Below are 66,783 nucleotides of genomic sequence, written 5' to 3' on the forward strand. Positions count from 1 at the left end.
AAATAGAGAGAGAGAGAGAGCGAGAACTGAAGAAGAAGGAAAAGGAAAAAAAAAAAAAAGAACGAGAACGGAAAAGGAAAAAAAAAAAAAAAAAAGAACGAGAACGAGAACGGAGAGAAAGAGCGAGAGAATGAAAGAGAGAGAAATAAAATTGTATTAGGTTAAAAACCTAACACATATGGGCATTTTAGTCTTATCATGGATGGTAAGGGGGTCTCACTAATTTAGATTGGGATATGGGTTATGGGAAAAGTCTTTAAAGTCAATTGAGTTTAGTTCAAAATATTTTCTAAATAAGGGGTGTATTGCATATTTCCCCTTAAAAAAATAAAAAATCACCTTAATATACTCCATAAAATCACCCAACAAATTAAAAAAAAAGAAAAATTGCTTCTTCACATACAAAATCAAAACCCACGTGCAAGATGAAGTTTTTTTTTAATTATTTTTTTTTCATATTTTTTTAATATTTTCTTAAATTCTTTTAAACGAAAAACTGATTTTTTTTCCCGACAAGTTTACTACGCCGAATATGACTATAGTTGAATAAGATTATAGGCATATTTTCTTAATTTTTTTTAACGAAAAATTGATTTTTTTTTCCCGACAAGTGTACTACGCCGAATATCACTACAGTTGAATAAGACTATAGTCTAATATGACTATATGTGACTATATCAACTGTAGTCATATTCTTTCTTTATATTGCATTTTTTAAAATTTGTAACTTCAAAATTCCAATTATATAGTGAAGTAAAGTGATGTTTATCAAATTATATAAAACAACTAAAATTCCCTATTGTTTAGGGAAACAATCAATCAACATCCACACAAAAAGATCACAAAAAATCACAATTTGAATCTTGTTATTACAAGTCAACTTGAAACGAGAATATAGAACATATTCGAATATGACTACAATGATATTCAACAGTAGTCATATTCGAAAAATACATAAATATGACTATAGTCATGTTGTTGCTACTGTACATATTTGAACTGTATTTTCAGATTTGGAAAAAAAGAAAAAAAAAGGAGAAATTGAAAAATACATAAATAAAAAAATTGATAAAAAATCATTATATACATATATATCGACTCCACTAACTCAAGTATGATGATAGGCTCCCTCTCTCTCTCTCTAATATTTAAACACACACAGTCACAATGAAAAAACCTTAAATGCCAAAAGTAATCATGAGTTGCTGAGAAACTTCCAAGAACACGAAAACAGAAAGTAGCAAAAAAAATCGAATAGTCACATTCGAACCAGACTGTAGTCACGTTGATGTTGCTGCTTCAGATCTGGAGAGAAAAAAAAAAGAAAAAAATTAAAAATAACGAAAGAAAGGTGGTGTGATATGTATGAGGCGACAACATGAGTTTTTTGGGAGGTTTGACACCGTAGCAAGTCTTGACGGCATTCGAACCAGACTGTAGCCAAAAAAAAATTGAATAGTCACATTCGAACCAGACTGTAGTCACGTTGATGTTGCTGCTTCAGATCTGGAGAGAAAAAAAAAAAGAAAAAAATCGAAAATAACGCAAGGAAGGTGGTGTGATGTGTAGGAGGCGACAACATGAGTTTTTTGGGAGGTTTGACACCGTAGCAAGTCTTGACGACATTCGAACCAGACTGTAGCAAAAAAAAAATCGAATAGTCACATTCGAACCAGACTGTAGTCACGTTGATGTTGCTGCTTCAGATCTGGAGAGAAAAAAAAAAAGAAAAAAATCGAAAATAACGAAAGGAAGGTGGTGTGATGTGTAGGAGGCGACAACATGAGTTTTTTGGGAGGTTTGACACCGTAGCAAGTCTTGACGGCACAACCCTAAACGGCGGCTGTGATCTCGGTGGTTGGGTGAGTGGATAATGGCGGTGATGTGAAAAGGAGGGAGGAGGGCGGCGACGCTGGTGTAAATCTCAAATGCAAGCGGCAGCGGCAGATCTGCAAAGAAGAATACGGAAAAAAAAAAAAAAAAAAAAAAAAAAAAAAGAGAGGAAATAGAGATTACGAGAGAACAGAGAGAGTTTCACGTGAGAGAGAACGGCAAAGAATAAGGGGAAAAAACTGTTGTTAAGGGTAATTATGTCTTATCCTATCTTAATAAGGGGGTCTCACTAATTAAGATTGGGATATGGGTGTGGGAAAAAGTCTAAAAAGTCAAGTGGGTTTTTTACATAATATTTTCCATTTTAGGGGGGGATTGCATATTTCCCCTTCTTCAAAATTAGAAACAAAAAAGGTCAAACTAAGAATGACGTCACCCTCGTGAGTCAATTGCTTCGTCCTCCCACTCAAATTTCATTTTTTTTCCCTTCTCATTTTACTTTTTTAACTACCTCAAAATATTAAATAATTGCATATTGGTGGAAATTGAATTGACCCTTGTGACTACTTAATTAAGACGAAACCATACGAGCAGAGGCGGACCCATAGAGATTTCTTGGGGGCTGAAATATAAGGGTAATTTAAGAAATGATTTTTTTTTTGTTTTTAGGATTAAAGTGTACAAAATAAAAGTTTGGGGGGCGAAAGTGCATTAACTAATACATAAATACCAAAAAAAAAAAAAAAGCTTAAAAAAAAATCTTGGGGGGGGGGGGGGGGGGGGGGGGCGGGGGCCACCCCAGCCACAAGCATGGGTACGCCCCTTCATACGAGATCTATGAGATGTTACACCTTGTAAAAAGTACCTGATGATTTAACACCTTAATTCTATGTAAATAATTATCGACTAATCACATATACACATAGGTGTGTGTTATTATGTGTAGATTAACGGTGTAGAATCAACGAATATGTTTCACCGGATGTACATCTACAAAATCTTCTTGTTTAGTTTAGTGTTTACTAATGATTGGTTGCATATTTTGTAATTTGTATATAGTAGGTAAAATTAAAGAGCCCATCGTTAATGTAATTAAATACGTAGCATTAGTTAATCGTGTATGTACATTTCCCAAATCAAAATATGAGTAAACACAAACTTTTAATTATATATATCACGAAATAAATACACATTTTTCACCTACTCAACAAAGCTAATTGTAGACTGATAAACAGTTATTGAGATGTTACATCCGATAAAATACATCGGGTGATTAATTACTAACCGTTAGATGTAATGAAATAACTTCTCACTAAGTACACACATGGATAAGTGTATGATTGTGTGCAGATCAACGGTTAATAATTATCCAGTGTATTTTATCGGATGTAGCATCAAATAAACCCCGATAAACATATGTTCATCTCGATCCGATAATGGAAATGTGGTCCTCGAGATAAAGTGCAGCCATCGGGGCGCACACACACACATATATATATATATATATATATATATATATATATATATATATATATATATATATATATATATATATATATATATATATTGTATATAGTGTGATTTTAGATGATGGCTTATGAGAAGTGAATATGGTGGTGTTAGTCACTGATATTGACTCCACCACTATAACATGTCAAAGGGGAATTTCCTTTCTTCTTCAAAAGGGGAATTAACTAACCATATGAATGTATTGGATAACTTTTATTCTTCTGCAATAGCTCGCATATTGCACGAGAGATGTAAATTACACTAATTTAATTATTGTAGTAAGTTCGACCTAAAAAAAATACTGGCAATATGATCTGAAATTGGGTCAAATGACAACACGCACGCATTTACACTCCTTGTGGTGCGATCTTGATTTAATTCATGGTTGCTCTCATGTATGTATTTACGAATTATATTTGCAATATAGTGATTGAAAAGAATTAAAGGCTAAACAAATTTGAACTTGTGATACTTTTATTGAGTATTGATTTCCTTGTGTTTCTTCAGTTACTGCCTTAGAAACCGACGCAGACTGGTTTGATCGGTGAATCGAACCGTCGATTACTAGGCGGTTAATCATTGACTATGAATCAACTTGCACACGAACTATAAAAATATTTATAGAACACGTGCAAGTTACGATTAACATATCCCAGTTAGAACCGTCGATTGAACCATTGGTTTAAGTTGAACAAACTACTAATTAAATTAATTATTAAAACCAAAGCGACAAATAATAATCGTAAAATAAAATATGATCAACAATTAATTTGAAACGGATCGATATTTCCTCCGTTTTATATCTGTCGTTTAAAGTTTCGGCACAAGTATTAACAAAAATAATATACAATGCATAATTGGAAATGTAAAGAGACAGGTAATATAAATAATAAATAGTAGAAATTAATTAATTAATAAATTAATATAAGTAGGAATTTGGTTTCAAGATGACCTTTCATTTTCTTAGTCAAACAACTGTGGAGAAAAAGTCAACCACAAACTCTTCACATTAAATAATTAATATCTTACTCTTTGATTATTTAACAGCTGTATATATAAATACTGATGATCAGATTCAACAAGAAAAAGACGAAAGAATTTAGCTATGGCGGATGACGATCAGTTTCACCTGGGAATCGGGAACTGGTGGGACACGTCATCAAGAAACAGATTCGACGGCGGCGGCGGTGCAATCCCAGCTTCCAATATTCCGACCACCTTAAACGCCCTAGCCACCTTCGGCTGGCCGTTGGAAACTGCAGCAACGGCTTCCGCCGCCGTTAACCGGGAGCTGCATATGATGGGGTTAGGCCGCCTTTCTTCTCAGTCAGTAGATTGGGGTCAATCTTTATTGTAAGTACTTCCAGATTTACACACACACACACATATATATATATAGACTTAAATTATTTATTTTATTTTTTGGTTTAATATTGAACAGTAGAGGTGAAGAATCCATGGCGGCGGAATCTTGTCAAGAACAGTGGAGACAAAAGGTATATTCCGGCGGTGTTTCGCCGGAGGAATATTCATCCGTACATGATTTCAAGCAAATGAACAATCGAGGTTTTTCGTTGGATCAATCACAGTTCAGTAGTTCTCAGGCGAGTTCGAACGACAGCACAATAACATCTCAGAATAATATAAACTCCGGTTTCCAGGCGGCGGCGGAATCCGCCGCCGCCGCCTACGGCCTGTTACTGCCGGCAGAAAATCAGTATTCCGCCTTCCAGAACCGGTCAATAAATTGTTCGTATTCCTCGAGCGGTTACGGCGGCGGCGGCGCCACCTCTTTGAGTAATAAATATCCGCAGTTCTTGAGAACATCTAGTACTCCCCAACTGCCGCCGCCGCCGCCTCCGCCGGAGTCCAACAGCAGCCATTTGCATTTCACTAACAACACCCCTTTCTGGAATGCTTCATCTGCACCCACCACCGCCGCCGCCATGAGTACTGATACTCATCATGCTCGATCAAGCTTTTTTCCTCCGACGCCGTTGCAAACTCAGATTTCTGCAGCTCCATCTTTTGATGAAAAGCCCAAGGTAATATATATATATATATATATATATATATATATATATATATATAGAGTACATGTGACTGTAACTCTCCTAGGGTTTCATCTTTTTTCTTCCTAAAATAATTATGCTGAAGATCTATTTGTTTTTCTTCTCAAAATAAATAAAAAATCAAATAAAAATTAGAACGGCGCGACGACGAAGAAAAACAGCACCGAAACATCAAATAAACGGCCTCGGAACGAAACGCCTTCGTCTTCCCCAGCTTTTAAGGTATATGCATGTCAATTTATTTATTTTTTATGAAATTTCTTTTAAATTAATTTTATTGTTTGAATTTTTTTTAAGATTCATGATATATATATATATATATATATATATATATATATATATATATATATAATCATTTAGCTTTTGTTCTTGATTATTAATTAGGTCAGGAAAGAGAAAATGGGTGACAGAATAACAGCACTTCAACAATTAGTCTCACCTTTTGGAAAGGTATTTAAATTTTTCATATATATATATATATATATATATATATATATATATATATATATATATATATAATACAGTCGTGACTAACAAAATTCTATTAATTTAGCGAAACATTAAATCATAGAACTAATAATTTAATAGATTTTAAAGAATCGGGATCAGAAAAAAAACTATTATTTAAGCAAAAATATTATTAATTTATCGAGTTTCTAGTGTATATATATCTCTCTTATGTAATTATAATTTGCAGACTGATACAGCTTCTGTACTATCTGAGGCAACTGAATGCATAAAATATCTGCATGGACAACTCAGTGTAAGTCATGATCTAATTATATTTTCTGAATTAATTGCTGCATAAAAAATAATTATTACAACCTTAAAATAATTATTTTAGTTGTTTTATTTTTTTTATTTCTATGAAATTTCATTAATTCTTGATCAGGTCCTAAGTAGCCCATACATGGAAAGTGAAGCTCCCATAAAGCATCAGCAGGTATATATTACTGCATGTAATTATTAAATATTATATATAAATTAATAATTATACTCTTCGATTAATTAATTAATTTTGCGTAATTTATACTGCAGAGTTTCGATAAATCGAACGATCGAGTAGGGCAGCGACAAGATCTTAGAAGTCGAGGATTATGTTTAGTGCCGATTTCGAACACTTACCCGGTGACTGATCACGAAACAAGCTGTGCAGGTGATTTTTGGACACCTACATTTGGAGCAACTTTCAGATAAGCAAATTAATTACAGCCTTTTAAGCCCGGCCCGAATAAAAAATTAACAAAATTAATTATTACATGATAAGATAGAAATAATTGTAGGCCCTAATGCTTTTTTTTTTTTAATGAAAAAAGAAAAGAAAAATAATGATGGAGTTTTGGCCAAATGATTATATTATGACTAAATTGTATGATATTGTATATATTATATTCTTAGTCTTGTAATAATTGAATAATCATGATTAAAGGTTGGGTTAGGAATTACTAATAATCAGTGAAATTAAGTACAAACATAATTAAAGAATGGATTAAGGATATTATTTTTGTTTTATTATAGGTGCTTTTATGGTGGAAAGTAACATTGTGCATTATTACATGTAGTGAATCCAATATTCCTAATAATGCATCCATTAATTATGTACGATGCACGGTAAATATATATTTCTAATTAGCGATTGTTTGAAAATATATTACTAACCGCATTAAGATAGTCGAATATAAAAAAAAATTGAATTTTGTAATTTCTAAATATAAGTTTTTAGTATCCAATATTAGACAATTTATGCGTTCAGTGACATACTTATATATAAAAACTACGTATAATTATTTAGAGTTTTTTCTCCTTTATGTAAACGAAAATATTAGCTTCACGTTCAGTTTAATTACTCCCTATGTTCCATAATAATTGTCACTTATTTTATAAATTTTTGTTATATATTTTTGTTTATTTTGTTTTACACGTATTAATTCAACCATGTTACATATTAAATCTCTTATCGCATTATTAAATAATAAAAATTATTTTGGTCTCCATATTTATTTTTTCTAAAATCAAGTCAAATTTATTAATATTTTTAATCTTTGTGCAAAGATGAAATTAAAAGTGAAACTTATATCGACAATTAGTAAATGCAAGTAATAAATTTTCACTCTCGTGCAAGACCTTGCAAACCACACGAGATGTATAAACCATATTTAGGTATAAATAAGCCATATATAAAAAACTTGACCTAGAAAACATTGACCTAGAAAACATTGACAAAAGGAATTCGATCGAATCATTTGACACATGTACTCTATTACTTCACCAACTAGATGCACTGAACGGCATGCGTACTTGATTATTATTTGTATATATTATATATATATATATATATATATATATATATATATATATATATATATATATATATATATATATATATATATATATATATATATATATATATATATATTTCTAAAATTTCCAAAAGAAATGAAAGGAATAATTGAGTTATGAGAAGAGTAATCAATTGCAAATCTCACTTTAGAATTGTTTATATGTTTGGAATATGATAGTGGAAGTAAGAAAGGTGGGCAATTGGAACCCCTCTTTTTAGGGTTTATTATTTTGTTAGTTTACATTTATTCTTTTATTGAAAATATAAAAGAAAGGGAAAATTGTATATTTATTTAGGAAGAAGAGCTATCAGCCGTAGCTTTAGTGACTTTCATCGAATGGTCACATTCAAATGCCTCTATTGGAAGATGGCCGGCCACGTCAGCCCTCATCTCTTTCTTTACCTAATTTATAATTACAGAATGCCACCCAATTTATAATCATTAAAATTCTTTAATATTGAGGTACAATTAAGGGGTGAAAATTGAAATGGAATTTCCGATTTATGTCGATTTTGATATGATTTTTTCTGATTCCGGAACAATATTTTTCATTTCCAATTCCAAAAATCCGATTCCGATTTTTTTGAATTTTGTTTTATCGGAATTGGACTATATACGAGATTCTGATTTTTAAATCGTATTTCAAATTCCGAAAATTTCGATTTTTTACCAGAAATTTACACTTATAATATCAATATTATTATACATTTTACGTTTTAGGTGAATAAAAATTTAGAGTTTTCGATGTCATCTTATTCCAATTCGAAAATTTCCGATTATGGAACGACTTTTTTCACTTCCAATTTTCGAAATTTCGATTTCTAATTTTTTTTTTCCGGAACATAATTGGAATGGATTTTTCATTTTTGAAATTTATCAAAATTTTCTCCGAAATTACCTATTCCAATATGATCCATCCATTCGATTTCCACCCCCTAGGTATCATACCAGGCCTCAGTACTATCGGCGAAGATATTTTCTCGGGATTATCCTAAAAAGAATAGGAAGGGTGCATTACATCTTTCATAATTTATCATCTCTAATGTGTTTGACATACATACATACATACACCAATAATCATCCATAACATTGAAGTACAAGAAGGTGATGCAGTATTGAAAAACTTCGAATATATTCCATCGAATTTCTGTATATGATTCGAAATTTATAATCACCCAGAGAGCTCTGTTATAGCCTCCAGCAATTTTTTGCCCACAAAAAGAAATGGAGTTCTGAAATGTGATTTTTAAATCTGCACCGGGATTGGAAACCGGACCGGTCGAAATTAACACTTTCGGCCCAAAAAAATGTCAATTTTGTTTGAAGAGAAACTAATTCCAATTCCATCCCTATAAATTGGATATCATAATGAATTTCTTTTTTTCCAAAATCGAAAATTTTCGGATCGATATCAACTGATTTTTTTAGTCATCTATACGATCTGATATTATAAGTGCAATTTTTTAAAAATAATCGGCTTTTTTCGAAAATTAAAAATTGGAATGGAAATTGAAATCGAATATGTATTCCAACTGCGTTCAGAAAAAAAAAAAAAAAAAAGAATCATAAAAATCGGAACTTTTGGAATTCGGAATGAAAAATGTAATTCCATAATGAAAAAAATTCCGATCGAAATCGGCGAAAATCAAAATTTCCGCTCCAATTTCCACCACAAAGCATTACCATCTTCGATATTTCATCATCTAAAACGCGTTGACAAAACACACAAACCCCTGGAAATCGGAATCATCAAAAACACAAGTACAAGAAGTTAATGCAGCATCGAAAAAACATCGAACAAATTCCGTTTATTCATCCGTCGAATTTCCCGTATACAATTCAAAATTCATAATCACCAGACAGCAACTACAATAACCAACTGGTAAATAACAAGTTAAAACAATCCATCAACAAAATCAGATCAATTAGACAAAAACCATATATATATATAAAATTAAGAAAAGTTAGAGTCTTGAAGAAGAGCTTCTTCCAACAAAAACAGAGATTGACCCATCAAATCAGGGCTCAATCTGAACATCAGCACACAAAACTCCATCTGATTTAGGGCTCCATCTCCGTCAAAATCCCCTTCTTTCAGCATCCCCAATAGATCATCATCCGACAATTCTTCAAGCCCTAAAAACGCCGAATTCTTCTTCAGGCTCTCGAATGTGATCACCCCTTTGTCGGAATCCGACAGCAATCGGAACCCATTGCAGAGCTCTCCGATCAGCCCGTCGCCGCCGAGCTTCTCCGCCATTAAGGGCAGGAAATCCTGGAAATTCGACTCATCTTTCGACGCCATTAAAATTGAAGTTTTTTCTAAATTGATGAATGTTTTGAAGAAATTGGATTTTTTTTTTTAATTTGGGGATGAATTGGGGGAGGAAGGGTAGTGTGATATAGAGAGGGTGGAAGAATTGACGGTGAGAAGGGGGTTCCAAGAAAGAGGGAGGAACCATGGGAACGACGTCGTTTTTTGACAGCTAAGTGACAGGTTGTTGTATGCGAAGAGAAGGAGTCGGCGGTTTTAAATTTTTATGCATGATGTATTTAAATATTTGTTTTTGGAATTTTCTTGGAATTGGGAGAAAGAAGACGAGTCTGGGGGTGTAATGGTCTTTTTATTTGGTGAAAAATCCGATCTTGGAATTGGGAGAAAGAAGACGGTTTTGGGGGTATAATGGTCTTTTTATTTGGTGAAAATTCGATCTTGGAATTGGGAGAAAGAAGACGATTATGGGGGTATAATTGTCTTTGTATTTGGTGCAAATCCGATCTTGGAATTGGGAGAAAGAAGACGGTTTGGGGGGTATAATAGTGTTTATTTAGTGAAAATCCGGTCTTGGAATTGGGAGAAAGAAGACCGTTCTGGGGGTATAATTGTCTTTTTATTTGGTGAAAATACGATGGAGTCGAAATTGTTCAAAACAAGTTTTTATCGGGAACGAAAAACTAATCCCAATTTTGTTCCAAAATATTTTAGAAAAATAAAAAGAATGGAATTTTGAAGATTGGGATAAGAAAACTTGTTCAATAATCGAATGATTTTTTTTATGGATCGGAATCAGAATGGAAAATTTACAAGTTTTATCCCTCAAGTTTGTAACGATTTCATATTTGATCTTTATGTTCACAGAAAACATATTTGTTCCTTCATATTTCAATAATTTGACATTTTTAGCCATTTCCGTCAATTTATCGTTAGTCCATCAAATTTCAGTAGTGATGTGCACACGTTTGATTCCGTTAAGTTTTAATGAAAAATTGACGGAAATGACTAAATGTGTTGAAACATGAGAGACTAAATGTGTAATCGGTGCAAACTTGAGGGATGAAAACCTATATTTTTCCGGAATCAGAATTGATAGTTCACTTTCGAAAAAAACGGTGATCCAATTCATCTGATTTCCACTCACAAATAAAATAGTTTTGAAGTGATAACAAAATTACATGATAATTTTGTTTTATAATTGTGCAGAATTTTTCGTGGGACAAAATACATAATAATTTTATTTTATTATTTATCATATAGTATTTAAATACTATTTAAATACATAATTGAGTTATTAGATATTTATTAGTTTTCGCTCCCAACTATAATTTCCTAGTTCAATCGGTTTTTAGGAATAAGTAATATAGTAATCACTAGTCAATCATGGTAGTAAGGAAAATGAGAGAAGCAAAATCCCAATTTTCAACGTTGACCAAGTTCGTGCTGAATATAATAGACCATAAATTTCCAAGAACGACCGCCGTAAGCTGGAAGAAGTCTTCCTTCTCTATATTAATGTGTGTAAATCAACTATAAGAAATCACCTGATATAGTCTTCATCGGGTATAGCATAATAATAACCGAAATATGTCACCAACTTTGCAATTTCTTTCTAAATAACAGAAAAACATCCAATAAGAAATAGCCACGTGCACAAAGTCTTTTCACATGAATTTCAAAGGCAACAACTTTGGCTAATCAGTGATGCATATGTGATGTGATGCATGGCGTGGCTGATTTATTTACTGTGGAAATTCGACGAATCAGATCGAAATTAAAAATTTAAAATATATTTTTGTCCCAATCGTAAAACTAATTCCGAAACCATTTCAAAAGAAAATCGAAATTATGAAAATTGGTAATTAAAAAACTTGTTCTAAATTTTAGAATTTCTTGATTGAAATCAAAGGAATTCGAAAATTCTAATTTTTTTTTTAATCTATTCGCCTATAGTATAGAGTACTTATTAACATTGACATTGTAGATGTTATTTTCGGTAAATAATAAAAAAAATTCTAAAAAAAATTTAAAACCGAAAATTGAAAATCGAAGCATACGAGAGACGTAAACCGTATTAACCATGTGAAAATTATATTTAAATAACCACATCCTTCTTGGACCTTTATAAATTAGATTATTAGATTAATTAGTCAAAGTTAGAGAAAGTATGCAGACAACTGTTGAAATGAAGTTTCTTACCTTACTTCTGACATTGTCGCCGTTTCTTGTTTCGTCGCAGGTTCCATCATCTGCAACAGACACCCTGAACACCTCTCAAACAATCAGAGATGACGGCGGAACCCTAATTTCCTCCGGCGGGATTTTCGAGCTGGGTTTTTTCAGCCCTGGTAATTCCACCAATCGCTACCTAGGTCTGTGGTACAAGAATCTACCGGTTCGGACCGTCGTTTGGGTGGCAAACAGGGAAACTCCACTCGCCGGCAGAACCGGCGTTTTAAGGGTTATCGCTCCTCCAGGTAATTTAGCTCTGTTCGACGGCGAAACTAACGGCACAGTTATATGGTCGTCGAACTCGAATTCCTCCAGGCAAGCTCGAAACCCCGTAGCGCAGCTGCTCGATAACGGAAACATCGTCGTCAGGGATGCAAATGACGAAACTACCCTCCTCTGGCAGAGTTTCGATCATCCTACGGACACGTACTTACAGGGTATGCGATTAGGTCGGAATTTAGCGACCGGTTCGGAGACCTACTTCTTGTCCTGGAGAAGCAGCGACGACCCTTCCCCAGGTCTATATATATATATATATATATATATATATATATATATATATATATATATATATATATATATATATATATATATATATATATATATATATATATATATATATATATATATATATGTGTATATTTTAGTTTTTTTTATTGATTGATTGAAATCTTGGATTCGTCACTGACTGCAGGTGAGTACAGTTTCCACCTGGACCCAACAGGTTATCCGCAGATACTCCTCAAACGAGGCGCATCTGCGGTGGTGTTTAGAGTGGGGCCCTGGATCTGGGGGGTTGGGTTCAGTGGGGCCGGAAACCCCAGAGCGGACCCCACTTACAGGTTGACTTTCGTGATGGACGAGAATGAGGTCACCTACCGCGAGGACCCCGTCGACAAATCGGTCGTTTCGCGGTTCACGATAAGCCCCAATGGGGTCGCCCAGAGGTGGACCTGGGTAGACCGGAGGCAAGAGTGGGTGGTGTACATGAACATGCCGGGCGATATATGCGATACTTACGGGCTGTGCGGGCCCTACGGTATTTGCCAGATCGGGAACTCACCGTCGTGCGGGTGTTTGGACAGATTCGTCCCTAGGGATTGGGAGAGTTGGGTCGGAGCTGATTGGTCGAGCGGATGTGTGAGGAGGAATAATTTGAGTTGCGAGGGAGACGTGTTCTTGAAATACTCGAGTGTAAAATTGCCCGACGCTACGTATTCGTGGTCTAATATGAGCATGACGCTCGATGAATGCAGGGGCGAGTGCTTGAGGAATTGTAATTGTACGGCGTACACGCAGTTGGATGTGAGTAGAGGCAGCGGGTGTTTGGTTTGGTACGAGGATTTGGTCGACATTCGAAGTTTTTCTCCCGATGGACAGGATATTTACATTAGAATGGCTTCTTCTGAATCGAGTACTAATTTTTAAATTATTTGTCATTTTAGAATTCCGATCATATGACATATTGATCACATTTTTTTTTCTTCCAATTTTGCCCTTATATAAATTACTCTTGATTTATTCAAAGATAATTAACTGAGAAACAATTATTGACAAAGGTATTTTAGTAATTTTCATATATATTCCATAAATATTTTTTCTTGATTTGTGCGCAACAATCCAAAATGATTTATTGGTGTGATTTCAATTAATAATTTTGCAGGTTCTAAAAAAGGGAACAAAGTAGTTCTCATAGTTAGCTTGACATCGGTGATCGGAGTAATACTTATTACGTGCCTATTCATCTTTCTACGCGTTCGAAAGACGAAGAATGCTCGAAAGATTGGAAAAGAAGGTAAAACAAACGAGCACGTCTAATTTAATTGATATATGAAGAAAAAACGAGGAATTAATTTAAATTTCAAAGTTTTTCATATGTTGTAGGAAATATTAATGGAAGCCGTGACACGGACTCGGAGCTACCGTTGTTTGATTTATCTGTAATTTCGAAAGCTACTAATAACTTCTCGTTGAACAACAAGCTTGGAGAGGGTGGTTTTGGTCCTGTTTTTAAGGTAATAAAGTGTTTTAATATTTTTTACGGAGTTATTTAATTTGAATTTAACTCTCGGTGAATGGGCCGTTTGGCCGGAAACGAAAATAAAATGAAAACATAGGCATTGCTTCGAATTTAGAAAATAATTGCAAATTTCGTGTGATGAACAATATTCGAATTTATATATAAGGGCATTTTGGAAGAGGGTCAAGAAATTGCTGTGAAGCGATTATCGAAGGACTCAATGCAAGGGCGTGACGAGTTCGAAAACGAAGTCATTTTTATTGCAAAGCTTCAGCATCGGAATCTGGTACGGTTACTCGGATGCTGCATCGAAGGAGACGAAAATATGCTGATTTACGAATACATGTCCAACAAAAGCCTCGACGTTATTTTATTTGGTAGATTTTTTTTTTTTTTTGGTTAAGCTCAAACCCTACGTTAGGTTATTCAAAAATGACTTAAAACAAAATTAAATGTTTCGACAGATCCGAACAAAAGCACGTCACTTAGTTGGGAAACGCGCTTCAGTATAATCAACGGGATCGCTAGGGGACTATTGTATCTTCATCAAGATTCGCGGTTGAGGATTATCCATCGAGACCTGAAAGCGAGCAATGTATTACTAGATTCCGAAATGAATCCGAAGATTTCCGATTTTGGAATGGCGAGGAGTTTCGGAGGGAACGAGACTCAAGCTAAGACACGTCGTGTTGTTGGAACATAGTAAGCATCGAATTCTTGTTAAAAATATAAGTACAGTTAAACCTCTATAAATTAATACAGTCGGGACTAACAAAATTCTATTAATTAGCGAAATATTAAATTATAAAACTAGTAATTTAGTACGTTTTTACTTAGTGAGGACTGAAAAAGTTTATTATTTAAGTGAAGTTATTAATTTATCGAGTATTAATTTATCAAGGTTCTACTGTAAAAGCAAACTCCTATGTAACTCTTTCCATTTTTAACATCGATTTGCAGTGGTTACATGGCCCCCGAGTATGCAGTGGACGGACTATTCTCCGTAAAATCGGACGTGTTTAGCTTCGGTGTTCTAGTACTAGAAATCGTGAGTGGCAAGAGAAACCGAGGATTCTCCCACAATGATAACAATCTCAACCTTCTAGGACACGTAAGCTTTTATTTATTTATTTATTATTCAATATCAAGAACACGAAAAGCGACGCATAGGGGTAAAAACGTCTTTCTTAGTGCTCACGATTTTTATTTTTTTTTGACAGGCGTGGACGCTTTATAAAGAAGGAAGATCAATAGATCTATTGGACACTACGGTAGGGGACTCGTTTCACTCGGCGGAAGTGACGAGATCGATTCACGTTGGTTTGTTGTGCGTGCAACAAAGCGTCGAAGATAGGCCGAATATGTCGTCCGTGGTTTTGATGTTGGGAAACGAAGGCGTGTTTGCTCAAGCGAAGCAGCCCGGTTTCTTCACGGAGAGAGATGTTCTTACTGCTCGGAGCTCGACTAGCACGAATGCACCAAATTCGACAAATGATGTCACCATCACAATGCTGGCGGGTAGATAAATAAAATCGTTTATTTCGTGTGTAATTAATACAAGATAGGTGTAATATTATTTTCTAAGTTGTAGCGTTATTCCGACATTAATTTTTTTTTTTAAATCGAGTCTTTTAGCATCTAATTTAAAAATGTCCTCGATCACGACCCCGAAATCACACCACCATACTTCTGTCCCATCTCTACGTTGCTTTTCGAATTGGCCCGGTTATTAACACCCGACCTATCAACGTTGGCACAAAACCTAAACCGTTTATTCTTAAAAAAGAATCAAGGTCTTATCGAGACTAGATTTAAACGGAAAATATTTTCTCAACACTCAAATGTAATAACCCAAAATGCTACACTTGTTATATGAAGTGAATAATACAAAATACGAGCCCTAGATCGGTTTGCGATTTCGTAAAATTAGGTCGGTGTTTTCAAGAAAAAAAGATGCCAGTACACTAATTCGACTACTACGACGAAGAGAAAAAAATGATGGTGACCATAGATCTGCGAGGATTTGCAATCGATTTTTTGAACAAAGTGGATACGCGCGCAATTCATGGTATTTTTTTTCCCTATAAATTAGAGAACTAAGAACGAGAAAGTGGATGTGCGAGAAGGGTATAATTGGTATTAAACAATTCGAACTTTGGTCAAAAATTAAAATTGAGCACATGTCTCTACCTATTAACTTAATATTTTGAAGGATTATCAAAGAGTCCCTAATAAAAACGGGGTTATTTTACATACCCCTAGCCACCAAATAAACTAGGGATAAACCCAAGCCCAAATCATCCTTTGACATACCCCCCTCTGAAGATGCGAAAGTATTATACTACCCTTATATGCAATTTTAGGCCAAACTGTATTCAGCATTTATGGTCCTGCATTTATCATTTTCGCTGATTTATTTATTATTATTTTCTTTTTTTTTTTAATTATAAACATGTTTGTTAAATTTATATTTATATATATATATATATATATATATATAATTATTTTTTTAATTTTTTTTTAAATTAAAAAAAAAAATTAATTTTTTTTTCTTTTTTAATTTCCAAAACAGTATGTTTACAGTACTGAAAATAACTACATGTAACTATAGTACCTATAGTAATTCATAATTATGTTCGTTTTTTTCCCATATTTTTAGTCGATCAATTGTATACACACACGAATACTGGCTTAATTATACAAAATAAATTCATAAAACCCCAACAAAAATTTACAAATTTCAATATTTTTATTACAAATCACATCAGAACCAATAAAATACAAATCGAAAATACACAAATATATGCATATGTAACTACATGTTACTATAGTAATGTATACAGTCTGTTGAACAAATCAGATGTAACTTCAAAAAAATAAAAAATTTGACACCTTCAAGGAAAGGATCAATGGCCTTCATTAAGCTGCAATTGCAAAATCAAAACAAAAAAAAATTACTTTAGTGCAAATCAACAAAATTTAAAGAAAAACATAACACTAAAAAATCAACAAACACTAAGAGATCGAGAGATAGAGAGAGAGGTTATTGCTGGAAAATGCTACAGATTTTAAATCAAACAGACAGTGACTCCTCACCCCCCTCGCCTTCTACCAAAACCCTAGACGCCGTTAATAACCACCCACGGTTCCCCGCGCCACAAATGCAAAAAAAATATAGAAATAAATCTGAAAACATAAAAATAAAAGAAATTACCATCAAAATATAGATCCCGATGAGAGGAATCCAACGGTGGGTGGCCCGTCAAATTTCGACGGGTGGAACACAAAATAAAGCTCCGGCAAGACCACCGTCGTCGAATGAAAAAAAATTGCAGAAATAGATCAGCCCTCGAAACTGAATGAAATCACCACCAAAAGAAAGAACTCGACGAGAGGAATCCAACGGTAGTTAAACCATCGAATTCCGACCACCGGAGAGAGAGTTATGGCTCCGGGAAGCAATTTCGTCAGTGGGAGGTTTGTGGAGACGGGATATTGAATCTGAGAGAAGAAGTGAGAGACGATTGTAGTGGCTAGGGTTTAAAACTGATTTTAAAAGGGTATTATAGAGACTTCAGGGTGTCCTAGAGGGATATGTCAAAATATTTCTGAAATGAAGGGGGTTTTTCCTAGAGTATAATCCACTTGGTAGTTAGTTCAATATAATTTGAAAATAAAGGGTCTACAAAATAATCCCATGAAAAAAATATTGGGGCCGACAAACCTCAATTATTAATTAATTTTAGGAATAATTAAATAAATATGTACTTATGAATGATGATGATAAAGAAAAAAGCTACATTATATTCCAAGTCTTTAAATTCATTGAATTGGTGGAGAAGACGAGCAGCCTCCAGCAGTCTTTTTTAGAAATATTTCACCAAGTCTCAAATTTTCTATTGTCAAAATTGAAACATCTAGAAACCAATGTCCACGTGTACACCAAAGTCTTCTCACACGTGTTTATATGTCAAACGCAATAGTTGACTTTGGTCGCCTTAATTGGCCAATCAATTTGACGATGCTTCATTTCTTTACCACTTTACCACTTTGTTTGCTTATCTATATCGGATATTATAGTGAATTGTATCAACTTTGTTTGCTTATCTATATCGGATATTATAGTGAATTGTATGTGACAGGAGTTCGTAAGATGGTTATTATATTATATTCAATTTTATATTAAATTTGTTAAATTCTGATATTAAATGTGAAATGTCTAAAATGTTTTTTTTCTATTTTCAATCACTATTTATAAAATTAATCGAAAGGGCGAGCGGTAGTAATATTACCAAATAGCATCATTTAATTACAGATTCCATAGCAAGTTTGACTAAATATGAATCTTATCAACTAAACATCTTACTAGGATCTACTGTTTTGTAAAAATAAAAGTGTAATTCTTGTAAAATAATTGAAGCTTTTTAAAAATATTTCCAGAAATTAAAATATGAATCTCATATATTCCATAAAAAATCGAAAAACGCAAAAAATCAAAACATTCGGAATTTAATGTAAGATATACATTGTCCCGAACGTTAATTTTCAGATCGAAATCGAGGGAGTTCGAAAATTCGGTTACGAAACATTGTTTGTTGATTAGAAAATTCAATGGGTATTTACGTAAATAACCACCACCCTTCTTAACCCGCCATTATCATATACAATTAAGATTAATTAGTCAAAGTAGTGAGAGAAAGTAAAGTATGCAGACAACTGTTGAAATGAAGTTTCTTACCTTACTTCTGACATTGTCGCCGTTTCTTGTTTCGTCGCAGGTTTCATCATCTGCAACAGACACCCTGAACACCTCTCAAACAATCAGAGATGGCGGCGTAACCCTAATTTCATCCGGCGGGATTTTCGAGTTGGGTTTCTTCAGCCCTGGAAATTCCACCAATCGCTACCTAGGTCTGTGGTACAAGAATCTACCGGTTCGGACCGTCGTTTGGGTGGCAAACCGGGAAACTCCACTCGCCGGCAGAAACGGCGTTTTAAGGGTTATCACTTCTCCTCCAGGTAATTTAGCTCTGTTCGACGGCGAAACTAACGGCACCGTTATATGGTCGTCCAATTCCTCACGGCCCGTTCAGAACCCCGTTGCCCAGCTGCTCGACGATGGGAACATCGTCGTCAGAGACGGAGGCGCCGGCGCCGGCGCCGCCGTCTGGCAGAGTTTCGACCAGCCGGGGGACACGTACTTACCGGGAATGAGAGTCGGTCGGAATTTTGCGACGGGTTTAGAAACCTACATCTTTTCATGGAAAAGCGCCGACGACCCTTCTCCAGGTTAGCGGTGGCATATATATATATATATATATATATATATATATATATATATATATATATATATATATGGGAAATTACAGTTTTAATCCCTCTAGTTTACATCAATTTCACATTTGGTCCCTCGTGTTCCAATAAATTAACATTTTTTGTTATTTTCGTCAATTTACCGTTAGTGGTTAGTTAAGGCAGTCATGGAACACGCTTGATTCCGTTAATTTTAACGGAAAATTGACGAAAAAAACTAAAAGTGTTGAATTTTTGAAATATAAGGACCAAATGTGTTTTTTCTAAACATGTGGGACCAAATGTGAAATCAGTGCAACCTTGAAGGACGAAAACTATATCTATACATTTATATTTAAATTTTATTTTTTTCCTACGCTAAATTCAGAACACCCTTGAATAAAATCATGGATTCGCCACTGATTGCAGGTGAGTACAGTTACCACCTCGATCCAACCGGCTACCCGCAGGTATTCATCAGAAGGGGCGCATCCGCGGCATTGTATAGAGCGGGGCCCTGGATATGGGGGGCCGGGTTCAGTGGGGCCGGCAACCCCAGAGCGGACCCCACCTACAAGTTGACTTTCGTGATGGACGACAACGAGGTGACCTACCGCGAGGACGCCATCGACCGATCGGTCATCTCGCGATTCACGGTGAGCCCCACCGGGTTCGCCCAGAGATGGACCTGGGTCGACCGGAGGCAAGAGTGGGTGGTGTACTTGAACTTGCCGGGCGATATATGCGATACTTACGGACTCTGCGGGCCCTACGGTATTTGCAGTACTGGGAATTCACCGTCGTGCGGGTGCTTGGACAGATTTACCCCTAGGAATTACGACAATTGGGTTGGAGCTGATTGGTCGGACGGTTGCGTGAGGAGGAGTAATTTGAGTTGCCGGGGAGACGTTTTCTTGAAATACGAGCGTATAAAATTGCCCGACGCTACATCTTCGTGGTCTAATTTGAGCATGACGCTCGAAGAATGCAGGGGCGAGTGCTTGAGGAATTGTAATTGTACGGCGTACACACAGTTGGATGTGACTAAACGGATTGGGTGCTTGGTTTGGTACGAGGATTTGGTCGACATTCGAAGCTTGTCTCCCGACGGACAGGATATATACATTCGAATGGCTTCTTCCGAATCGAGTACACAAAGAATTTTATTATTAATTACTTTCTTGATAAATTAATACTTACATATATACTCGAAGATTAATTAGCATTAATTAATGTTTTTGCAGGATCTAAAGGTAGGAACAAAGTGATTCTTACAGTTAGCTTGGCATCATCAGTGGTGGGAGTAATAGTTACAGGCTTGAGCATCTTTCTATGTATCCGAAGGAGGAAGAATGTTCGAAAAATTGAAAAAGAAGGTAAGAATGTGCATCTATAATTTCGGGTAAATTACAACCACCCCTGATGTATGGTCAAATTACGAAAAACTCCCTCTTATTTGGATAATTACATATATTCCCTCAACTATGAATCTTCTTACACCTCGAGCCTTATGGTGTCAAATTCAACATAATCATCTAGATTCCGTGGAATGTGTTCTAGTTTTGTACTCGTTTTGTGCAAAATACTGTTTCTGATGCACAACAATTTGATATATACAAGCCAAAAAACACATTTTATGATCATCTTGCTTCAAAATGTGGAGCTCGAATGAGATAAAACGGGTACAAAAGTGATAATATTTCGTATAATCAAGAAGATTCCACTAAATTTGAAACCGCAAGGGTGGACATATAAGAGGATTTATAGTTGATGGGTGGTTGTAATAACCCAAACAAAATGGGGGTTTTCGTAGTTTGACCATACTTTAGGGGTTGTTGTAATTTACCCTATAATTTAATTGATACATAAAGAATAGGATTTAGTTTTCTTCAATATTTTGTTTTTTCATTTGTAGGAACATATAACGGAAGCCGAGACACAAACTCGGAGCTACCGTTGTTCGATTTATCCGTAATTTCGAAAGCTACTAATGACTTCTCACTCGGTAATAAGCTCGGAGAGGGTGGATTTGGTCCTGTTTTTAAGGTAATTTATTTAAATTTAACATGAGGTCAAGAACATAGTTCAAATTTAGAAAGTAATTGTAACTTTCATATGAACAATATTATATATATAGGGCATTTTGGAAGAGGGCCAAGAAATTGCTGTGAAGCGATTATCTAAAGACTCGATGCAAGGGCTCGACGAGTTCAAAAATGAAGTCATTTTTATTGCCAAGCTTCAGCATCGGAATCTGGTCAGGTTACTCGGATGCTGCATCGAAGGAGACGAAAATATGCTGATTTACGAATATATGCCCAACAAAAGCCTCGATATTATGTTATTTGGTAGTTTTTCTTTTCTTTTCTTTTTTTAACCTAAAACTTGAATTGTAACTTCTACCTACACTAGATTATTTCGAAACTGATTAAACAATTTTCGACAGATCCGAAAAAAAGCACGTTGCTTAGTTGGCAAACGCGCTTCAATATAATTAACGGGATTGCTAGGGGACTATTGTATCTCCATCAAGATTCTCGATTGAGGATTATCCATCGAGACCTAAAAGCGAGCAATATATTACTAGATTCCGAAATGAATCCGAAGATTTCTGATTTTGGAATGGCGAGAAGTTTTGGCGGGAACGAGACTGAAGCTAAGACACGCCGTGTTGTCGGAACATAGTAAGCATCGAACTAGTTTTGACAAAAAGTCTGATTTTGAATCATTTAATATTTAGTAATTATTTTCCGTTTTTAACGTAAAAAATCAAAATTACTACTCCGATTTGCAGCGGCTACATGGCTCCGGAATATGCAATAGACGGCCTATTCTCAATAAAATCAGACGTGTTTAGCTTTGGTGTCCTAGTGCTCGAAATCGTGAGTGGCAAGAGAAATCGAGGATTTTCGCACAACGATAGCAATCTCAACCTTCTTGGACACGTAAGCTTTAATCTACTGCGCCCTCCATTCCTAAATAATAGTCGTTTTTCACATGTGCACAAATCTTAAGAAATTCAATAAATATGTCTTGATTTTAGGAAAATTAGATATTGTTTGACCAAAATACCCTTATTTATTATATAATGCAGAGAGAGTGTTGAAGAGTTAATAAGGGCATAGTTGAAAAATATATAATTAATGTAGTGTTAGAGTTCTAAAGCGAGAAATAATATGGAACAAAAAAAAATCTTAAAAGTGATAGATATAGTGGAACAAGGGGAGTATTATTTTATTAATCTTTTTTTAAAAACTTCAAATCTTGTTACGAATTGGGATAATACGGGAGAGGTGTGATTTGAACTCCTAGTCTTATGTTCTAGTAATAGAATCTAAGTATCAGCTCTCCTAATTATGTTTGGCAATTATTCGATATTAAGAACATAGGGGTAAAAACGTCTTTCATAGTGTCTACCAATTTTTGACAGGCGTGGACGCTCTATAAAGAAGGGAGATCGATAGATTTAGTGGACTCTTCTATAGGAGACTCGTTTTACTTGGCGGAAGTGACGAGATCGATTCACGTCGCTTTGTTGTGCGTGCAACAAAACGTCGAAGACAGGCCGAACATGTCGTCCGTGGTTTTGATGTTGGGAAACGAAGGCGTGTTGGCTCAAGCGAAGCAGCCCGGTTTCTTCATGGAGAGAGATGTTCTTGCGGGTCAAAGCTCGACTAGCACAAACGCGGCAAGTTCGACGAATGACGTCACCATCACAATGCCGGAGGGCAGATAAAAAAAAATTATTCAAAAGAAAAAAATGAGAAAGTGTTATTAATAATAGTAATTTGTGATGTAGGTACAATATTATTTGTTGGTTAACATTTATTGAGTCAAGTCAATACCCAATCTCACTAGGTTATTTACGAAAATGACATAACAAATAAGAGAGCCGACTTATTAGAAAAAAAAAGATTCCATTCTTACGTGGAATGTGGAAAAATGAAAAAAAAAAAAAAAACAATCTAGAACAAATTGAATGATGTTGTATTAGATTTACTATGTGTATGGTTTAATAACTCTTTATTGCGTAGCGGTTTGCCACCTGAACTTTCACCCGTTTTGCGGTTTATCGTCTTAATAAAAAAAGTAGTTGCACAAACTCGATTTTTTTGCCACATTGCCTTATAAACGGAAAATTGGATGCTACATCTGGTTATTTATATTTGATGGATTGAAACTATAGATTTACACATAATTACATACACACCCATATGTATGTGTGCTTAGTGTGTAGTTATTTAATCAAATATACGGTTTAAATCCACCCGTTATAAATAATCATGTGTTGTTCTAACTCCCTCTTATAAACTTGATTAGCCCAAAAAAAAATCTCAACCATTAATTAAATCTTGAACTCAATTTGTTCTCCTTCAATTCATCTATGGCTGAAATCGAGTTCAGATGTCGTCGTGCAACATCTTTTTATTAAGGCAGCAAAGCGCAAAACGAGCCGAAGATCACATGGCAAAGTGTTGTTTACCCTTTAGTACTATAAAATATGTTCAATGTTTTGTTATTTAAGGTATATTGCAATTCATAAGCTAATTGAAACTCTTTACACTAACTACAACACTTATCACTTTTTATCTCAAAAAAAATACAATAACAAAATTCAGTAGCCTTACAGAAAAAAATACCAATGACTCGCATTCGACGGATATAGCACCGGTTTTGTCCCGAACAGATGTCGACGATGACTTAAGAGAGAGACAAAATCGGGTCAATAGTTATTGTCTCGTTCTCGAAATCCTTTTCAAACTGCCTCAACTATACGAAAAAAGACACAAATTTAGAAATCTGCTACACTGCTACTAACCCCACACACACACACATAGTCAAGAAACTACAACTACGTAAACCCATCTAAGGACCACCATAACGAAAAAAACGACGAAAAAAATTCGTAAGAACTTGCTAATAAATATCGCACTTTCCCTATACGTTTTTAGCTTCTCGTCTCTCCGTATACTACTCCAAGTATCGAACCAGAACCATGAATAGTAGTAATAGTAGTAATAGTAGTAGTAGTAGTACAGCATTCGCGTACCTAATTATTATTATTACAGTTTTCTTATTTTCCGGTCACGGAATATCCGAAGCAGCTACGGATACGATAAACACTTCTCAGACATTCATCGACAACGGCGACACGATAGTTTCGTCCGGAGGAAGCTTCGAGCTGGGATTTTTCAGCCCGGAAAATTCCGATAACCGATACGTGGGCATATGGTATAAGAGAGTCGTAACCGTACGAACTGTAGTGTGGATAGCCAACACCGAAACTCCGCTCACAAACACATCTTCCGGTTCGATGAGCCTCATCGAACCCGGGATTCTGGTTCTACTAAACAACAATACCAACGCCACCGTTTGGTCAACCAACGCATCGAGGACCGTGCAGAATCCAATCGCGCAGTTACTCGACTCGGGCAACCTCGTGGTTAAAGACGCGGACGAGGAGAATCCCGAGATATTTCTCTGGCAGAGCTTCGATCATCCGACCGACACTCTACTACCTGGCATGAAGCTCGGCAAGAACTTCGTCACTAATGTACAAGTCCACATTTCGTCGCGAAAGAGCGATACCGATTTAGCGACGGGAGAGTATACGTACAACTGTGACCCCACCGGCTATCCACAGAACATCCTTAAAAAGGGCGAAACGGTCACTTACAGAACAGGGCCGTGGAATGGGATCGGGTTTAGCGGGACTCCGAATTTGCGTAAGAATTCTATTTACACGTACGGAATGGTCATAAACAAGAATGAGGTATACTATCACTACGAGCTACTCAACAACTCGGTTATATCGAGGTTGACATTGAACGAAAACGGGGTTTGTGAGAGGTGGACATGGGTAGATGGAACTCAAGGCTGGCGAGTTTATCTTACCGCACCGACGGATAATTGCGATCTTTACGAAAACTGTGGGCCCTACGGTAGTTGCAATGTCGAGCATTCCCCTGTTTGCGGGTGTTTGGAGAAATTCAAACCAAAGGATCCTCAAGGCTGGAAAAGGGGGGATTGGTCGAACGGGTGCGTTAGAAGCGCGCCGTTGAATTGCGCGAAGGGAGACGGGTTTTTGAAGTATTCGGGCGTGAAACTGCCGGATACTCGGAATTTTACGTGGTATAACGAGAGCATGAATCTTGACGAATGCAAGTTGTTGTGCTCGAAGAATTGCTCGTGTATGGCTTATACGAGTCTCGATATAAGCAGGGGCCGAATCGGAAACGGATGCCTACTTTGGTTTGGCGACCTTGTCGACATCAGAGAGCTCTCTCCGGGACAAGATATCCACGTAAGGATGGCTTCGTCTGAATTAGGTACTACGATTGTTCCGTTTTTTTTTTTTTTTTTTTCGTTTTTCGATCGAACACGGAAAAGTAAGAATGCAGTTAAATAAATTTCGCAGAATCGGGAGAAAGCAAACGAGAAATACTTGCAGTGGTATCGAGCCTCGTAATTGCGGTGGTTCTGCTAAGCCTCAGCCTGGTGATTTATTGTCGGAAACGGAAGAAACTCGATCGTCAGCTGCAAAAAACGGGTACGAGTTATATTTGTGTGAGCTAACTACTATAATTTATTATTATAATATATCTTCTTTATCAGGCAACGCGAGGCTCGACTACGTGGACGATCGTCCCGACGTAAGTCGTAACTTGGACCTCGAAATACCGCAGTATAACTTACCGACACTAATTGAAGTTACCGATAATTTTTCAATCGGCAATAAGCTCGGAGAGGGTGGATTCGGACCTGTTTATAAGGTAAAATATATTTAAAAAATTTAACATATTTACATTGAAAAACACATGTTACATACACGTAAAATTCGATACTAGGGGCTTCTAGAAGATGGACAGGAAGTTGCCGTAAAACGACTATCGAAAACTTCCGTTCAAGGAGTAAACGAGTTGAAGAATGAAGTCAACTGCATCGCAAAGCTTCAGCATCGTAACCTAGTGAAGCTTCTAGGATGCTGCATCGAAGGCGAAGAAAAGATTCTCGTTTACGAATACTTGACCAACAAAAGTCTCGACTTGATACTTTTCCGTAAGTATTCCTCACCTACTCGATTATCGCACTTTAATAAGGTGTATGAATTCCATATCTATATAGTTCAAAAAAATTCGTTGTCGGTTATTTGAAGATCCGACGAAAAGCAAACTACTGGATTGGCCTATGAGATTCAACATTATAAACGGCATTGCTCGGGGATTAATGTATCTACATCAAGATTCCCGACTACGAGTTGTACACAGAGACCTCAAAGCAAGCAATATCTTACTTGATTCCGATATGAACCCTAAAATATCGGACTTTGGACTTGCTAGAACTTTTGGAGGAAACGAGACGGGAGCCAACACAAGCCGTGTAGTTGGAACTTAGTACGTACAATTCTTCACGCGTACATTTTTAGTATTATTACATACTTTTCTTAATTCATTACGCGTCACCCTTTTTTTTTTTTTTTTTTAGCGGCTATATGTCTCCGGAATACGCGATCGACGGTGTGTTCTCGGTGAAATCGGATGTTTTTAGCTTCGGCGTTCTGGTTCTCGAGATCGTCAGCGGTAAGAGAAATAGAGGATTTTCTCATCGAGATCACCGGCTCAACCTTCTCGGGCACGTAAGTTAAATTGTCGGTATTACTCGACAAACTTGAAAAAAAAAAAAAACAATCGGTTATTTTCAAATCAAAGTAGTCGGTTACTAATGTCGGTTATTACACGACAGGCGTGGATGCTACACAGGGAAGAAAGGACAGTGGAATTGGCTGGTTCGTCTTACCTCGTAAATTCAGGATATTTACGAGAAGTGATTAGATCAATCGAAGTCGGTCTTTTGTGCGTGCAAGAATCCCCCGAAGATAGGCCGAACATGTCTACGGTAGTATCGATGCTGAGCAATGAAGGCGTCCTGCCTGAAGCCAAACATCCCGGTTTTTTCACGGGAAGAGAGATGTCGATAGTCGAAACTTCAACGAGCTCAAACACGGCAACCACAGCAACCTCCGTAAATGAAATCACAATCACGCTGTTAGACGGTCGATAGAAAAAAAAATGTTATGACAACCGTAATTTCCGTTTCGCGTCTCTTCTATTCCGACACTTAAATCTTCTGCACCTTGAACAGTTTTAATCGAACCAATTCAACTACGTAGTTATATAAAATTTTGAGTCGAAGTCAATACCGAATTTCACTCCACAAACAAAGCCTTAGCCAAAGCACGGCGTAACTTCGTAAAAAGATCCAGACACTGTGACTTAGATATTACAGGTCAATACCATCGCCTCGTTCTTGAAATCCTTTTCAAACTGTCTCCATCGTAATAAAAAACGACAGAACCGTATTACACGCCACAAAGAAATTTCAATAAACACGTTAGCAGATTGGCAAAGACGGGTTTTCTTTCATCACAATTATATACCGATAGTCAACAAAACTACAAACATGCACCTCATTTTGGGGACCACAGTAAGAAAGAGACAACAATATATTATAAGTACTTGCTAATAAAAATCACAACTGGCTATATGTTTAGCTTCTTCTTTTTCTGTATCACAACCATGTATACCATACTTCGTGAATACGGTATTGGTTTTCTGATTATTACAGCGTCTTTATTGTCCAGTCATGAAATGTACGAAGCAGCAACAGATACAATAAACACTTCTCGGGTATTTCGAGATAACGGCGAGACGCTGATTTCGGCCGGTGGAAGCTTCGAGTTGGGATTTTTCCACCCCGCGAATTCCGATAATCGATACGTGGGCATATGGTACAAGAAAGTAACTGTACACACTGTAGTGTGGGTAGCCAACAGAGAAATTCCACTCACGAATACATCAGGTACGATGAAAGTCGTAGAACCAGGGATTCTAGTTCTTGTAAATGATACTAACGGTACTATTTGGTCTACTAATACGTCGAGAACCGTGCAGAATCCCATTGTGCAGTTACTCGACTCGGGGAATCTCGTAATATAATCAAAGACGCGAACGATGATCCCGAGAGTTTTCTTTGGCAGAGTTTCGATCATCCGACCGACACTCTTTTACCAGGTATGAAGCTCGGCAAGAACTTCGTCACTGGTTTGGAAGTATACATGTCGTCACAAAAGAGCATTAGCGATCCCGCAAAAGGCGAGTATACATTTCACTGCGATCCGACTGGCTATCCGCAAAACATCCTTAAAAAGGGCGAAAGCGTCATTTACAGAACCGGACCGTGGGATGGCATCGGCTTTAGCGGGAATCCGAATTTGCGTAAGGATCCGATTTTCACGTACGGATTGGTCATAAGCAAGAACGAGGTGTACTACCACTACGAGCTGATCAACAACTCGGTGATATCGAGGTTTACGTTGAACGAAAACGGGCTTTGTCAGAGGTCGACGTGGGTCGACGGGAAACAAGAGTGGGCCGTTTACCTTACCGTGCCGACGGATAACTGTGATCATTACGAAAACTGCGGGCCCTACGATGGTTGTAACGTCGAGCATTCTCCGGTTTGCGGGTGTTTGAAGAAATTCAAACCGAAAGATCCTCAAGGATGGAGAAAGGGGATTGGTCGAACGGATGCGTCAGAAGCACGTCGTTGAATTGTGCCAAGGGGGACGGGTTTTTGATGTATTCGGGCGTGAAATTGCCGGACACTCGGAATTTTTCGTGGTATAACGAGAGTATGAATCTTGAAGAATGCAAGTTGTTGTGCTCGAAGAATTGCTCGTGCATGGCTTATACGAGTCTCGATATAAGCAGGGGCGGAATCGGAAGTGGATGCCTACTTTGGTTTGGTGACCTTGTCGATATACGAGACCGGTCCCCGGGACAAGATATCCACATTCGGGTGGCTTCGTCTGAGTTAGGTAAGAATTCTTTCGAGAAAAAAAAAAAACGGATCTTTCGAGAAATTGTGGAATACTAAGAAACAATTCTGCAGCTTCAAGACAAAGTAAACGAGCAATACTCGCAGCGATATTGGCCCTCGTAATCGGGATAGTTCTGCTAAGCCTGAGCCTGGTGCTTTGTTGTCGGAAACGGAAGAAGCTCGATAATCAGCTGCAAGAAACAGGTAAAGAGAGATACGATTTAGTTTATTTTCTCTACTTTTAATGTATTATACTATATTTTTTTAATCAGGCAGGACAAGACTCGATTATGTGGACGATCATCCTGATATAAGTCGTAACAACGACTTGGAGATACCACAGTATGACTTGCCCACACTAATTGATGTTACGGAAAATTTCTCAATCGAGAACAAGCTCGGAGAGGGTGGATTTGGACCTGTTTATAAGGTAAAGAACAAATTAAATTTATAAATTTAACGTTTCGAAGAAATTTAAATACACATTTACATTCGATATTAGGGCCTGCTAGAAGACGGACAGGAAGTTGCGGTAAAACGACTATCGAGAACTTCACTTCAAGGAGCAAACGAGTTCAAGAACGAAGTCAACTGCATCGCGAAACTTCAGCACCGAAATCTGGTGAAGCTTCTAGGTTGCTGCATCGACGGAGAAGAAAAGCTGCTGGTTTACGAATACATGACCAACAAAAGTCTCGACTTGATCCTGTTCAGTACGGATTCCTCGTAAATATACAGTTCGAAACTTTTCGTTGTCACTCTTGATTTAAAATTTAGAAAAAACTAACATCAAATATGTTTGTCACTTATTTGGAAGATCCGGCGAAAAGCATGTTGCTGGATTGGCCGAGACGCTTCAATATTATTAACGGCATTGCTCGGGGACTTATGTATCTACATCAAGATTCCCGACTAAGAGTTATACACAGAGACCTCAAAGCAAGCAATATCTTACTAGATTCCGATATGAACCCTAAAATATCGGACTTTGGACTTGCTAGAACTTTTGGAGGAAACGAGACGGGAGCCAACACAAGCCGAGTAGTAGGAACTTAGTACGTACAATTCTTCACGGTTACATTTTTAGTATTGTTACATACTTTTCTTAATTCATTACACATCACCACCTTCTTTTTTTTTTGTTTTTTTTTTTTGGTAGCGGTTATATGTCTCCGGAATACGCGATAGACGGTGTGTTCTCGGTGAAATCGGATGTTTTTAGCTTCGGTGTTCTGGTTCTTGAGATCGTCAGCGGTAAAAGAAACAGAGGATTTTCTCATCGAGACCACAGGCTCAACCTTCTTGGACATGTAAGTTACGATGTTGGTATTACTCGACAAACTTCAAAAAAAAAAATCGTTTATTTTCAAATCAAAGTAGTAAGTTACTAATGTCAGTTATTACTCGACAGGCATGGACGCTAAATAGAGAAGAAAGGTCACTCGAATTGGTTGAGTCTTACCTCATAAATTCGGGCTATTTACGAGAAGTGCTCCGATCAGTCGAAGTCGGTCTTTTATGCGTGCAAGAACTCCCCGAAGATAGGCCGAACATGTCTACGGTAGTATCGATGCTTAGCAATGAAGGTGTCCTGCCCGAAGCGAAACATCCCGGTTTTTTCACGGGAAGAGAGACGTCCAAAATCGAAACTTCGGCAAGCTCAAACACAGCGAGCTCGGTAAACAAAATGACCGTTACACTGTTAGATGGTCGATAGAAAAATGTCAGAAAACACCTGATTTCAATCCGCGTCTCGTCTGATCCGACACGTTTTCATTTTGAGCTATCGTTTTTATATGGATCCGTTTCGACATTCTGAAGAATCAAAACGCAGTTATTGATCGTGATCCAGGCCAAGTGACGTAAATGTTTGCAAGACAAAATTTGTTGCTCCGTATTCGTAATTTAGACATGCTAGTTATTTTTTTTTTAAGAACTACGGTTAAATAAAGTGATTCCTGATCATTTAGTACATTTGAAAATCACAATGCACGAAAAAACGAGAAATACGTAAGGCGTCTTCCACAAATGCTCCAAAAGATGATAACGAAGAATCCCCAGCCGTGAGAGCATCAACAACCTGTGAACAGTCGCCTTCGAGAATTATCGAACTCCATCCGCAAAAACGAGCCATTCGAGAATTTTAAACGAACCATTAATTTTAGAGGTATTAATCAGAAATAAATAAAAAATTAAAAATAAAAAATAAAAAAATCTTAGTTTTAATCACTACTTTAGGGAGTGTTATGTAATTAATTTTTAATCTATGGAGGCCTCACCACTTATAAGAAGCAACAGATACTATTTTAACAATCATCAAAAGTCAACACTACATGTGGTCAACATCTTTTCTAAAATCAAACCTTCTAGATCAGAATACTTCACAGCTCTTTAAATTTACTCCTTTCGATTGGGACAAACAAACTGCAATAAGAGAAAACAAATTATATATATATATATATATATATATATATATATATATATATATATATATATATATATATATATATATATATATAATATATATATATATATATAGATATTGAAAACTATTACCGGCCCGACCATTATGGGTCGGATAATGGTTGGCGACCAACTTTATCGCATATGAAATAAGAACTATAAAATAAAAAATATAACATAGAGGTCTATAAATTTGTGTTTCGAGTTTGAACTTCTTTTATACATTATTTCGAAGGTTAAGAAAATAAGAATTAGAATTAAAATTTTATTATTAAAAAAAGTCGGCTAGCCGATATTACCCGACCAAGCTGACTTTTGGAGTAAACTGAAAACCACTGACCAACCCATTTATATCTGGGTCAGTTAAAATTACCGAAAAAATTATCGACCATGCCCAAACCTACCAATACGAAGTACGACTAAATTAAGTAATATGGATCACTTATTGGTGGAAATTTAAGTGGCATCAAGACTTTGACTTAAATATTCCAGGTCAACGGATACCCTTGTCTTGTTCTACTCATTGCCTTAGAAATTTCAAAGCACGTCTTTGGACTAGCAATAGCAAATTCTCTATCACTACATTTTGTGAAAGAGACAACAAAATTAATATGTACTTGTAATAAAAATTCACAACCGGCTATCTGTTTAGCTTCTCCTCTTTGTGTTGTAGTCGACATATCGAACCGCAACGATGTATACGATACGTCGTCGATACGGTATCGGTTTACTAGTTATTACGGCTTCGTTATTGTCCGGACGTGAAATGTACGAAGCGGCAACGGATACGATTAACACTTCTCAGACATTCATCGACAACGGCGATACAATAGTTTCGGCCGGTGAAAGCTTCGAGTTGGGATTTTTCAGCCCGGAAAATTCCAACAATCGATACGTGGGCATATGGTACAAGAGAGTAGTAACCGTACGAACCGTAGTGTGGGTTGCAAACACGGAAACTCCACTCACAGACGCCTCTGGTTCGATGAGACTCATCGAAGCAGGGGTTCTGGTTCTACTAAACAACAATACCAACGCTACCGTTTGGTCAACCAATGCATCGAGAACCGTGCAGAATCCAATCGCGCAGTTGCTCGACTCGGGAAATCTCGTAGTTAAAGACGCGGACGATGACAATCCCGAGGTTTTTCTCTGGCAGAGCTTCGATCATCCGACCGACACTCTACTACCGGGAATGAAGATCGGTAGAAACTTTGTCACTAATGTAGAAGTGCATATTTCGTCACGTAAGAGCAATACCGATTTAGCAACGGGAGAGTATACATTCACTTGTGATCCGACTGGCTATCCGCAAGACATCGTTAGAAAGGGCGAAATCGTCATTTATAGAACCGGACCGTGGAATGGCATCGGCTTTAGCGGGAACCCGAATTTGCGTAAGAATTCGATTTATACGTACGGAGTGGTCATAAACGAGCACGAGGTGTACTACCACTACGAGCTACTCAACAACTCGGTTATATCGAGGTTTACGTTGAACAAAAACGGGGTTTGCGAGAGGTTGATATGGGTAGATGGAACCCAAGATTGGCACGTTTATCTTACCGCACCGACGGATAATTGCGATCTTTACAAAAACTGCGGGCCCTATGGTAGTTGCAATATTGAAAATTCTCCTGTTTGTGGATGTTTGAAGAAATTCAAACCAAAAGATCCTCAAGGTTGGGAAAGAGGGGATTGGTCGAATGGGTGTGTTAGAAGCACGTCGTTGAACTGTGCGAAGGGAGACGGGTTTTTGAAGTATTCGGGAGTTAAATTGCCGGATACTCGGCTTTCGTGGTATAACGAGAGTATGAATCTTGACGAATGCAAGTTAATGTGCTCGAAGAATTGCTCGTGTATGGCTTATACAAGTCTAGATATAAGCAAGGGCGGAATCGGAAACGGATGCCTACTTTGGTATGGTGACCTTGTCGACATCAAAGAGTTGTCTCCAGGACAAGATATCCACATAAGGATGGCTTCGTCTGAGCTAGGTAAGAATTCGTTCCCAAAAAAAAAAAAAAAAACGGGATCTTTTATTCAAAATGTAATTCAGTATTAGCATATTACCTTTGAAATCGTGATGTACTAACAAATCATTTTGCAGATTCGGAAGAAAGTAAACGAGCAATACTTGCAGTTACATTGGCCCTCGTAATCGGGATAGTTCTGCTAAGCCTGAGCCTGGTGCTTTATTGTCTGAAATGGAGGAAGCTCGATCTTCAGCTGCAAGAAACAGGTAAACGACATGAATTATAACGTGAACGCTAAAAAAAACGATGCTCGTGTATATTATGCTTGATCCCTTCTTTATCAGGTAGGGCGAGTCTCGACTATGTGTACGATCATCCCTACATAAGTCGTAACTTGGACCTGGAAATACCACAGTATGACTTACCGACACTAATTGAAGTTACTGAGAATTTTTCAATCGGCAATAAGCTCGGAGAGGGTGGATTCGGACCTGTTTATAAGGTAAAGACGCATTCGGTTTATAAATTTAAGGTACATAATACTTTAATTTATCCAACTCTAATCCTCAATCAAATACCGTGTAAATCATCTGATGAACTTCATTTCCAAACGAAAACGATAAACAACAGCATCATATAAGGTTCTGAATATGGGAATAAAAGAATGTCGAAATATGATGTCAAGTAACAGAATAAATTTTTAATATTTATCGAAAATAACTGCTACATTCGATATTAGGGCCTTCTAGAAGATGGACAGGAAGTTGCAGTAAAACGACTATCGAGAACTTCACTTCAAGGAGTACACGAGTTCAAGAACGAAGTCAACTGCATCGCGAAACTTCAGCACCGGAATCTGGTTAAGCTTCTCGGATGCTGCATCGAAGGAGAAGAAAAGTTGTTGGTTTACGAATACATGACCAACAAAAGTCTCGACTTAATACTATTTGGTAAGGATTCCTCATTACGCTAACCCACTCGATTAATCGTTCCGAAAAATTATGAAGACTAAATTAAATACGTTGTCACTTATTGGGAAGATCCGAGGAAAAGCATGTTACTGGATTGGCCTAGGCGCTTCAATATTATTAACGGTATTGCACGGGGACTTATGTATCTACATCAAGATTCTCGTCTTAGAGTTATACACAGAGACCTCAAAGCAAGCAATATCTTACTAGATTCCGATATGAATCCTAAAATATCGGACTTTGGACTTGCTAGAACTTTTGGAGGAAACGAGACAGGAGCCAACACAAGCCGAGTAGTTGGAACTTAGTACGTACAATTCTTCACACTTGCATTTTTAGTATTATTACATACTTTTCTTAATTCATTACACATCACCACCCTTTTTTTTTTGTAGCGGCTATATGTCTCCGGAATACGCGATTGACGGTGTGTTCTCAGTGAAATCGGATGTTTTTAGCTACGGTGTTCTGGTCCTCGAGATCGTTAGTGGTAAGAGAAACAGAGGATTTTCTCATAGAGATCACAGGCTCAACCTTCTCGGACATGTAAGTTACGTTGTCGGCATTACTCGACAAACTTGAAAAAACAATCTTTTATTTCGAAATCAACATAGTTGTTCTAATATATGTAAATACAACAGGCATGGATGCTACATCGAGAAGAAAGGTCACTCGAATTGGTTGATTCTTACCTCATAAATTCAGGCTATTTACGAGAAGTGCTCCGATCAATCGAAGTCGGTCTTTTATGCGTGCAAGAATGCCCCGAAGATAGGCCAAACATGTCTACAGTAGTGTTCATGCTGAGCAACGAATGTGTCCTGCCTGAAGCAAAGCGTCCCGGTTTTTTCACAGGAAGAGATACGTCCAAAATCGAAACTTCAACGAGCTCAAACACAGCAACATCTTCAAATGAGATGAGCTTTACGATGTTAGATGGTCGATAGAAAAAAAATGCAGTTTTGCAAGACAAAATATATTCTGGTAATTTAGAGCCTTATTTAACTAACTAATTACAATTTAACTCGCAGTTAGAGCTGTTCTGCTAGCCAGCTCCTGCTTCCGTATTGGCCAATTTTGATTTTTTTTTTGCTCAAAGTCGAAAAGAAAAACTATTCGGGAAAAACATAGGTATTTCGTGATTTATATTAAGAACAATCTAATAAGAGTATATTATTAGGTTTCACTACAGTGAGAACTACACGTAAATAAAGTGATTCCTGATCGTTTAATAAATTGAAAATCACAATGCACGGAAAAAACGTGCAATATGTAAGGCGTCTTCCACAAATGCTCCCTCAAGAATTATCGAACTCCATCCGCAAAAACGAGCCGTTCTAGAATTTTGAACGAACCATTAAATTTTAGGGGTATATATTATTGCATCAGCTTAATACTACAATTACTGCTACCACACAAAAAAAGGGGAAAATTAAAGAAACACAGGAACTTACATTTGTCGCGATGCCAGTATACATGAAACATAAGCTGCGAAAAACGTAGATCACGTTTACTGAACCGAAGAATTCTTCCATTCTCAGGTAAAAGTGGATCGAAAATAATCATCTCATCTATCCAATTAAACAACTCCGTCCTAAATCTGTTCACACGGCGTAACATCGTTAAAAGAGATACAAAAGGAGTAAAAAAAATTATTAAAGAAAAAAAAAAGATTGTGTTTGAGGAGTATATGATCTACCATTTAGATGAATCACAAGCTGCTGGTTCCAGCTCATACTCTTACGTATCTATCTCCACGAGTCGACTAGCGTCACAATACCAGTGTTGTGCAAAATCCTTGGCAATTGGTTTTACCAGCTCCAGAAAAGCCCAAAAGGAGAAAAAACCCTCGGGCGCGAAGTAGCCATCTTTTCTTGCAAGGCCAAAGTTTCGAGGATTTCATTAATCACCCGTTCTTGATTCACCTGCCTCTTGCTCATCATACAGATGGCCTTTTCCTTGTGATTGGTATTATATGAAAGAATGTGAGTAAACGGGACATCCGTCAAGCTGCTCGCCACCTACACATCGCAAAGGGCCGCTTACATCAAATGTACAAGAGCGGAAACTTAGAATAAATAAAAATGGGAAAAATGTCAATAAGATAGAAAGTCATGCTCCCTATAAATCTTTGCAGAGCTTGAAAAGAAAAAAATTGGATAAGTTAACCGTATTAAGAAAAACACAGGTTATATATCTTAGACAACTTGCAACGAATTAAACACACACAGAGAGAGAGAGAGAGAGAGAGAGAGAGAGAGAGAGAGAGAGAGAGAGAGAGAGAGAGAGAGAGAGAGAGAGAGAGAGACCTCAGCAACATGACAAGCCTTGACTGTCAAGAGAGACTGGAAAAGTTCAATTAGCCGGGGTCGTATATCGTCCAGAAACCGAGCAACGGCCACTCCACTACAGGGTGCAGCAATTAATTCCTTCAACCGGCTCTCATTCATAACAATTGAATTCACATTCACAACGTCGTTCCATCTATTCAAAAAATCGTTTTATGTATAATGATGCAGAATCATGTTCCAACATCAGACGATCCACCTACGATGATTTTTTTCCGGCGGATAACTTTCCCTACGCCATTCGACAAGGGCTCGCCGTAGTTGGTATGCCTTTTCGTACAGTTTCTGAATTTGCTTACCACCAATTTGCATGCTCCATCCAAAATTTCCAAACATTTTTCAGAGGTTGCTGCTTCCTCTAAAAAAAAAATTAAAATTAATTTCAAGCAAACAAATTCTGATAACATAAAACATGACTAGAAACATAAATCGAATCAAAAATACAAAAACAACAAAAATAATAAAAAAAATTGAAAATAATCATAACCAACCGGAGATAAGTTTGGTGGAAATGGAATCGAAGAATTGAAGGCTGTGAATAGCGAGACGAAGAGCGCAGAACGAAATCCGAACAGAGTATTTCTCCTCCAGCTTTAGTTTTGCTTCCTTCAACACCTTTAGCAGCTCTTCCTCCTCCATTGATTGCCTTCTTCTTCCGACGATTCTTCCGGCGATTGTCCGGTGATTATGTTAACCCCCTATTCCCAAACTGAACCCTAGATAATTTTCTCACCTCGTAGATTATGCGAGAGTATATATGTAATTTGGCAAAATAATTTTGCATGAGAAATATGCACGATTTTTTATATATTTTTTAAATAAAATTTTGCATGAGAGATGTGGGGTTTTGATCAGGGTTTTCAAACTCCAATTTAATTGGAAATGAATTTGGGAGTTATGAATTGATAATAAATCGGAAATTCTAGTTAAAATTATGACCGGAATTGAGTTGGTTTTTACCCAACAACCAATCTACTGGATTGGGTCGAAATGTTTTACCAACCCATTCATAGTAGGTCGGTTGATGGTCCATAATTATCAAAAATCGGTTGACTGATAATTTATCGGTCAACCAACAATATTAATAAATTTCGTTAAGAAAATATAAAATGAAGAGTGTAAATTTTTTAAGTGGCTATGGAATCAAACAAAAAATCAACAAGAATAGAAAGTTAGACATAAATCTTTTATCAGAAACTGAGTATTTGCATGTTATGGAATTATTTTGAACTGATAAATGATAACAACAAGTGTCACTAGGCCGAATGTGCATATTTTTACTAATTTTTTTTTAAAGTAAACCAGGTGCCGGTATATACTCATCAACTGGCCAATTTCGGAACCAGATATTCAGTTGTCATCTATCAACTGACCCACAAAAGGTTGGGTCGACAATAATTTTCAAAATTGAGCAAAATTGGTTTTATGGATGGGTTGGTTTTTTGGCCGGTATTTGACCGACCCAACCCTATTTAAAATTATTTTCAAAAATCGAAAACATCAATAAGGTGCAATGTGAATGATTATTACCTTATGAGGGTGTATAATGCAATTAAAAATTTCCAGGGGTGCAAAGAGCTATTAATATTTTTCAAGCGTGTGTCACCGTGGAGCTTACTTCGCCAACTTAATTCCCGCCAAAAAGCAATATTCTATGGAATTGAGCCTCCAAAATTCTGTATGCAAGTTTTCAATTTCAATTTAAAAATACTTGATTAGAAGAAAAAAAATCAAATTAAAATTAAAATATGGAATTGAAATAGTTCCATTCTCTGATTTTCAACCCATGCATATCTGGTTTCACACTTGGGATACATTTTCTTCATGTTTGATTTTTCTTCATAATATATGGTAGCAGATAGAAAAAATGGTGGTTAGCGAAATATATTTCCACAGAGATGAAATCTGGTTCGAAAATGGCGCATTTCTTCTTCTTCTTCTTCACTCAATTCCTCTCTTTACTGCTACTTCTTTCAATCACGCCACGGAAATTCTGTGTTGGAATGGATACACTTTTCCCAGATCAAACGATTGCAGTTGGGCAGACTTTGATTTCACAAACCCTAATTTTCGAGCTCGGATTTTTCTCCCCGGGAAAATCCAGCAATTATTTCTTAGGGATTTGGTATAAAAGCACACCGGAGATCGTAGTCTGGGTTGCGAATCGAAACAGCCCCATAACAGAATCACAAGGAGTAGTCTTAACAGTAGTTGGTAATCAAACCCTAGTTATACGCAGGGGCGAAATCGTAATTTGGTCGTCGGGGAATTCTTCATCGGTGGCGTCAATTCCGGTGTTACAGCTCTTAGACACTGGGAATTTGGTTATCATCGACAATGCAAGTGGAATTTGGATATGGCAGAGCTTCGATTACCCGACCGACACGTGGCTGCCAGGTATGAAGATGGTGAATGACGTGGAAGCTGGTTTGGACAAGTACTTGACATCGTGGAGAAATTGGGATGATCCTTCACCTGGAGATTTTGTTTTCAGGATCGAAAACGAGGGATTGTCCGACATGGTTTTGCTTTACGGGGGCACGAGGAAAAAGTTTCGAACTGGAAAATGGAATGGGATCAATTTCGATGGTCTTCTGCCGTTTCCGAATAGCTTAGGCTTACCCGTGGTGGCTTTCAAGGAATAAAGGTTGGTATCCGTACTAGCAAACACCCACTGCTCAAATCACTACAGGTTAACACTAGAGTCATCCGGTGTAATCAAACGCTATACTCTGAATTCAAGAACGGAGAAGTGGGATTCGATACGTATAAATCCACGAGATTCGTGCGATGAATACGGTACGTGTGGTCCTAATGCCATCTGCAAATTCGAGAAACCGGTAATATGCGAGTGTTTCAAGGGGTTCGCACCGAAATTGCAAAAAGATTGGGACAGTCAAGATTGGTCGGGTGGATGCACTAGAATTAGGGAACTGAATTGCGAGGGTGGAGACGGGTTTCTCGAGGTTGAACGGGCAAAATATCCTCATATGTTGGATTATTGGTTGAATAGTAGCATGAGCCTTAGTGAATGTCGAGCTCGATGCTTAAGAAACTGTAATTGCACCGCGTATGCTAATCCAATCATAACAAATGAAGGGTATGGATGTTTGATGTGGTTCGGGGATCTCGTTGATGTAAGAGAAAATCTTGCTGCGGATATTAGGCAAATCGTCTATATTCGGTTACCAGCTTCAGAGATAGGTAATTATTGATATTCTCTTTCTTGTCCTGATTATAGGTAAGTATCTGCCAGAATTCGTTTTGTAGTTTGTGTGTTCGTTTTGCAGAGGCTAGCACAAATTTGGAGGAGAAGAAGACAATCTCTGCAAAGATAATAGTAATATCAATTGCGGCTGGAGTTCTTGTCTCGGGTTTTATCAATGTAGTTATATTTTTTATGGCAAGACGAAAAAGACGAGGTAACAAAAGTTTTCGTACTTTTGCCGGACAAAAAATAATCTTGAATTCATGTTATAAACATGCATTTGGTGTCGAGCATGAGACGTTATTATTGTGTTTTTACCATTGCAACAGCAAAAAAGAATGATGGTGATGATCTAGAATTGCCTATATTCGAGTTGGCAACTATTGTGGCTGCAACGAACAACTTCTCCATAGAAAATGTAATTGGGGAAGGAGGATTTGGTCCTGTTTACAAGGTAAGGTCGTACATCGGAGAAGCTAATTATATTAAATAAAAAAATGGAATTCCGAAGCTTACTACTACCACCATGCATAAACAGGGTAATTTATCGGGAGAAGAAGAAATAGCAGTTAAAAGGTTGTCAAGATCTTCAAGTCAGGGTCTCGAAGAGTTCAAAAACGAAGTTACATCGATTGCCAAACTTCAGCATAGAAACCTTGTCAAACTTTTGGGATGTTGCATTGAAGGAGAGGAAAGAATGCTAATCTACGAATACCTACGGAATAAAAGTCTCAACTATTTTGTTTTCGGTACATGCTAAGATACTCTCGTTTAGTTGTTTTTTGTTCGTAAATCAAATCCGAAAGAGCTTAAATCTCATAAGGTATTGAATCATGTGCAGATCAAAATCGAAGGGCAATTTTAACATGGCCTAAGCGCTTTGACATTATCATGGGAATCGCAAGAGGACTGCTTTACCTCCATCAGGATTCCAGATTAAAGATCATCCATAGGGATCTTAAAACGAGCAATATTTTACTAGATGGAAATCTAAATCCAAAAATTGCAGACTTCGGCTTAGCAAGGGCTTTTTTAGAAGACCAATCGATTGTTAGAACAAAACGAGTTGTCGGTACATAGTAAGAGTTCTTTTTTATCTCAACAAAACATATCATTATTATTTTCCAAAACGACCCTTGTGACGGAACTATTTATGCAGTGGTTATATGGCTCCAGAATACGCAATCGATGGGAAATTCTCGGTGAAGTCTGATGTATTCAGCTTCGGAGTTGTATTGTTAGAGATAGTGAGTGGGAAAAAGAACAGAGGTTTTAACAACCATGACAACTGTCATACCCTTTTGGGACACGTAATGCTTTTTTCCTAGCCACAAATACTAAAAACCTTTCGATTTTAGTGAAAACTAAGTATCTTTAATGTGTATTAATCTTGACAGGCGTGGTTGTTGTGGAAAAAAGACAAGTTTATGGAGCTGATGGATGAAAGTTTAAACGAAACATTCGTCGAATCTCAAGTGAAAAGATGCGTACAAGTCGGGCTATTGTGCGTTCAGAAATTTGCAGAAGATAGGCCGGTTATGTCGTCTGTGCTTTTCATGTTGGGAACTGATGGAGCTGTTCTGCCTGAACCGAAAGAGCCTGCGTTTTTTTACGAGAGGAGTTTGAACCCTATTACAAGTGTTTCATCACCAAGTATGAAATCGGATAATAACACAATGACTATTACCGATTTGGAGGCGAGATAAAGGAGTTTCGGACATGACCCCTTGTATCCTTTTAACTCGATATATGTCGTAGGTTCGTAACTAATGTGTATGTATGTATTTGATTAACCAACAATGTGTGTGAGTGGTACCAATCTCCTTCTTGACGGTGAGATCCAAATCGGCTTAATTTCACGTTGCACTCTCGAAATGTACCATTTTCGCACTTTGCCACCCCGGAAATAATTGATGGCATTGTACACCCTCAAAACATGTTTAATCGTTCAAGTTGTGCACCCTACTTTATTTTTCGGCTAGAATTTCCATCATTGAGCTATTTTCTGATTGTTAACTGAGTCATTTTCGCTCGAAAATACATTTGCATTTTGTACCCCGAAGGAAAAAAAAAACATTTGAATAGAGACCATGTTTACGATCATAAATTAAATCGAAATTTATAATCGGAAAAATAGACTATGGTGCATTTTGAATGATTAAATATGTTTTGATGGTGCAAAGTGCCATAAAATATTTCGAGAGTGCAAAGTGCCATAAAAAATTTCCCTTGTGCGTCGTTGTTGCTCTGATGCTAACATAACAAATACCAGTGGCCTTTTACTACACCATCCTAAATTCCTTGAATTTTACCCGTTGATTCGGAAAGTTCCACGTCACTCGATTTGAATTTTTAAAAAACTATTTAATATTCACCAGACTTTTACACAATAACTAACAGAAATACAGTCAAAAGTCTTTACATACATCTTCTTCTTCACACTCAACCATGGAATTTCATATCACACTACTCAAATTCAATCTTCATTCACAAAACCGTTTGGTTCAAAGCCGGGTCGCAAATCTTCAGTATGGGCGGGCTCGACTATCTGGGCAACCCGAGTTTGGTCCACGCGCAAAGCATGTTGGCGATATGGGCGACCCAAGTTCTTCTGATGGGAGCCGTTGAGGGCTACCGTATTGCCGGTGGGCCCCTCGGTGAAGTGGTGGACCCGTTGTACCCGGGTGGTAGTTTTGACCCGTTGGGTCCTGCTGAGGACCCGGAAGCTTTTGCAGAGCTCAAGGTAAAGGAACTCAAGAACGGCAGACTTGCAATGTTCTCAATGTTTGGATTCTTTGTTCAAGCCATAAGGGTAAGGGTCCACTGGAGAATCTTGCGGATCATCTAGCCGACCCAGTTAACAACAACGCTTGGTCTTATGCCACAAACTTTGTTCCCGGAAAGTGAGATTGTACTTAAAAAAAAATCTGATTGTGAAGTCGAAATTGTGGTTAGGTTTCTCGGGCATTTATACGTGGTCGACACAAGAATTAAATGTTAATATCAGGGACATGTCGATAACTTGAGTCATTAACTGAAGAAATTTCTCATGTTTGGAGAACTTTCCCAGTCGTTCGGAAATCTATAAAATCGTAGTTACATGCATTCACGTTCCTCCAAATTATAGACTACATAATTTAGTATGTGAACAAACTTAAAGCAAAACTAATTTAGTATAAGACTCCAAATAACCATAGAATTACACACACACACACGCGCGCGCGCGCATACCCACGCACACGCACACACTGGGATTGAACCTCGGACCTCTCACCATCAAGAATGGGAGTGGTATCACTCAACCACGCATTGTATGTCCGAAAATTCCTCTATCTTGCCTCCAAATCCGTAATAGTTATTGTGTTACTATCAGATTTCGTACTTGGAGATGTACCACTTGTTACAGAGGTCGAACTTCTCTCGTAAAAAAACGCAGGCTCTTTCGGTTCAGGCAGAATAGCTCCATCGGTTCCCAACATGAAAACCACAGCTGGCATAACTGGCCTATCTTCTGCAAATTTCTGAACACACAAAAGCCCAACTTGTACGCATCTTTTCACTTGAGATTCATCGAGTGTCTCGTTTAAACTTTCATCCATGAGCTCCAGAGTCTTGTTTTCTCTCCACAGCAACCATGCCTGTCAAGATTAATACACATTAAGATCCTTAGTTTTCACGAAAATTGGACACTACTTTTAGTATTTGTAGGCAAGAAGAAAATTACATGTCCTAAAAGGTTATGGTAATGATCAGAGTAGTCAAAACCCCTATTCTTTTTCCCACTCACTATCTCTAACAATACCACCCCAAAGCTGAACACATCAGACTTCACCGAGAATTTCCCATCGATTGCGTACTCTGGAGCCATATACCCACTGCAGACAATTAACGGTCAATAAAATATATCAAAGAAGAATAAAAAAAAGATATTTGTTGGTATAGAAGAAAAGCTTACTATGTCCCAACAACTCTTTTTGTTCTAGCAACACTTTGATCTTCTCCGATAATTCTTGCTAATCCGAAATCTGAAATTTTCGGATTTAAGTTTCTATCGAGTAAAATGTTGCTTGTTTTGAGATCCCTATGGACGATCTTTAATCTGGAATCTCGATGGAGGTACAATATTCCTCTTGCAATTCCCATGATAATGTCATACCGCTTAAACCATGTCAAAACTGTCCTTCGATTTCGATCTGCACATGATTGAATTATCTTTTGAGATTTAAGCTATTGCATATTCAGTACATACAAAAGAACTAAATGAGGGTATATTAGCCAGTACCGAAAACAAAATAGTCCAGACTTTTGTTCTGCAAGTATTCGTAGATTAGCATTCTTTCCTCTCCTTCAATGCAGCATCCCAAAAGTCTGACGAGGTTTCTATGCTGAAGCTTGGCAATCGATGTAACTTCATTTTTGAACTCTTCAAGACCCTGACTTGAAGATCTTGACAACCTTTTAACTGCTATTTCTTCTTCTACCGACAAGTTACCCTGTTTATGCATGGTGGTAGCTGTAAGAGTCGGAATGCCAAAATAAATAGTTTATTTTCTTAATCTAATTAGCTACTCCGATGTACTACCTTACCTTGTAAACAGGACCAAACCCTCCTTCTCCAATTACATTTTCTGTGGAGAAATTGTTTGTTGCAGCCACAATAGTTGCCAACTTTAGTATAGGCAATTCTAGATCATCACCGTCGTCCTTTTTGGCAGCTGCGAGGGTAAAAACATAAACAGCAACAATGTCTCATGCTCTACGTCAAATGCATGTTTTAAACATGAAGACAAGAATTTATTTTTTTCGATTTGCACAAGTTCAAAACTTATGTTACCTCGTCTCTTTTGCCTTGTCATGAAGAGTATAGCTCCATTGATAAAGCCGGAGATAAGAGCTCCAGCAGCAATTGATATCAGTATTATCTTCATAGGCGTTTCATTCTCCTTCTCCTTTAAATCGATGCTACCATCTAGAAAACCAACATCAGATTCTGTATTCAAGAATATTCCAGTATATATTTACGCAATTGATAGTATTACCTAGTTCCGAAGTTGGTAACCGAATGTGGATGATTTGCTTCGTACCTACAGGAGGATGTTCTCTGATATCAATTAGGTCACCAAACCACATCAAGCATCCACGCCCTCCATCAGTTATGATCGGATTAGCATACGCACTGCAATTGCAGTTTCTTAAGCACTGAGCTCTGCATTCACCGAGGCTCATGCTACTATTCAACCAATAATCCAACATATCCGGATATTTCGCCCTTTTAACTTCAAGAAAACCATCTCCATTGCTCTTGCAATTCAACGGCTTGATCCTAGTGCACCCACCGGACCAATCTTCGTAATTCCAATCTTTTTCGGATTTCGGCGAAAACCCTTTAAAACACTCGCATATTACAAGTTGCTCGATTCTGCAGATAGCATTAGGACCACACGTACCATATTCATCGCATGAATCTCGTGGAATCACGTTCATAGAATTCCACTTGTCCTTTCCCGCATTCAAAGTGTAGCGCTTGAGCAAACCGGATGTCTCTAGTGTTAGTCTTGAGATAAACGAGTTGTCGTTTGGTCCGTATGGTCCTAGTACAGATATCAACTTGTCTCCCTTGAAAGCTAGCACAGGTTTGTGCATGGGATTTTGACTGGGTATTACACCATCGAAGTAAACCCCGTTATACTTTCCTACTCGAAAAGTTTTCCTTGTACCATTGAAGATTACAGTCTCAGGCAAACCTTGGTTTACGATCCTGTAAGTAAAATCTCCAGAGGAAGGATCATCTGAAGTTTTCCATGATGTGAAGTACTTGTCCAAACCAGCTTCCACGTCATTCACCATTTTCATACCTGGTAACCATGTGTCAGTTGGGTAATCGAAGCTCTGCCATATCCAAATTTCGCTTGCCTTGTCGATAATAACCAAATTTCCAGTGTCTAAGAGCTGTAAAATCGGGTTGGATGCCACCGATGAGGAATTCGATGAAGACCAGATTACGGTTTCGCCCCTGCGTATAACTAGAGTTTGATTACCAACTATGGTTACGAGTACTCCTTGTGGTTCTGTTATAGGGGTGTTTCGATTTGCAACCCAAACTACGATATCTGGTGTGTTTATATACCAAATCCCTAAGAAATGATATCTGGACTTTCCTGGTGAGAAAAATCCGAACTCGAAAATTTGGGTTTGGGAAATCAATGTTTGCCCAACTACAATTGTTTGATCTGAAAATAGTGTATCTATTCCAACAGAGAACTTCAAAGGGGTGATGGAAAGTAGTAAACAGAGAAATGGAGTGAACAAGAAACTCCCCATTTTCTGAATCAATAGACTCTGCTTTGGAAAGAAATCAAGATTTAAATTTGAGTGCTGTGATATGGAGTTCCAAAGTGTGAAGAAGATATGTGTGTGAAGACTGAAGACTTTGACTGTTATTAAATAGTTCTGGAGATTCAAAGTTGTCAATAATGAACTCATAAATTCTAGCACATGGTCAACACAAGAACAGAAAATAAAATGTGTTAGTCAAAGCGTAATAATTCATGTATCCGCAGCTACATGCATTCAACTTCCTCCGAATTATAGCAGACCAAAGAAATGATATGTGAACAAACTTGAAGCAAAACTAAATGTATCATGTGAAAAAACAATAGATAAAAATAATTTTTTTGAAATGTTTACCTCGACAATTTTTTTTTTCTGTTCCCCTTTTTTTGCAGACATCAAGAGAAACTAGTTACAGTCCCCAATTCATTGTGTCGATCATGCGACCTTTTTTTTGAAAATTCATTTGTTTGATCAAATTTATTCCGAGACTCTAAATACCCATTTAGAATTACATATATTCATTTTTTTTGACAAAAAATGGTGTTATAAATGATTTACAAGACATTGCTGGTTTGTCAAATATATACATTTATTGAGTTAAAAAGATACAAAGTGAGAAATTTTGTACCATGTCTGAAACTTCCTCATCTTGCCTCCAAATCGGTGATGGTCATTGTGTTGTTATCTGATTTCATACGTGGAGATGTACCATTTGTTACAGAGCTCGAACTCCTCTCGTAAAAAAATGCAGGCTCTTTCGGCTCGGGCAGAATAGCTCCATCAGTTCCCAACATGAAAAGCACAGACGACATAACTGGCCTATCTTCTGCAAATTTCTGAACACACAATAGTCCAACTTGTACACATCTTTTCACTTGAGATTCGATGAATGTTTCGTTTAAAATTTCATCCATCAGCTCCAGAGTCTTGTCCTCTTTCCATAGCAAAAATGCCTGTCAAGATTAATACATATTACGATCCCTTAATTTGTCTCTAAAATATAATATTTTTTTAGTATTTGTAGATGGGAAAAAATATTACATGTCCCAACAGGGTATAATAGTTATGACAGTTGTTGAAACCTTTGTTCTTTCTCCCACTCACTATCTCTAACAATACCACTCCCAAACTGAATACGTCAGACTTCACCGAGAATTTCCCATCAATTGCGTATTCCGGAGCCATATACCCACTGCATAAATAGTTCAATCACATGGGTCGTTTTTATTTTTAAATAATAATATGTTTTGTTGAGATAAAAGAGCTCTTACTAGGTCCCGACAACTCGTTTTGTTCTAGCAATAGATTGATCTTCTCCAAAGGCTCTTGCTAAGCCAAAATCTGAAATTTTTGGATTTAAATTTGCATCTAGTAGAATATTGCTCGTTTTGAGATCTCGATGGATAATCTTCAATCTGGAATCCTGGTGGAGGTACAACAGTCCCCTTGCGATTCCCATGATAATATCGAAACTCTTAGGCCATGTCAAAATTTTCCCTCGATTTTGATCTGCACACGATTGAATACCTTATGAGATTTAAGCTCTTACAGATTCGATTGAACTGAACTGAGGGGAATTTTCAAGAAAAAAACAACTAAATGAGGGTATATTAGGCTGTACCGAAAACAAAACAGTCCAGACTTTTATTCCGTAGGTATTCGTAGATTAGCATTCTTTCCTCTCCTTCAATGCAACATCCCAAAAGCCTGACGAGATTTCTATGTTGAAGCTTGGCAATCAAAAGTACTTCATTTTTGAACTCTTCAATACCCTGACTTGAAGATCTTGACAATCTTTTAACGGCTATTTCTTCTTCTGTTGACAAATTGCCCTGTTTATGCATAGTAGAATACGAGTCAAGACGCCAAACAGTTGTTTTTTGTGTTTACATTACTCTAATGTAATACATTACCCTGTAAACAGAACCAAATCCTCCTTCTCCAATTATGTTTTCTGTGGAGAAATTGTTTGTTGCAGCCACAACAGTTTCCAGCTTGAATATAGGCAATTCTAGATCATCACCATCATTCTTTTTTGCTGATGTGAGGGTAAAAAAACAGCAATAATGTCTCATGCTCTACGTCAAATGCATGTTTTTAACATGAATCGTAGATTTTTGTTCAATTCTATTGCAAAAGTACAAAGCTTTTGTTACCTAGTGTCTTTCGTCTTGTCATGAAAAGCATACCTCCATTGATAATGCCCGAGACAAAAACTCCAGCAGCAATTGATATCAGTATTAGCTTTGCAGGACTTTTCTTCTCCTTCTCCTCTAAATCGGTGCTGCCATCTACAAAACGAACACACCAACTAACAATCAGGACTTTTGAAAATCGGATTACAGAACAAACAGATCTCATTACTTACCTAGTTCTGAAGCTGGTAATCGAATATAGATGACTTGCTTAATATCTGCAGCAAGATTTTCTTTAATATCAACGAGCTCTCCGAACCACAACAAGCATCCATGGCTTTCGTTAGTTATGTACGGATTAGCATATGCAGTGCAATTACAGTTTCTTAAGCACCGAGCACGGCATTCACCGAGGCTCATGCTCGTGTTTAAGAAAAACTTCAACATATCAGGATACTTCACCCTTCTAAACTCAAGAAAACCATCTCCATTATTACAATTCAACGGCGTAACTCTACTGCATCCATCTGACCAATCTTGATGGTCCCAATCCTTTTGTGATTTCGGTGCAAAACCCTTAAAACACTCGCATCTTACCAGTTTGTCGACTCTGCAGATGCCATAAGGACCACACTGATTATACTCATCACACGGATCTCGTGGATTTTCGAAAATGGTATTTGTTGGGTGCTAAATACCAACACGCAAGTGCACGTATCGCAAACAAGTAATAAAGTGGACTCGTGAGAGTCGGATGTCGATCCCACAGGGAATACGCAAATTACCTAATCCTAAGTACCAAATTCTAACAATTATGATTTTTATCCAGCCTACGCAAGTTTGTCAAATTAAATCAATTAAACAACTAAACTAATTAAGAAAGCAAATAACACGGGAAAATATCAATTAAAACAGACCTAGAATTTTATCTTCCCCCTACGCAAGAATTGCTCACCCAAATTCCCTCAATTATGAAATTTATGATTCATGATTATTAACCCGAGACACTAATTTACTCATAACCCGCTGTCGCGTGTATTATGAGTCTATTATTCATAAACGATTCACTATATGTCTATGCAAACAAATTATGAATAAAGCATTAACTAACAAGTCTCGTAAATGGCTACCTAAGGTGATATCTGTATGTCTACGACACCACATGCAATTGACACACTCATCCGGTGAAAACTACTCGAAGGCTCTTCTACTTACCGTCTAATTATCAAAATAGCTCTGTCGAGTCAATCCCAATAATCACAGATAAAGCACATAAATTGATCGAGTTCATGCACTAACAATCATAACAAGTAGAAGAAATAATCATAAAATCATAATTGCATAATCTCAAGAAAACGGGTTCACCATCCCCACATAGGGTTCAAATAAAATCCTAGATTAAAAACTTAGCTACTCGTAATTCTTATGATAAGCAAAATAGAATGAATAAAATAAATAAGAAAAACTATGCTTGAGTCTTCGTTGATCTTCGTTCTTCGTGTTTTGTGGTGTAAAATTTCGTCCTTATGGTGTAGAGACATGTTGCTTTTATAGGCTTTTCTTGATAAGGAAGTAGTAGAAACCTAATAGGAATCAATTTCCGTCACTTTCCCCCATCAGGACTTGTTCTTCGATTTTCGCCATGTTGGAGTCCGAATTTTGGAATATTTTGTAAATAAGAATTGTAGCCCTTGAAATTAGCTTTCCAATGCCGCCAAAATCACCTAATTCGGAGTTCGTATGAGAGAGATATGCTCGAAATCGTGGACACTGTCAAAGCTGTGGCGAGATTCCTTCTTCCAATTTGATTTGTTTCCTTATTTGCAACTTTTTCCTTTCTTTTTGATCTTTTTTCCTTCATTGACACCTAATTCTCGTTTTTCACCTATAAAACACAAAATCAATCAATTAAAGCACAAATATAATTAAATCTAAACAAAAGATCCACGTAAAGTAAACGTATTGAGTGTAAAATCTACACTCAACACACCCCCAAACTTGAACTTTTGCTTGTCCTCAAGCAATCTCTAATCGTAAGCAAATAACTCAACTACCGCATCTTATCACATAGATTAATGACCAACCTCATGTTTTCAGAACTTGTAATTATAATGAAAATTCATAGGCATTCGCAAGCTCAAAATTCAAAAGCACTTAGTCACTTACCATAGCAAAAAACCACAAATCATGCAATTGCTTCAAGCATCCAATATTTGTAAATTAAAGATAGAAAAAAGTTATGCTTACATGTATATGTTTGACTCCAAATACTCACCAAAATATTCTACTCTACTAATATCGAACATTAAGCTATTGGGATCATTGGGGCTTTTTGGCTTTCAATTGTTAGGCTTTTTGGTTCGAGGTAGGAAATATGGTATATGTGGCTATTCTTCTTGAATTGAGGTGATTACGCCAAAATTTGAAATATAAGCGTTTGAAACAATGAAGTCACCTCTAAAGACTTTAATAAACTCGATTCTTAAGAGTTCAAAAGTCTCCACTTTTGCTCTTAAGACAATGGATCGAGCTTTCAAAACAATTCAACAACTAGTCCTTACTTCTCCCATCTAGTCTCTTCTTCTTCTCTTTTTTTTTTTTTTTTTTTTATATATATATATAGACACATATATATTTTTCTTCTTCTTTTTTTCTTCTCTATTTTTTTTCTTTTTTTTTTTCTCTCTCTCTTTTTTTTTCTTTTTTTTTTATTTTTTTTTTTTTCAGGGAAGAAGAAGAAGGACTTTATAAAAAAATTCAAGCGAACTCCAAGGGGTAATTTTTCAAGAATCTCCATCTATTCTACCTTATACACATTGGATAAAAGAAAGAACACCTTTTCTCCGAGGCTCAAATCAAGGTTTTAAGGAAAATTTCGATAAAAAGGTCGGCTTGAAAGGCTCAAACGGATCAAAGAAGGCCCAAATCATATCCCAAATCACTCACTACTCAATACTTCGTATCATAAATTTCCTAAGGTGAGGTCTAAAACCGAACATAGCATGATCTAACACAAATTAACTCCAAATTTAAAATACAAAACATTCAACCAAAACAATGCACAAAGTGTGATTCCTATCAATAATTCGTTTCTAAGTTCCGTTGAATCGAAAGCTAAACAAATATCTAATCATTATCACACAAAACAAGCAATCTCATCATCAAACATTGATCATCTCTCATAATTATAACTCATCGATCCATTCGACTCAAGCACATTTTTTTTTTTAAGAAAACAATAAATAAACGAGAAAAAAAAAAATCCTAAGGCATGCAAACTAAAAAATTAAAGCACATAAAAACAAGTAATTTTCCACCCCCAAACTTAAAATTTACATTGCCCTCAATGCAATTAGAACAAAGTTCAAGGATAGAATACACCTGAGTAGTCGGAAGGTCCTTCTCCGGGATGCACTCTTTGCTGTTCGTTTAATCCACATTTAACGTCCAATCCCTTAGTGTTTGACTTTCGACCTAAAAATTAAAACAAGATTAAATTATTAGTTTGCGCATGCTAAAATCCTAAGAAAAATAAAAATAAATAAAAATACGAAAATCGATAAATGCTTGGGTTGCCTCCCGAGAAGCGCTAAGTTTTAAGTCTTCAGCCAGACTTTGCTTCTTAAAACCGTTATGTCCAATCCAAAGCCTTGTAGATTGCGCATCCATCCATGAGCTCTATCACTTCAATTGCAACCAAGGCATGGATAGCATTGCAATATATCAGGATCCACCTTAGCTTGTAGTCTTTCTTGGTTGTAATCAATCGGTACGAAGCTAAGATGGGATCTTCATCACCCGCTCCCTCAAATCGGTACACAAAAACCTCACGTCCGCGTATAACCTCCACTTCAAACACATTCGTCTTCTCATCAACCTCTATTGATGCCTTCAAATCTACATTTAGATCAACGACAGGGTCCACAACTAGAATATCTTCAATCATTACATCCATCTCCTTCTTCTCTTGTTTTGAGACATCTTCATGGTTTAGCTCGATTGCCTTCTCAGATTCATCATGCTCAAGTGTCTTCGTAATTTCTATTTCTCTCATATCGACACTATTTTCTGGACTTGGAAGATTTTTCTCACCGCATGCTTCACCCGAATTTTCTTTGATATAACCATTACCGATTTCGTCTGGAATATTTTCAAGAGATTCAGATTTTAATTTGAGCGTCATTTCTTCCAGTTGTATCTCCATGTTTCGAAATGATGATTGAGTGGACTTCATGAATTCGGCAATGAGGGATACCAAATCAACTTGTTCATCAGTGGTCTGCTGCTGCTGCATTGGATAATAATTTTGAAAATCATCAAATTGTGGCTCTCTATGTTGAAACTCGTTCAAATCTTGATCTTGAAAGCTTTGCTCGTATAAGTTGTGGGTGTAAGTGTTCCGATAACCTCCGTTGGTAATTTCGTCGAAATTCGTCGCTGTTGGTGATACCCAACATTGATCGGAATAATGATTTCCACCACATGCTGAACAAAACGGAGGCATATCATAGGTGTTTTGGAGGTATTCGTCAGATGTAAGCCATTCATATCCCGTTTGAGGTGCCCGAACATTGTAACCAGACATGAAACAAAAACAACAAAAAATAAAAATTAAAAATAAAAATAAAAATAAAAATTAAATGGCTGAAGTAAGAAAAATTGCTCAAATTTGATATTAGAATAAATAGATAATTTAGCCGTATTCCCCGGCAACGGCGCCAAAAACTTGTTGGGTGCTAAATACCAACACGCAAGTGCACGTATCGCAAACAAGTAATAAAGTGGACTCGTGAGAGTCGGATGTCGATCCCACAGGGAATACGCAAATTACCTAATCCTAAGTACCAAATTCTAACAATTATGATTTTTATCCAGCCTACGCAAGTTTGTCAAATTAAATCAATTAAACAACTAAACTAATTAAGAAAGCAAATAACACGGGAAAATATCAATTAAAACAGACCTAGAATTTTATCTTCCCCCTACGCAAGAATTGCTCACCCAAATTCCCTCAATTATGAAATTTATGATTCATGATTATTAACCCGAGACACTAATTTACTCATAACCCGCTGTCGCGTGTATTATGAGTCTATTATTCATAAACGATTCACTATATGTCTATGCAAACAAATTATGAATAAAGCATTAACTAACAAGTCTCGTAAATGGCTACCTAAGGTGATATCTGTATGTCTACGACACCACATGCAATTGACACACTCATCCGGTGAAAACTACTCGAAGGCTCTTCTACTTACCGTCTAATTATCAAAATAGCTCTGTCGAGTCAATCCCAATAATCACAGATAAAGCACATAAATTGATCGAGTTCATGCACTAACAATCATAACAAGTAGAAGAAATAATCATAAAATCATAATTGCATAATCTCAAGAAAACGGGTTCACCATCCCCACATAGGGTTCAAATAAAATCCTAGATTAAAAACTTAGCTACTCGTAATTCTTATGATAAGCAAAATAGAATGAATAAAATAAATAAGAAAAACTATGCTTGAGTCTTCGTTGATCTTCGTTCTTCGTGTTTTGTGGTGTAAAATTTCGTCCTTATGGTGTAGAGACATGTTGCTTTTATAGGCTTTTCTTGATAAGGAAGTAGTAGAAACCTAATAGGAATCAATTTCCGTCACTTTCCCCCATCAGGACTTGTTCTTCGATTTTCGCCATGTTGGAGTCCGAATTTTGGAATATTTTGTAAATAAGAATTGTAGCCCTTGAAATTAGCTTTCCAATGCCGCCAAAATCACCTAATTCGGAGTTCGTATGAGAGAGATATGCTCGAAATCGTGGACACTGTCAAAGCTGTGGCGAGATTCCTTCTTCCAATTTGATTTGTTTCCTTATTTGCAACTTTTTCCTTTCTTTTTGATCTTTTTTCCTTCATTGACACCTAATTCTCGTTTTTCACCTATAAAACACAAAATCAATCAATTAAAGCACAAATATAATTAAATCTAAACAAAAGATCCACGTAAAGTAAACGTATTGAGTGTAAAATCTACACTCAACACACCCCCAAACTTGAACTTTTGCTTGTCCTCAAGCAATCTCTAATCGTAAGCAAATAACTCAACTACCGCATCTTATCACATAGATTAATGACCAACCTCATGTTTTCAGAACTTGTAATTATAATGAAAATTCATAGGCATTCGCAAGCTCAAAATTCAAAAGCACTTAGTCACTTACCATAGCAAAAAACCACAAATCATGCAATTGCTTCAAGCATCCAATATTTGTAAATTAAAGATAGAAAAAAGTTATGCTTACATGTATATGTTTGACTCCAAATACTCACCAAAATATTCTACTCTACTAATATCGAACATTAAGCTATTGGGATCATTGGGGCTTTTTGGCTTTCAATTGTTAGGCTTTTTGGTTCGAGGTAGGAAATATGGTATATGTGGCTATTCTTCTTGAATTGAGGTGATTACGCCAAAATTTGAAATATAAGCGTTTGAAACAATGAAGTCACCTCTAAAGACTTTAATAAACTCGATTCTTAAGAGTTCAAAAGTCTCCACTTTTGCTCTTAAGACAATGGATCGAGCTTTCAAAACAATTCAACAACTAGTCCTTACTTCTCCCATCTAGTCTCTTCTTCTTCTCTTTTTTTTTTTTTTTTTTTATATATATATATAGACACATATATATTTTTCTTCTTCTTTTTTTCTTCTCTATTTTTTTTCTTTTTTTTTTTCTCTCTCTCTTTTTTTTTCTTTTTTTTTTATTTTTTTTTTTTTCAGGGAAGAAGAAGAAGGACTTTATAAAAAAATTCAAGCGAACTCCAAGGGGTAATTTTTCAAGAATCTCCATCTATTCTACCTTATACACATTGGATAAAAGAAAGAACACCTTTTCTCCGAGGCTCAAATCAAGGTTTTAAGGAAAATTTCGATAAAAAGGTCGGCTTGAAAGGCTCAAACGGATCAAAGAAGGCCCAAATCATATCCCAAATCACTCACTACTCAATACTTCGTATCATAAATTTCCTAAGGTGAGGTCTAAAACCGAACATAGCATGATCTAACACAAATTAACTCCAAATTTAAAATACAAAACATTCAACCAAAACAATGCACAAAGTGTGATTCCTATCAATAATTCGTTTCTAAGTTCCGTTGAATCGAAAGCTAAACAAATATCTAATCATTATCACACAAAACAAGCAATCTCATCATCAAACATTGATCATCTCTCATAATTATAACTCATCGATCCATTCGACTCAAGCACATTTTTTTTTTTAAGAAAACAATAAATAAACGAGAAAAAAAAAAATCCTAAGGCATGCAAACTAAAAAATTAAAGCACATAAAAACAAGTAATTTTCCACCCCCAAACTTAAAATTTACATTGCCCTCAATGCAATTAGAACAAAGTTCAAGGATAGAATACACCTGAGTAGTCGGAAGGTCCTTCTCCGGGATGCACTCTTTGCTGTTCGTTTAATCCACATTTAACGTCCAATCCCTTAGTGTTTGACTTTCGACCTAAAAATTAAAACAAGATTAAATTATTAGTTTGCGCATGCTAAAATCCTAAGAAAAATAAAAATAAATAAAAATACGAAAATCGATAAATGCTTGGGTTGCCTCCCGAGAAGCGCTAAGTTTTAAGTCTTCAGCCAGACTTTGCTTCTTAAAACCGTTATGTCCAATCCAAAGCCTTGTAGATTGCGCATCCATCCATGAGCTCTATCACTTCAATTGCAACCAAGGCATGGATAGCATTGCAATATATCAGGATCCACCTTAGCTTGTAGTCTTTCTTGGTTGTAATCAATCGGTACGAAGCTAAGATGGGATCTTCATCACCCGCTCCCTCAAATCGGTACACAAAAACCTCACGTCCGCGTATAACCTCCACTTCAAACACATTCGTCTTCTCATCAACCTCTATTGATGCCTTCAAATCTACATTTAGATCAACGACAGGGTCCACAACTAGAATATCTTCAATCATTACATCCATCTCCTTCTTCTCTTGTTTTGAGACATCTTCATGGTTTAGCTCGATTGCCTTCTCAGATTCATCATGCTCAAGTGTCTTCGTAATTTCTATTTCTCTCATATCGACACTATTTTCTGGACTTGGAAGATTTTTCTCACCGCATGCTTCACCCGAATTTTCTTTGATATAACCATTACCGATTTCGTCTGGAATATTTTCAAGAGATTCAGATTTTAATTTGAGCGTCATTTCTTCCAGTTGTATCTCCATGTTTCGAAATGATGATTGAGTGGACTTCATGAATTCGGCAATGAGGGATACCAAATCAACTTGTTCATCAGTGGTCTGCTGCTGCTGCATTGGATAATAATTTTGAAAATCATCAAATTGTGGCTCTCTATGTTGAAACTCGTTCAAATCTTGATCTTGAAAGCTTTGCTCGTATAAGTTGTGGGTGTAAGTGTTCCGATAACCTCCGTTGGTAATTTCGTCGAAATTCGTCGCTGTTGGTGATACCCAACATTGATCGGAATAATGATTTCCACCACATGCTGAACAAAACGGAGGCATATCATAGGTGTTTTGGAGGTATTCGTCAGATGTAAGCCATTCATATCCCGTTTGAGGTGCCCGAACATTGTAACCAGACATGAAACAAAAACAACAAAAAATAAAAATTAAAAATAAAAATAAAAATAAAAATTAAATGGCTGAAGTAAGAAAAATTGCTCAAATTTGATATTAGAATAAATAGATAATTTAGCCGTATTCCCCGGCAACGGCGCCAAAAACTTGTTGGGTGCTAAATACCAACACGCAAGTGCACGTATCGCAAACAAGTAATAAAGTGGACTCGTGAGAGTCGGATGTCGATCCCACAGGGAATACGCAAATTACCTAATCCTAAGTACCAAATTCTAACAATTATGATTTTTATCCAGCCTACGCAAGTTTGTCAAATTAAATCAATTAAACAACTAAACTAATTAAGAAAGCAAATAACACGGGAAAATATCAATTAAAACAGACCTAGAATTTTATCTTCCCCCTACGCAAGAATTGCTCACCCAAATTCCCTCAATTATGAAATTTATGATTCATGATTATTAACCCGAGACACTAATTTACTCATAACCCGCTGTCGCGTGTATTATGAGTCTATTATTCATAAACGATTCACTATATGTCTATGCAAACAAATTATGAATAAAGCATTAACTAACAAGTCTCGTAAATGGCTACCTAAGGTGATATCTGTATGTCTACGACACCACATGCAATTGACACACTCATCCGGTGAAAACTACTCGAAGGCTCTTCTACTTACCGTCTAATTATCAAAATAGCTCTGTCGAGTCAATCCCAATAATCACAGATAAAGCACATAAATTGATCGAGTTCATGCACTAACAATCATAACAAGTAGAAGAAATAATCATAAAATCATAATTGCATAATCTCAAGAAAACGGGTTCACCATCCCCACATAGGGTTCAAATAAAATCCTAGATTAAAAACTTAGCTACTCGTAATTCTTATGATAAGCAAAATAGAATGAATAAAATAAATAAGAAAAACTATGCTTGAGTCTTCGTTGATCTTCGTTCTTCGTGTTTTGTGGTGTAAAATTTCGTCCTTATGGTGTAGAGACATGTTGCTTTTATAGGCTTTTCTTGATAAGGAAGTAGTAGAAACCTAATAGGAATCAATTTCCGTCACTTTCCCCCATCAGGACTTGTTCTTCGATTTTCGCCATGTTGGAGTCCGAATTTTGGAATATTTTGTAAATAAGAATTGTAGCCCTTGAAATTAGCTTTCCAATGCCGCCAAAATCACCTAATTCGGAGTTCGTATGAGAGAGATATGCTCGAAATCGTGGACACTGTCAAAGCTGTGGCGAGATTCCTTCTTCCAATTTGATTTGTTTCCTTATTTGCAACTTTTTCCTTTCTTTTTGATCTTTTTTCCTTCATTGACACCTAATTCTCGTTTTTCACCTATAAAACACAAAATCAATCAATTAAAGCACAAATATAATTAAATCTAAACAAAAGATCCACGTAAAGTAAACGTATTGAGTGTAAAATCTACACTCAACACACCCCCAAACTTGAACTTTTGCTTGTCCTCAAGCAATCTCTAATCGTAAGCAAATAACTCAACTACCGCATCTTATCACATAGATTAATGACCAACCTCATGTTTTCAGAACTTGTAATTATAATGAAAATTCATAGGCATTCGCAAGCTCAAAATTCAAAAGCACTTAGTCACTTACCATAGCAAAAAACCACAAATCATGCAATTGCTTCAAGCATCCAATATTTGTAAATTAAAGATAGAAAAAAGTTATGCTTACATGTATATGTTTGACTCCAAATACTCACCAAAATATTCTACTCTACTAATATCGAACATTAAGCTATTGGGATCATTGGGGCTTTTTGGCTTTCAATTGTTAGGCTTTTTGGTTCGAGGTAGGAAATATGGTATATGTGGCTATTCTTCTTGAATTGAGGTGATTACGCCAAAATTTGAAATATAAGCGTTTGAAACAATGAAGTCACCTCTAAAGACTTTAATAAACTCGATTCTTAAGAGTTCAAAAGTCTCCACTTTTGCTCTTAAGACAATGGATTCCACTTATCCTTTCTGGAATTCATTGTAAAACGTTTCAGCGAACCGGATTTCTCCATTGTCACTCTAGTGGAAATTGAGTTGTCGTAGGGTTCCACTACATATATCAGCCTCTCCTCATCGAAAACAAGTTGGGGTTTGAAAAGTCGATTGGGGAAGGGCAAAACCCCGCCGAAATAAAGGCCGTTCCAAATTCCGGTTCGGAAAACCTTCGTTTTCCCCCATCTGTAAACCACCATCTCCGGCAAACCATTATTCTCGATCCTGAAGAGAAACTCTCCCGGAGAAGGATCGTCGGAATTTCTCCACGACGTCAAACTCGCCTCTGCACCAGTAGTGACGTCATCCACCATCTTCATACCTGGCAGCCACGTGTCAGTCGGGTAATCGAAGCTCTGCCATATCCAAATTCCACTTGCCTTGTCGATAATAACCAAATTCCCAGTGTCTAAGAGCTGTAACACCGGAATTGACGCCACCGATGAAGAATTCCCCGACGACCAAATTACGATTTCGCCCCTGCGTATAACTAGGGTTTGATTACCAACTACGGTTAAGACTACTCCTTGTGGTTCTGCTATAGGGGTGTTCCGATTCGCAACCCAGACTACGATCTCCGGCGTGCTTTTATACCAAATCCCTAAGAAATAATTTCTGGATTTTCCCGGGGAGAAAAATCCGAGCTCGAAAATTAGGGTTTGTGAAATCAAAGTCTGCCCAGCTGCAATCGTTTGATCCGGAAAAAGCGTATCATTTCCGACACAGAATTTCCGAAAGATGGCGGGAAGAAGAAGAAGAGAACATAGGAATGTAGTGAAGAAGAAGAAAGGCGCCATTTTCGAACCAGATTTTATCTCTGTGGAAAAATAATATTTTGCCAACCACCATTTTCCTGCATGCTAATTGCTAGTTGCTAGTTGCTACCATACATTATTGAATTTCATCCAACTGTCATGAACAAGATATGTAAGACTTGGACTTTGACTTTGATTTGGTTTGGTGACTGTTTTTTTTTTCATTTATTTAAATCCAATTTTTTATTGTTAAAAAAAAAAAATCCATTTTTTTTATATTAAATCGCTTTTTTTTTCTTTTTAGATTGGAATTATAAATTTCAAATCATTCTAAAATTTTGAATTTAATTTTTTTTAGGGTAAATTCCACTTTCCCCCCTTGTACTTTGGTTGGATATCACTTTACCCCCTTGTACTCTCAATTGCATCGATTTGCATACCCGCGCACACGCACACACTGGGATTGAACCTCGGACCTCTCACCATCAAGAATGGGAGTGGTATCACTCAACCACGCATTGTATGTCCGAAAATTCCTCTATCTTGCCTCCAAATCCGTAATAGTTATTGTGTTACTATCAGATTTCGTACTTGGAGATGTACCACTTGTTACAGAGGTCGAACTTCTCTCGTAAAAAAACGCAGGCTCTTTCGGTTCAGGCAGAATAGCTCCATCGGTTCCCAACATGAAAACCACAGCTGGCATAACTGGCCTATCTTCTGCAAATTTCTGAACACACAAAAGCCCAACTTGTACGCATCTTTTCACTTGAGATTCATCGAGTGTCTCGTTTAAACTTTCATCCATGAGCTCCAGAGTCTTGTTTTCTCTCCACAGCAACCATGCCTGTCAAGATTAATACACATTAAGATCCTTAGTTTTCACGAAAATTGGACACTACTTTTAGTATTTGTAGGCAAGAAGAAAATTACATGTCCTAAAAGGTTATGGTAATGATCAGAGTAGTCAAAACCCCTATTCTTTTTCCCACTCACTATCTCTAACAATACCACCCCAAAGCTGAACACATCAGACTTCACCGAGAATTTCCCATCGATTGCGTACTCTGGAGCCATATACCCACTGCAGACAATTAACGGTCAATAAAATATATCAAAGAAGAATAAAAAAAAGATATTTGTTGGTATAGAAGAAAAGCTTACTATGTCCCAACAACTCTTTTTGTTCTAGCAACACTTTGATCTTCTCCGATAATTCTTGCTAATCCGAAATCTGAAATTTTCGGATTTAAGTTTCTATCGAGTGAAATGTTGCTTGTTTTGAGATCCCTATGGACGATCTTTAATCTGGAATCTCGATGGAGGTACAATATTCCTCTTGCAATTCCCATGATAATGTCATACCGCTTAAACCATGTCAAAACTGTCCTTCGATTTCGATCTGCACATGATTGAATTATCTTTTGAGATTTAAGCTATTGCATATTCAGTACATACAAAAGAACTAAATGAGGGTATATTAGCCAGTACCGAAAACAAAATAGTCCAGACTTTTGTTCTGCAAGTATTCGTAGATTAGCATTCTTTCCTCTCCTTCAATGCAGCATCCCAAAAGTCTGACGAGGTTTCTATGCTGAAGCTTGGCAATCGATGTAACTTCATTTTTGAACTCTTCAAGACCCTGACTTGAAGATCTTGACAACCTTTTAACTGCTATTTCTTCTTCTACCGACAAGTTACCCTGTTTATGCATGGTGGTAGCTGTAAGAGTCGGAATGCCAAAATAAATAGTTTATTTTCTTAATCTAATTAGCTACTCCGATGTACTACCTTACCTTGTAAACAGGACCAAACCCTCCTTCTCCAATTACATTTTCTGTGGAGAAATTGTTTGTTGCAGCCACAATAGTTGCCAACTTTAGTATAGGCAATTCTAGATCATCACCGTCGTCCTTTTTGGCAGCTGCGAGGGTAAAAACATAAACAGCAACAATGTCTCATGCTCTACGTCAAATGCATGTTTTCAACATGAAGACAAGAATTTATTTTTTTCGATTTGCACAAGTTCAAAACTTATGTTACCTCGTCTCTTTTGCCTTGTCATGAAGAGTATAGCTCCATTGATAAAGCCGGAGATAAGAGCTCCAGCAGCAATTGATATCAGTATTATCTTCATAGGCGTTTCATTCTCCTTCTCCTTTAAATCGATGCTACCATCTAGAAAACCAACATCAGATTCTGTATTCAAGAATATTCCAGTATATATTTACGCAATTGATAGTATTACCTAGTTCCGAAGTTGGTAACCGAATGTGGATGATTTGCTTCGTACCTACAGGAGGATGTTCTCTGATATCAATTAGGTCACCAAACCACATCAAGCATCCACGCCCTCCATCAGTTATGATCGGATTAGCATACGCACTGCAATTGCAGTTTCTTAAGCACTGAGCTCTGCATTCACCGAGGCTCATGCTACTATTCAACCAATAATCCAACATATCCGGATATTTCGCCCTTTTAACTTCAAGAAAACCATCTCCATTGCTCTTGCAATTCAACGGCTTAATCCTAGTGCACCCACCGGACCAATCTTCGTAATTCCAATCTTTTTCGGATTTCGGCGAAAACCCTTTAAAACACTCGCATATTACAAGTTGCTCGATTCTGCAGATAGCATTAGGACCACACGTACCATATTCATCACATGGATCTCGTGGAATCACGTTCATAGAATTCCACTTGTCCTTTCCCGCATTCAAAGTGTAGCGCTTGAGCAAACCGGATGTCTCTAGTGTTAGTCTTGAGATAAACGAGTTGTCGTTTGGTCCGTATGGTCCTAGTACAGATATCAACTTGTCTCCCTTGAAAGCTAGCACAGGTTTGTGCATGGGATTTTGACTGGGTATTACACCATCGAAGTAAACCCCGTTATACTTTCCTACTCGAAAAGTTTTCCTTGTACCGTTGAAGAGTACAGTCTCAGGCAAACCTTGGTTTACGATCCTGTAAGTAAAATCTCCAGAGGAAGGATCATCTGAATTTTTCCATGATGTGAAGTACTTGTCCAAACCAGCTTCCACATCATTCACCATTTTCATACCTGGTAACCATGTGTCAGTTGGGTAATCGAAGCTCTGCCATATCCAAATTCCGCTTGCCTTGTCGATAATAACCAAATTTCCAGTGTCTAAGAGCTGTAAAATCGGGTTGGATGCCACCGATGAAGAATTCGATGAAGACCAGATTACGGTTACGCCCCTGCGTATAACTAGAGTTTGATTACCAACTATGGTTATGAGTACTCCTTGTGGTTCTGTTATAGGGGTGTTTCGGTTTGCAACCCAAACTACGATATCTGGTGTGTTTCTATACCAAATCCCTAAGAAATGATATCTGGACTTTCCTGGTGAGAAAAATCCGAACTCGAAAATTTGGGTTCGGGAAATCAATGTTTGCCCAACTACAATTGTTTGATCTGGAAATAGTGTATCTATTCCAACAGAGAACTTCAAAGGGGTGATGGAAAGTAGTAAACAGAGAAATGGAGTGAACAAGAAACTCCTCATTTTCTGAATCAGATATTACCTTTGTGGACAATAGATTCTGCTTTGGAAAGAAATCGAGATTTAAATTTGAGTGCTGTTATATGGAGTTCCAAAGTGTGAAGAAGATATGTGTGAAGACTGAAGACTGAAGACTGAAGACTGTTATTAAATAGTTCTGGAGATTCAAAGTTGTCAATAATGAACTCTTAAATTCTAGTACATGGTCAGCACAAGAACACATGTGTTAGTCAAAGTGTAATAATTCATGTATCCGCAGTTGCATGCATTCAAGTTCCTCCGAATTATAGCAGACCAAAGAAATGATATGTGAACAAACTTAAAGCAAAACTAAATGTATCATGTGGAAATGGCCTCTCAGAAAAAATAATAGATAAAAATAAAATTTTCTGTTCCCCTTTTTTTTGCTGACATCAAGAGAAACTAGTTACAGTCCCCAATTCATTGTGTCGATCATGTGACCTTTTTTTGAAAATTCATTTGCTTGATCAAATTTATTCCGAGACTCTAAATACCCATTTAGAATTATATATATTCATTTTTTCGACAAAAAACGGTGTTATAAATGATTTACAAGACACATTGATGGTTCGTCAAATATATACGTTTATTGAGTTAAAAAGATACAAAGTGAGAAATTTTGTACCATGTCTGAAACTTCCTCATCTTGCCTCCAAATCGGTGATGGTCATTGTGTTGCTATCTGATTTCATACGCGGAGATGTACCATTTGTTACAGAGCTCGAACTCCTCTCGTAAAAAAATGCAGGCTCTTTCGGCTCGGGCAGAATAGCTCCATCAGTTCCCAACATGAAAAGCACAGACGACATAATTGGCCTATCTTCTGCAAATTTCTGAACACACAATAGTCCAACTTGTACACATCTTTTCACTTGAGATTCGATGAATGTTTCGTTTAAAATTTCATCCATGAGCTCCAGAGTCTTGTCCTCTTTCCATAGCAAAAATGCCTGTCAAGATTGAATGTGTATTAATCTTGACAGGCGTGGTTGTTGTGGAAAGAAGACAAGTTTATGGAGCTGATGGATGAAAGTTTAAACGAAACATTCGTCGAATCTGAACTGAAAAGATGCGTACAAGTCGGGCTATTGTGCGTTCAGAAATTTGCAGAAGATAGGCCGGTTATGTCGTCTGTGCTTTTCATGTTGGGAACTGATGGAGCTATTCTGCCCGAGCCGAAAGAGCCTGCATTTTTTTACGAGAGGAGTTTGAACCCTATTACAAGTGTTTCATCACCAAGTATGAAATCGGATAATAACACAATGACTATTACCGATTTGGAGGCGAGATAAAGGAGTTTCGGACATGACCCCTTGTATCCTTTTAACTCGATATATGTCGTAAGTTCATAACTAATGTGTATGTATGTATTTGATTAACCAACAATGTGTGTGAGTGGTACCAATCTCATTCTTGATGGTGAGATCCAAATCGGCTTAATTTCACGTTGCTCTCTCGAAATGTACCATTTTCGCACTTTGCCACCCCGGAAATAATTGATGGCATTGTACACCCTCAAAACATGTTTAATCGTTCAAGTTGTGCACCCTACTTTATTTTTTGGCTAGAATTTCCATCATTGAGCTATTTTCTGATTGTCAACTGAGCCATTTTCGCTCGAAAATACATTTGCATTTTGTACCCCGAAGGAAAAAAAAAACATTTGAATAGAGACCATGTTTACGATCATAAATTAAATCAACGACGGAAAATTATAATCGGAAAAATAGACTATGGTGCATTTTGAATGATTAAACATGTTTTGATGGTGCAAAGTGCCATAAAATATTTCGAGAGTGCAAAGTGTCATAAAAAATTTTCCCTTGTCGCGTGGTTGTTGCTCTGATGCTAACATAACAAATACCAGTGGCCTTTTACTACACCATCCTAGGGGTGGGAACGAGCCGAGCTCGAGCCGAGCTCGGCTCTTTTGGCCAGCTCGAGTCCATGTTCCCGAGCTCGAGCTCGAGCTCATCGAGCCAATTTTTTTTGACTCGAGCTCGAGCTCGAGCTCAGGCTTATTAATTTTTTTTTTATAATTTTCTTTTTTATTATTATTATTTAATTTTTTTATTAAAATTATTTTTTTTTATTAGAAATTATTCATAGGAAAATAAAAAAAAAGTTATAAAATAAATAATGAACTCTAGTTATATATATTTTTTATTTTTTCTATTATTATTATTATTATTATAATATTTTATATAATTATGAATTATTTAAGTAATATAGATTTGTTTCTATTTAAATGCTAGATATATTTATTATTATAGACTATTTACTATTTAGTTAATAATAATAATAATATATATATTTTACAACTATATATATGTACATCTCCCCACTTTGTCCTACTTAATTTATTTTCTCTTTTTTTTTGGCACTCCAGACCTAGAAACGACGCCGTTTTATTTTCCTCATCCAATCATACGCCAGATTTCTTTTCTTTTCCTTTTATTTTCAACCAGGTCGAACCATTTTGTTTGTTGAATATGTTAATAATATTGAACTTCTTTCTTTTTGACATGTTTTTTATTTCGCTATGTTAGAAGATTGTGGGTTTGATCAGTTATTATTTGTTAGTATATGTTTAATTTATGTGTAACTTTGGATATGATATGGCATGGTACAATTTTATTGAATTTTTCTTTTTTTATTTATTTATTTATTATATCTTACGATTCGACGAGCGATAATTTTGAATTTCTAGAATTTTGGAGTTTTCTGGTTGGTTAAATTCAATTTGTCTTTGGAAAATCTCAATGAAGGGGAAACACAATAAGATCTGTTTAATAATATGATGAAACTATTTTTGCTGTTGTGATATCCTGTGCAAAATATATATTTATTTTGGATATATTTTGCCTTTGTTTGCATCTCTATTTTATTTTTCATTGCCAGCAACAAGTTTATGTTTTCGTGATTTTGATACCAACT

At 36.8% G+C, this 66,783-nt stretch overlaps 14 protein-coding genes, 2 long non-coding RNA genes and 1 pseudogene across 20 annotated transcripts in view; 10 read left to right on the top strand and 7 right to left on the bottom strand.

Annotated features, from left to right (window-relative positions):
* The first annotated feature begins 4,251 nt into the window (after positions 1–4,251).
* LOC105961929 (transcription factor bHLH123) lies at positions 4,252–6,875 on the top strand. Its single transcript, XM_012986190.2, has 7 exons — positions 4,252–4,695; positions 4,784–5,387; positions 5,550–5,636; positions 5,799–5,864; positions 6,112–6,177; positions 6,307–6,357; positions 6,453–6,875. The coding sequence occupies exons 1-7, from the start codon at positions 4,448–4,450 to the stop codon at positions 6,609–6,611; spliced, it is 1,281 nt and encodes a 426-aa protein (XP_012841644.2). The 5' UTR covers positions 4,252–4,447; the 3' UTR covers positions 6,612–6,875.
* A 2,670-nt stretch (positions 6,876–9,545) lies between these two features.
* LOC105961928 (calcium-binding protein KRP1) lies at positions 9,546–10,301 on the bottom strand. Its single transcript, XM_012986188.2, has one exon. The coding sequence runs from the start codon at positions 10,059–10,061 to the stop codon at positions 9,711–9,713; it is 351 nt and encodes a 116-aa protein (XP_012841642.2). The 5' UTR covers positions 10,062–10,301; the 3' UTR covers positions 9,546–9,710.
* Positions 10,302–11,863: 1,562 nt separating this feature from the next.
* Positions 11,864–15,925, top strand: LOC105961852 (G-type lectin S-receptor-like serine/threonine-protein kinase At4g27290). Its single transcript, XM_088822248.1, has 8 exons — positions 11,864–12,781; positions 12,958–13,677; positions 13,927–14,058; positions 14,148–14,278; positions 14,450–14,660; positions 14,748–14,985; positions 15,244–15,394; positions 15,504–15,925. Exons 1-8 carry the CDS (start codon positions 12,199–12,201, stop codon positions 15,807–15,809), a joined length of 2,472 nt encoding a protein of 823 aa, XP_088678374.1. The 5' UTR covers positions 11,864–12,198; the 3' UTR covers positions 15,810–15,925.
* A 2,802-nt stretch (positions 15,926–18,727) lies between these two features.
* Positions 18,728–23,417, top strand: LOC105961851 (G-type lectin S-receptor-like serine/threonine-protein kinase At4g27290). Its single transcript, XM_088822249.1, has 8 exons — positions 18,728–19,572; positions 20,005–20,724; positions 20,820–20,951; positions 21,491–21,621; positions 21,713–21,923; positions 22,022–22,259; positions 22,370–22,520; positions 23,006–23,417. The coding sequence occupies exons 1-8, from the start codon at positions 18,990–18,992 to the stop codon at positions 23,309–23,311; spliced, it is 2,472 nt and encodes an 823-aa protein (XP_088678375.1). The 5' UTR covers positions 18,728–18,989; the 3' UTR covers positions 23,312–23,417.
* A 1,053-nt stretch (positions 23,418–24,470) lies between these two features.
* On the top strand, positions 24,471–27,755 carry LOC105961850 (G-type lectin S-receptor-like serine/threonine-protein kinase At4g27290). Its single transcript, XM_088822242.1, has 7 exons — positions 24,471–25,904; positions 25,994–26,125; positions 26,191–26,348; positions 26,424–26,634; positions 26,732–26,969; positions 27,061–27,211; positions 27,319–27,755. Exons 1-7 carry the CDS (start codon positions 24,572–24,574, stop codon positions 27,634–27,636), a joined length of 2,541 nt encoding a protein of 846 aa, XP_088678368.1. The 5' UTR covers positions 24,471–24,571; the 3' UTR covers positions 27,637–27,755.
* Positions 27,756–28,064: 309 nt separating this feature from the next.
* LOC148768738 (G-type lectin S-receptor-like serine/threonine-protein kinase At4g27290) lies at positions 28,065–30,403 on the top strand (annotated as a pseudogene). The gene is made up of 5 exons (XR_016033246.1): positions 28,065–29,452; positions 29,527–29,658; positions 29,727–29,884; positions 29,957–30,180; positions 30,272–30,403. The product of XR_016033246.1 is annotated as a G-type lectin S-receptor-like serine/threonine-protein kinase At4g27290 (transcript).
* On the top strand, positions 30,286–31,436 carry LOC105961988 (G-type lectin S-receptor-like serine/threonine-protein kinase SD1-1). The gene is made up of 3 exons (XM_088822258.1): positions 30,286–30,509; positions 30,614–30,764; positions 30,866–31,436. The coding sequence occupies exons 1-3, from the start codon at positions 30,286–30,288 to the stop codon at positions 31,169–31,171; spliced, it is 681 nt and encodes a 226-aa protein (XP_088678384.1). The 3' UTR covers positions 31,172–31,436.
* LOC148768739 (uncharacterized) lies at positions 30,656–36,701 on the bottom strand. The gene is made up of 5 exons (XR_016033250.1): positions 36,319–36,701; positions 35,557–35,743; positions 33,991–34,146; positions 30,917–31,878; positions 30,656–30,795 (listed from the first exon to the last, which is right to left on the bottom strand). It is a non-coding gene; the product is annotated as an uncharacterized LOC148768739 (long non-coding RNA).
* On the top strand, positions 32,467–35,990 carry LOC105961849 (G-type lectin S-receptor-like serine/threonine-protein kinase At4g27290). Its single transcript, XM_088822247.1, has 7 exons — positions 32,467–33,914; positions 34,028–34,159; positions 34,238–34,395; positions 34,633–34,843; positions 34,934–35,171; positions 35,260–35,410; positions 35,506–35,990. Exons 1-7 carry the CDS (start codon positions 32,612–32,614, stop codon positions 35,809–35,811), a joined length of 2,499 nt encoding a protein of 832 aa, XP_088678373.1. The 5' UTR covers positions 32,467–32,611; the 3' UTR covers positions 35,812–35,990.
* Positions 36,702–38,951: 2,250 nt separating the features above from the next.
* Positions 38,952–42,372, top strand: LOC105961848 (G-type lectin S-receptor-like serine/threonine-protein kinase At4g27290). Its single transcript, XM_088822241.1, is given in 6 exon segments — positions 38,952–40,416; positions 40,503–40,634; positions 40,750–40,874; positions 40,959–41,169; positions 41,262–41,499; positions 41,580–42,372. Coding segments are annotated over 6 exon segments (2,559 nt in total). The 5' UTR covers positions 38,952–39,110; the 3' UTR covers positions 42,127–42,372.
* A 578-nt stretch (positions 42,373–42,950) lies between these two features.
* LOC148768740 (chlorophyll a-b binding protein AB80, chloroplastic-like) lies at positions 42,951–43,268 on the top strand. The gene has a single exon (XM_088821333.1). It carries the CDS (start codon positions 42,951–42,953, stop codon positions 43,266–43,268), a length of 318 nt encoding a protein of 105 aa, XP_088677459.1.
* Positions 43,269–43,413: 145 nt separating this feature from the next.
* On the bottom strand, positions 43,414–47,513 carry LOC148768741 (G-type lectin S-receptor-like serine/threonine-protein kinase At4g27290). 2 transcript variants are annotated; one of them, XM_088822240.1, is made up of 8 exons: positions 47,382–47,513; positions 45,460–46,433; positions 45,255–45,389; positions 45,008–45,135; positions 44,703–44,913; positions 44,376–44,613; positions 44,145–44,295; positions 43,414–44,058 (listed from the first exon to the last, which is right to left on the bottom strand). In XM_088822240.1, the coding sequence occupies exons 1-8, from the start codon at positions 47,399–47,401 to the stop codon at positions 43,750–43,752; spliced, it is 2,166 nt and encodes a 721-aa protein (XP_088678366.1). In that variant the 5' UTR covers positions 47,402–47,513; the 3' UTR covers positions 43,414–43,749. The 2 variants fall into 2 exon arrangements, with proteins under 2 accessions (XP_088678366.1, XP_088678365.1); XM_088822239.1 differs by lacking the exon at positions 47,382–47,513 and having other exon boundaries at positions 45,460–47,031.
* Positions 47,398–49,528, bottom strand: LOC148768742 (G-type lectin S-receptor-like serine/threonine-protein kinase SD1-1). The gene is made up of 7 exons (XM_088822257.1): positions 49,122–49,528; positions 48,910–49,044; positions 48,667–48,791; positions 48,375–48,585; positions 48,025–48,262; positions 47,795–47,945; positions 47,398–47,706 (listed from the first exon to the last, which is right to left on the bottom strand). The coding sequence occupies exons 1-7, from the start codon at positions 49,333–49,335 to the stop codon at positions 47,398–47,400; spliced, it is 1,383 nt and encodes a 460-aa protein (XP_088678383.1). The 5' UTR covers positions 49,336–49,528.
* A 9,963-nt stretch (positions 49,529–59,491) lies between these two features.
* LOC148768743 (G-type lectin S-receptor-like serine/threonine-protein kinase At1g11410) lies at positions 59,492–60,406 on the bottom strand. Its single transcript, XM_088821334.1, has one exon. It carries the CDS (start codon positions 60,338–60,340, stop codon positions 59,492–59,494), a length of 849 nt encoding a protein of 282 aa, XP_088677460.1. The 5' UTR covers positions 60,341–60,406.
* A 333-nt stretch (positions 60,407–60,739) lies between these two features.
* On the bottom strand, positions 60,740–64,208 carry LOC148768744 (G-type lectin S-receptor-like serine/threonine-protein kinase At4g27290). The gene is made up of 7 exons (XM_088822256.1): positions 62,547–64,208; positions 62,342–62,476; positions 62,095–62,222; positions 61,790–62,000; positions 61,463–61,700; positions 61,232–61,382; positions 60,740–61,145 (listed from the first exon to the last, which is right to left on the bottom strand). Exons 1-7 carry the CDS (start codon positions 63,826–63,828, stop codon positions 60,837–60,839), a joined length of 2,454 nt encoding a protein of 817 aa, XP_088678382.1. The 5' UTR covers positions 63,829–64,208; the 3' UTR covers positions 60,740–60,836.
* The window catches only part of LOC105961846 (G-type lectin S-receptor-like serine/threonine-protein kinase At4g27290), a 9,514-nt gene continuing 6,116 nt past the window's right edge, over positions 63,386–66,783 (bottom strand). Inside the window, exons 7-8 of one of the 3 annotated variants that reach the window (XM_088822254.1) lie at positions 64,472–64,796; positions 63,386–63,520 (exon numbers count right to left, since the gene is read on the bottom strand). In XM_088822254.1, coding sequence (XP_088678380.1) covers positions 64,488–64,796 — 309 coding nt within the window. In that variant the 3' untranslated portion in view covers positions 63,386–63,520; positions 64,472–64,487. Of the gene's footprint in view, positions 63,531–64,343; positions 64,797–66,783 lie in introns of those variants that run through there. The other 2 variants (XM_088822253.1, XM_088822252.1) reach the window with 2 other exon arrangements.
* The window catches only part of LOC148768745 (uncharacterized), a 1,907-nt gene continuing 1,601 nt past the window's right edge, over positions 66,478–66,783 (top strand). Inside the window, exon 1 of the long non-coding RNA XR_016033248.1 lies at positions 66,478–66,783. This exon is cut by the window's right edge and continues 129 nt beyond it. This is a non-coding gene — a long non-coding RNA (uncharacterized LOC148768745).

This window comes from Erythranthe guttata, chromosome 8 (genome assembly GCF_056151865.1).
Source record: "Erythranthe guttata isolate IM_541 chromosome 8, IM_541, whole genome shotgun sequence".
Lineage (NCBI taxonomy): Eukaryota > Viridiplantae > Streptophyta > Magnoliopsida > Lamiales > Phrymaceae > Erythranthe > Erythranthe guttata.

Coding starts and splice junctions, on each gene's coding strand:
- LOC105961929 (XM_012986190.2), top strand. CDS start 4,448: ATGGCGGATGACGATCAGTTTCACCTGGGAATCGGGAACTGGTGGGAC. Junction 6,178..6,306: donor ATCTGCATGGACAACTCAGT/GTAAGTCATGAT, acceptor ATTCTTGATCAG/GTCCTAAGTAGCCCATACAT. Junction 6,358..6,452: donor CTCCCATAAAGCATCAGCAG/GTATATATTACT, acceptor TTTATACTGCAG/AGTTTCGATAAATCGAACGA.
- LOC105961928 (XM_012986188.2), bottom strand. CDS start 10,061: ATGGCGTCGAAAGATGAGTCGAATTTCCAGGATTTCCTGCCCTTAATG.
- LOC105961852 (XM_088822248.1), top strand. CDS start 12,199: ATGCAGACAACTGTTGAAATGAAGTTTCTTACCTTACTTCTGACATTG. Junction 13,678..13,926: donor AATGGCTTCTTCTGAATCGA/GTACTAATTTTT, acceptor ATAATTTTGCAG/GTTCTAAAAAAGGGAACAAA. Junction 14,059..14,147: donor TCGAAAGATTGGAAAAGAAG/GTAAAACAAACG, acceptor CATATGTTGTAG/GAAATATTAATGGAAGCCGT.
- LOC105961851 (XM_088822249.1), top strand. CDS start 18,990: ATGCAGACAACTGTTGAAATGAAGTTTCTTACCTTACTTCTGACATTG. Junction 19,573..20,004: donor CGCCGACGACCCTTCTCCAG/GTTAGCGGTGGC, acceptor CACTGATTGCAG/GTGAGTACAGTTACCACCTC. Junction 22,260..22,369: donor CGCCGTGTTGTCGGAACATA/GTAAGCATCGAA, acceptor TCCGATTTGCAG/CGGCTACATGGCTCCGGAAT.
- LOC105961850 (XM_088822242.1), top strand. CDS start 24,572: ATGAATAGTAGTAATAGTAGTAATAGTAGTAGTAGTAGTACAGCATTC. Junction 26,635..26,731: donor TCTCGACTTGATACTTTTCC/GTAAGTATTCCT, acceptor GGTTATTTGAAG/ATCCGACGAAAAGCAAACTA. Junction 26,970..27,060: donor AGCCGTGTAGTTGGAACTTA/GTACGTACAATT, acceptor TTTTTTTTTTAG/CGGCTATATGTCTCCGGAAT.
- LOC105961988 (XM_088822258.1), top strand. CDS start 30,286: ATGTTGCTGGATTGGCCGAGACGCTTCAATATTATTAACGGCATTGCT. Junction 30,510..30,613: donor AGCCGAGTAGTAGGAACTTA/GTACGTACAATT, acceptor TTTTTTTGGTAG/CGGTTATATGTCTCCGGAAT. Junction 30,765..30,865: donor GGCTCAACCTTCTTGGACAT/GTAAGTTACGAT, acceptor ATTACTCGACAG/GCATGGACGCTAAATAGAGA.
- LOC105961849 (XM_088822247.1), top strand. CDS start 32,612: ATGTATACGATACGTCGTCGATACGGTATCGGTTTACTAGTTATTACG. Junction 34,160..34,237: donor TCTTCAGCTGCAAGAAACAG/GTAAACGACATG, acceptor CTTCTTTATCAG/GTAGGGCGAGTCTCGACTAT. Junction 35,172..35,259: donor AGCCGAGTAGTTGGAACTTA/GTACGTACAATT, acceptor TTTTTTTTGTAG/CGGCTATATGTCTCCGGAAT.
- LOC148768740 (XM_088821333.1), top strand. CDS start 42,951: ATGGGCGGGCTCGACTATCTGGGCAACCCGAGTTTGGTCCACGCGCAA.
- LOC148768741 (XM_088822239.1), bottom strand. CDS start 46,903: ATGAGTTCATTATTGACAACTTTGAATCTCCAGAACTATTTAATAACA. Junction 44,614..44,702: donor TCTGGACTATTTTGTTTTCG/GTACTGGCTAAT, acceptor AATCATGTGCAG/ATCGAAATCGAAGGACAGTT. Junction 44,059..44,144: donor ACCATAACCTTTTAGGACAT/GTAATTTTCTTC, acceptor TAATCTTGACAG/GCATGGTTGCTGTGGAGAGA.
- LOC148768742 (XM_088822257.1), bottom strand. CDS start 49,335: ATGTTGAAGTTTTTCTTAAACACGAGCATGAGCCTCGGTGAATGCCGT. Junction 48,586..48,666: donor GATTTGGTTCTGTTTACAGG/GTAATGTATTAC, acceptor ATGCATAAACAG/GGCAATTTGTCAACAGAAGA. Junction 47,946..48,024: donor AAACGAGTTGTCGGGACCTA/GTAAGAGCTCTT, acceptor CTATTTATGCAG/TGGGTATATGGCTCCGGAAT.
- LOC148768743 (XM_088821334.1), bottom strand. CDS start 60,340: ATGGCGCCTTTCTTCTTCTTCACTACATTCCTATGTTCTCTTCTTCTT.
- LOC148768744 (XM_088822256.1), bottom strand. CDS start 63,828: ATGAGGAGTTTCTTGTTCACTCCATTTCTCTGTTTACTACTTTCCATC. Junction 62,223..62,341: donor GACAAGGCAAAAGAGACGAG/GTAACATAAGTT, acceptor TTACCCTCGCAG/CTGCCAAAAAGGACGACGGT. Junction 61,383..61,462: donor AAAAGAGTTGTTGGGACATA/GTAAGCTTTTCT, acceptor AATTGTCTGCAG/TGGGTATATGGCTCCAGAGT.